This window comes from Salvia splendens, chromosome 3, assembly GCF_004379255.2.
Source record: "Salvia splendens isolate huo1 chromosome 3, SspV2, whole genome shotgun sequence".
Taxonomy (NCBI): domain Eukaryota; kingdom Viridiplantae; phylum Streptophyta; class Magnoliopsida; order Lamiales; family Lamiaceae; genus Salvia; species Salvia splendens.
The window spans coordinates 576,198-645,754 of NC_056034.1; the positions used below are offsets into that span (position 1 = coordinate 576,198).

Here is a 69,557-nt window from a genome sequence, read left to right on the forward strand (position 1 = left end):
CAATTTTATACTAGATTCAGAATCCGAACGCAGTAGGGAGTCGATGAATTCACCAGCAAGGTCATGAAAAAGCAGCAGAAGAATTTCGATACTTTGGTGTCATTTTAAGTATATTTTCATGATTAAGCTTCAAACTAGTGAAAGAATTCAAATTCACGTTTTGTCACCTGTAATTTGATTCTATCTTTTTGTTGAAATAGAAAGTTAGAAACAGTTATGCATATGATAAGGATGCAAAAGCATGAGAAATTCTCCAACAAAATCCATTTCCAAATATGAAATAAAAAACTGACATAAGCCATAAAGCATTACATTAAGTTCACCAGCAATACTTATCCAGTGATCATCGTCCCAGCGCCTTCATCAGTGAGAATCTCAAGGAGCAGCGAATGCTTCAGCCTCCCGTCGATGATGCTCGTCGTCCGAACACCTTGCGCCAGTGACCTCACGCAGCAGTTGACCTTCGGGATCATTCCACCAGCTATCGTCCCCTCTTCAATCATCTTCTTCACTCCCTTGATGTCGATCTCCCTCACCAGACTCTCCGGGTCGTTCCGGTCCTCCAGTATCCCGGCCACGTCCGTCAGCAATATCAGCTTCTCCGCCCCCAGCGCCGCCGCCAGCTCACCTGCCGCCGTGTCCGCGTTGATGTTGTAGGCCTGTCCCGTTGCATCAGCAGCCACTGAGGCGATCACGGGGAGGTGATTGTTGTCAATGAGCGGCCGGATTATCGTGGGATCGACACTCGCGATGTCGCCAACGAAACCGAGCTGCGAGGCGTTCGGAGATGGCCTAGCCGTCAAGAGCCGGCCATCGATTCCCGATAACCCGACCGCGGTCCCGCCAGCTTTGTTGATCAGCGCGACGAGCTGCTTGTTCACTTTACCAACTAACACCATCGACACAATCTCCATGGTCGATGCATCGGTGACACGGAGCCCGTTGAGGAAATTTGGCTCGATGTTTAGTTTTCCGAGCCACTGGTTGATCTCGGGCCCCCCTCCATGGACAAATACAATACGGAGGCCAACACAGGAAAGAAGCACGACATCAGCAATCACAGATGCCTGCAGGGCCTCGGATTTCATCGCTGCTCCTCCATACTTAACAACAATGGTCTTGCCACGGAATTTCTGGATAAAGGGCAATGCCTCGGATAAAATCTTCACTCGAGTTTGAGCAGAAGTAAAGTCTTGATCAACTTCTGGAGCTACAATCGACTGTAAAGACGATCTGAGGCTTGTGCTTATACGGCTGGGCTTGAATTTAGCCAAAGGCGCTGCGTTTTGCCTTGAAAGAGCAAAACTACTAGAATTTTCAAGAACTGCTGGTAAAGGGGAACTAATCGGGCGGATATTGGCAGCTAACATCGTTTCTTCAACGGCTTCGAAAACGAACCTATTAAAGACTTCAAACTAGCAAAGTATAAGCTCATCTCCCCATCCACAAATCCAACAGTAAACGACCAAGACAAGACGAAAAAACGAGACGTATACACAACTATTGAAGCAAAACATACAAATCTAAAATCCAAAAAAAAAAAGAAGTAAAGAATAAATGGAGAAATGCACATTGATATGAACTCCAAATTGCATAAACAGAATGAGAACATATCTATACTCAAAGTGAATCTCTACCAAAAACATAAGGTATCTACACTCTATTTGCCCAACTTGAAACCAAGAAACCCCTTAATTTCTGAAATTTACAAGTAACAAGAAAATCAAGAACAAGAGTTGTTTAAGACAGAATCATCCAAAAACATCAGGCAATCTCCTCACAAATCAGAACATCCAAACAGACTAAATGCCCAAAACATAAACAAACTTTTTCACTGCATAGAGAAGCAATCGAAATCGTTCAAGAATAGGTTAATAAGTAAACGCTAAACCGAACGGAGCTAAATTAGGTTTCTGCAAACTCAAAAAATGCATCACAAAGAAAAAAAAAACCTTAATTTCCATTCCATCACTCTCAAGTTCACCTGCTTAGAAATTAGAAGCTCTCAAATATGCACAAAAAAACAAATCCTGAAGCAGTCTTTACTATCCAAGCAACATTTTGATTTCCGCATGCATTGCCATATATCAGTTGCAGACACTTCACAAGAAAAAGAAGAAGAAATGAAAATCAGCTGACCTCTTTCACAAATTAGGACAGAGAATTGCAGAGGCCAGTAGCTGGTTTCAGCTGCCAACAACAATTAAAAATGGGGATTGCGCAATGTGACGAGGGAAGGTGTTTTGAGTGACATCATTATATAGTGGAGATGGAATAAAATTAGGATTTTTTGAATTCTAATAGTACTATGCAAAACAAACTTTTTATTTTACTATATTTAATTATGATTTATTCATTTCAAAGAAGAAACTTTTAATTATGATTTATTACCATTTCCGACTTTATTACCGTTTCGACCTAACCAAAGAAGACCAGCATATAATAGTTTCTTTTATTTTTGTTATGTTTTTCTTAGCAATCTGCCAATTTTTGAAGGTTTAAATGCTAAAAAGATACACACTTTATCCGATTTTAGTTTCTAATTAGTTACTCCTCCGTCCCTGAAATTTGTCACTTAATTTCATTTTCGTATGTCCCTTTAAATTTGTTACCTTTCACTTTTACCGTTTTTTATAGTGAACATCATATTCCACTAACTAATTCTCACTCACATTTTATTATAAAACCAATATATAAAAGTAGGACTCACGTACTACTAACTTTTTCAACTCACTTTCTATTACATTTCTTAGAATTCGTGTCGAGTCAAATGTTGACAAATTATTAGGGACGGATGGAGTATTATTTACAAATACTAACACCACTTTTCAATTTTTAATAAAATGAAAACAACCAAACTTTTCAGCCTATTCAAGAACATAATATGGCTCTGATTTTATAAGACTAAAGGCCAAAACTGGTCCTAAACATATGCTCATTTTACGATTTTGGTCCTATACTTTATCTTTTGAATTTTTTGCATCCTGAACATTTCAACTCGGATCACAATTGGTCCTACACTAACAATTCCATCAATTTTTAAACTGTTTTAACCCGAATGAGACTGTTAAAACCATCAAAATCGATCAAAATCGGGTTAAAACCGTTTAAAAATTGACGGAATTGTTAGTGTAGGACCAATTGTGATCCGAATTGAAATGTTCAGGATGCAAAAATTCAAAAGATAAATATAAAACTAAAATCATAAAATGGGCATATGTTTAGAACCAGTTTTGACCTTTGCTCATTTTATAAAGGCTAACAGTTACTGCACTTTATATATGTTTTGAGACATTGAGGAATCTTCTATAAATAGCAATGCATAAATCATCCTAGTATACGTTACATAAAAGTGACAAAACCGAATAAACAAAATAAGCTTAATCCAACATGTGACAATATGACATCTCCTAGCTTTACAACACATGTTATTACTATGTATCAGTTACAACATTCATCATTGAAGAGGAATGGAATTATGTATTCCCCCACTGAAAAGGGCTTCTTCCTTCTACGTTTTATTCGGTGAACAGCCACACAATCAATCAGTAATGCTCCTCGGGGTTCAGTTTCGACATCTCATTTGGTATGTGTCTTACCCGGTTGTCACAGCCTCGTCAGCACTATACATTATTTACAGAGTTACTTTTGTTGACACCCTGTAGCTCCATTGGAGAGTTTGCGATGCTACCGACTGAGCCCATGGTCTGTGAGCTCAACTGAGGACTGGCAGGACAGGCTTCTGGATTACCAGCACCCATCGGATGAATGGCCCCAGAACTGAGCTGTGGGCTCATCGGAGTTCTCTGGCTCATTTGCTGGGGACTGGCCTGCTGTTGCTGTTGCTGAGTCATTTGGTGGGGAATCCCCACGCTTGAAGGTGATCCGACTGGTGGAGGCGAAACAACAGCTTGCAATGGTGACGTTGTTTCTTGCTGCTGTGGCTGCGGCTGCTGCTGTAGTTGCTGTTGTTGCAGCTGTTGCTGCATCTGCTGCTGTTGTTGCTGCTGCATCTGTAGTTGCTGCTGCTGTTGTTGTTGCTGTAAGTGTAGCTGCTGCTGCTGCTGAAGCTGGTGTTGCTGTTGTTGCTGCTGGTTCATGTAAGGATTCATTCCTGGTACCTTCGGTGGACCCATAGCTGTACGTTGCATCTGATTCATATTGGCCCGGTTAAGAGCAGCAGGGCTGAGCATGGAAAGATTTGATCCTGGATGCATCTGTCTAGCGCCAGGTATGCCTCCAATACTCGACTGCGGGTTTCCCAACAAATTCGCTCTGTTTTGGTTTCCCAACTTCATTTTCATGAAAGCTTGCTGCTGTGGATTAAGCGTCCCGGATCTAATGGCATTAGTAAGACTTGCAGCAGAAGTCAGATTCATGGGGTTCTGGTTCATATTTCCTATGTTTGACATAGAACCCATCGGAGCAGAAATGCCTGATCCACTCACACCCCTAGCCCCACCGATTCCCATGACATTGCCCAAGCCTCCAACTCCAAGCCCCATCATATTATTGCCAATATTTCCCATCCCGACGTTTCCAAGGCCAGGCATCATTTTTCTTTGCATTGCTAACTGCTGCTGCTGCTGCGGCTGAAGAAGTTGCGATTGTTGCTGTTGTTGCATCATCTGAAACTGGAGAGCTGTATTCTTGTTCGTCGTATGAGGCCCCAACTGCATGTTAGCATTCTGAGCTATATTATTCAGATGCTGCATCGAGTTCGTTGGGAGCATCCTTTGGAACTGGGGATGCTGCTGCGGCAGTTGAGGTTGCTGTTGCATAGGCGGCAGTTGTTCGGGTTGCTGAGGCCTCGAAGACACTGAAACCCCAGGTAGAAGTCCTTGGGACATTTGAATTGCCTGAGCACCTCCTGGAGGCAGCACCCTCATGCCTTGTAGGTTCTGTGATGAGGTTGAATTACCACTGTTGCTCGGTTTTGCGACATCACTCAATTGCTGCAGGGAAACACCTTCAGAAAACTGCTGCATCTCAGGTGCTGCGCTAGTGGGAGATATTCCCGAAGGATTGGGCTGGGTCCCTGAGTTAGGATTCATCCGAACAGGTTTTGGTTGGACGTGATCCTCCATGTGATAACCTTCCCGTGTCATCTGCTCGAGTATATATTATCAGCAGCAAATTGAGCTAAATCACAATCACTGAATTTTTTAACTAAAAAGTGCTAACATACCAGTAAAGAATACTGCGCTGCAAGTAGATCGGCCATGTGCTGCATAGGCAAAACATTTTGCAATGAAGCAAAATGAGTAAGTAGTTACAGAAACAAGAAATGTCATCGTGTTTATCAAAGTAAATTGATGCTTGAAAAGCTTACAGTATTTGGCAATGTTGGAAGGTAGTCCTCTGCAGCCAAGTAATCTGCGTCCTCTATCTCCCCTATATGAATTGCAACAGCACCATCATATGGTTTCTCCGACATGATCATCCTAGTTCTGGACTTTTGGACCATTTGGAAGGTATTACCTGACAGATCAAATTGTCAGAATCGGCCATATTCAGTTTGCCGATATTATAGTAGAAATATTAAGAATGTTAATTCACCTTGAAGAATGCGCTCTGCCTGAATAAAGTTCAAAATCCTGGTCTTGCAAACATTCATGCTACCACCAACCAGGGACTTTGACAGTGGCATTTGACATGTTTCATCTTTCAAATTCTCGTTGTTTGAATCACTTGAGAAATGAGACATCAGCTGTTGAGCTGAAAATGCATTAGGCTTCCTGATAGGATACTCCTCCACCTTACCCTTTTTGCAATTAAGTTGAAACCTGAAAGCAAAAAAATCATTATATCTAACATAAAACAAATAATTATAGACAAGACATCATTCGAGAATATATTCAACCTATTATCAAATATCAGATATTACACGAAGCCATTAGAAGTTTGTTTTCCTACAGTGGATTCTGTAATCGAGTTCAATGGTTGCTGTGACTTAAGTTCATGCTCGGTAGGACAAATGCTCACAAAAAGTCATTCACTGAATCTTACCCGGATGGTACTAGATTTCCCAGAGTGCAACAGAATATGTAAATATGATATCTACTTGATAATTTGGTGGCATGAAAACTAAAATCAGAATGACCATAAAAATTTGAGGATATTGATTGATGGAGATACCTCATAGCTACCATTTCTATCTTCGAGAATCTTTCCAATGTGGTCTGATCACCCAATGTCTGACTCCCAACAGGAGGGCTGCTCGCATTTATTGGCAAGCTCATATTGCCAACACTTGCTGGAGAGCCAGCTCCACTCATTGCAGGGGTCTTAGGAAGAGAATTAGATCTGCGTTTTGCAGCTGCCTGTGCATGAGGATGCCTCTGCACAGAGTCATTAGCACTTGAAGTGAAAGACGGGTTGCCACCAACACCAACAGATGTGACCGCAGCTTTATCCTTTTGTGATGATACGAGCCCACTAGTTACAACAGCTCCAAATTGATGCCCCATAGAACCACTAGAAAATTCTCCAGATCTTGACGACAAAGGAGATTGAGGCAAGCCACCGCCAGAAACATGAGGACTCTGAACCAATTTTCTCTTCTGGAAAGGGTCTTCCTTTCTAGAATTATTATCAACAGGCTGTCCAAGATTGTTCCAAGGAGATTGAGGGAAGCCGGATCTCATCATCTGATGTGGCATCCTTTGCTGCAACCGTGAGTGCTGGGAGTCGATATTTGCTAATTCATTCTCTCCCATGGCCACACGACCATCGGGTTTATCCAATCTATCTGTCTCAACAGGTTCTTCCTTCAGGTTGTATCTTATTCCTTGCTGTCCAACACTGAATGGCATCTGCCCTCCTTCCTGATTTAGACTCCCTTCAAATGCCTGCTGAGGGAACTTTTGCATGCCATTGTTAGCATACTGCATGACTCTTCCAATTGACTGCTGCTGTATTAATGTGTTCTTCCAGTGAGATTCAGACCCATGTAATGAATCCATCTGTGAACCAAAATGCTGTATATTTCCCTCGGGACCTGCATGTGTAAGCCTAGCCTTCTTGTTGGTCAATGGAGATGATTGTCCATCTTGATTCTCCCTCTTGCCATGAAGAGAAGCAGCAATGTTATCAGCGAATGGGATCATCATGTCCTGCCCACCAGGAGAACCTACAGAGGCATTCAAAAGTGCTCCTGTCCGCTGATCCTTCATCATTCTTGGGCTTACGCCTCCGGTATATTTTGGTTGGTAGGATGTCATAGGTGAAGGCAGAAGAGAGCCATCCGACCCAAAGCTATTGCTCCTTCGTTGAAGCATAGCATTCGAAACATTATTTTGACTGTTTGTATTCTCATAGGCTGGTTGCTGCACTAAAGTTCCTGCATCTCCCAGCCTAGAACTTTCTGGAACTCTATCAAGACTTGCCTTCTTTCCATGGTTATTCGCTTCAGAAATCTGCCTCAATCTTTCCCTTCGCATGCTGCGTAGTTCTAAATTTAACTGAACACAGAGGTACACCAAAAATTATAACATGAAACTTAAAAACCATAAAGGGAAAAAAGAATAGACAAACCTTATTTTGGACTGGATCTTCAGATAGTTTGTCTAGCTGTGGGGAAGGATCAAGACAAAGTTGTGGTTGTATAGCTTTCAAAATTCTAGACTCCACTTCCTTTACTCAAAAACATAATAATTCCAAGTAAGAAAATTATCCTTCAGCTGCACAAATTACAGCAGAGGATCACTTACCATCAGATCACCATATGTCCAACCATTTTCTGAAATAGCTGGAATATCCTTCACTATATTTTCCAGTGACATTTTAAGAGACACTCTGTTAATTGCAGGTGAGCTTTCGCCAGAAGCCACGTTAACTCCTTCAGCAAAGCACTTCCGATAATCTCGCACCTGTGTTAATAATTAAATTAAATTAGGACCTGATCTATTCCTCATAACATAAATTTCTTTGTTTTATTTTATATTTCACTTGAAAAGCATTTTGAGAAGAAGGATCCATCCAAGGTAATTGTAGTTGAGAAAAGCTATCACTAACAACTCTATTTTGGACATTGGATAGCTTACCTCACAGATAATTGTCCCATCAATATATTTGCATGGTATGTCATCCAGAATATCTCCTGGCAATCGACCAGATTCAATTGCCTTCCACCAAAAAAAGCAAGTAAGATTTTCAAAATAATAATCAGAAAAAATTGATGATTTTAATATGAAGAATTTGACTAGAGATTCTATAAAACATGGGATCCAAATATTTATGTTGATATCGAACATTAAAAGTATGTACAACTTGGAAAACAAAATGACATGAAGGTTAACAAAACCTGCCAATCAACATACAGCAAAGTCAACAGTTAATAAACCGTGAAAAGTGGTACTGTTAAGTAGGGAAAAGAGTGATTGCCATTTCACTGAGATTAACACAAAGTTATAGCACTATAAAACCTACTGCTGTAGATAAGGCATAAAACATGCTACGAGCTAAATTCCTCTAGAATGGAGATATAAATTGCAAACCTACCGAAAAAAGAGCCTCTGATGCTCTATCATATGGATGCAATAACTTCGGTACATCGTTGGATGTCTGTTTGGCAGATTCATTCTGAAGATTCATAGTGAACATAGTCAACCAACACACAAATTACACAAAAAAAATCCCATTTTTAACATGGGACCCTTAATTTCTTTCATACAAAAATTAAGAGGGATAATGAATGGCAGACCTCAACAGGTTTCCCGATTGAATATCCATCCGGAAAAAGTTTAAGAGTGAATGAAACTTCATTATCTAGCGAACAAGGACAGAAGAGAAAGCAGTTAAGCACAATTGTAGTAATTAATACGATACCATGAAGTCAAATATTATAAGAAAATGAGAGCAAAATCAGAATCTTGCGTACGAAGATATCTACATACCTCTGATTTTAGTGATTCCCCTGTTCTCTCTGGCCTCTCCCTGTCCAATAAAGATCGAAATCGTTACGAAATGCAGCTCGATTTAGCAACTAAGTAGAGATAAAAGCTTCAAAGTTCCCCTTTTCCCTCATTAATTTTAAACACAATTCATCATGTTTTATCTTTATAACAAACATCTCAATTTCTATCCAGCTCCCGATGCAATTTCATTCAACAAACCCCAAATCACATAAATCTAGGGGAAAAGAAAAAGAAACGCATGTAGAGCTCGTTCTAATTGAAAAGCCTCAAATACTCACCACAATCGATAATTCTTCTCACACGAAAAGATTCAATTAGCTAATTCTACAATTCATACAGCATATATACATTCGCAAATCGAAATTTCGAAAAACATAAAGGGGGAAATTAGCAAGCGCACCAGCTTCCGAGCAGAGAGCGAAGCGGCATCAGTTTTCTGCTTCGACGCAGCAATTTGGTAATCGATGAATTCGTCATCTTCGGCGCGTACAACGGCCGCATTTGACGGCAGCGATTTCGGGCGAAATCGCCTACCTGTTTTGGAGACCTTAAACGAGATCCCCATAGCTTTAGAGATCTCTACAAGCTGAATTCACTACCTCGAGAACTTGAATAATGCATACAATTCATGTATTGAAGAGACGATTGCAGAAATGGATTTGCTTTTTCTTCTGTGTGTGACTGTGTGTATGTTAGAAGAGAGAGAGAGAGAGACGCAATTGTGTAGAACTCTTCGCTACTCGGCTTCGTCAAATTGATTACACATTCTTTCATTTTTAATTTTTAATTTGTATTTGCTAATTTTAGAAATTCTTCTATTTATAAAAATTAATAATATTTTAATTATTTTCTTTTTACCTCTCTTTTATTTTATAAATTGTACATTAGAATTGGTGTTCGGTTAAAAATACATACGCTTGTAGAAATGAAAAGAGTAATTTTTAATGGCCTTTTTCAAATTAATCAATTCAATTTTGCACTATACTATGTGAAAATATTGGTTATATTTTTTAGGATATTTTTTAAAAAATGTTTCTTTGTTTGGATGGCAAAAGGTAGTCTCTATACATGAAGATTAAATGAAATAATATATCCATTTCTTGAAATGAAATGCAGGGCGAATTTAAATACTAATAAGAATATTTAAAGACTGATATATATGATCTGAGTATAAAAACCACATTATTTCAATTGGAAAATGAATCTTAATCTACGAAACTAGATATACTAATTAAAAATTGACTAATTTTAGAGTACTAGAAGTAGTTGTAGTATTAAAGGAAGAAATAGCAAAGCCGCACTTTCACATTATGAAATATATAGTTGATGTTAAACCATAGATAATTATGATTAATTGAAAATAAATAAATAATGATAAAGTCAATATTATAGTATGAAAATGAAACCAAATAAAGGTTCTCAAATACTAGTATACTACTAGTATCAAGTTATGTAGGCAAAAACAATTGGGCCATAATTCTGACTACTTTGTAAATTAAATTGGGCCTAATTAGAGACCCATAATATTTGGTCCCATTAAATAAGTAGTCCATTACTATTTTTATTTTTAGAAATATCCACGTTTGATTCTGGCTTTCCACGTCAGAATTTCAAATACAATTTTTTCTTGCATATTTTGACTATTTTTATAACTTACTCTATTTTCAAATATCATGCCATAATTTATTTATGTATTTTGATATGGTACAATCGTTATAGCCCTGAAAATGATGAACATAAAGTAGCAGCATAGAAGCGGTTCATAACAAAATCAACATATAAACAAAAACAAACAGGCTGATTAAAACCACAATAAGAAAAACACCGCATAAACACACAAACAAATCCCGACGTTGTCCATCAACCCCTCCACTACAGAAGAATGGTTTCACGTTAGCTCTAAGTCCGAAGAGAAACTCTAACAACAACCGTAAAATACAGAACATAAGCAATAACGATAGTTAACAACAAATGATCCATATAATTTTGTTTTCAGAGATTTTTTTTTCTTCCTTCAGTTTCATAGAAAAGTGTACAATATGTTAAGGTCTTGACATCATAGATAGTGAGAGTGGAAAATCAACTGCCTAAGACATTACCAATCAAGAAGTTACTACTATAATAAAAGAATTATAAGTACAACTTGGAAAATTTGAAACACTAATTTTTTTGATAAGGGAAATTATTTAGGTCAATTGGTTCATCACCCTTGAAATTGTGTGCAACATTCTCTTGATGATTATGGTATGGCCCTCTCACGGCATATCTGAACAAGAAGCAAACATTGATAAGTTTACAAAATTAGAATTAATTACAATAGTATATAATGAAATTTAAGTTTACAAAATTAGAATTAATTACAATAGTATATAATGAAATTTATTAAATTTCACCACACAATCGGAAAACATATGGTATGCAATTGATGAATTTTATGCAATTGTCGCTTTAAAATGTCCGGACGATAATTTCGTCCAAACACATTTTTCTTAAACATTGTTAAGAAAAAAATGGAGCATTATTTTTTTTTTCGCAGTCATTTTGCATTGGGCTAATTTCGTTGATACGCTCAAATGATTAGACAAAACTGAATATTTACATGTAATAAAATTATGGCAAAACCATTGCTAGCACATGACTAACTAATATTATTGAATTTCCGAATAATGAAAAGGGATAGTTATATGTAGAAATTGAAAATATAGAAACATATCATATTTATTGTTGGCATATTCAACTTATATGAAAATATAGAAACATTTCATATCATAACTAAATATCCCAACGAAAACCATAAATTTTCTATTAGATTCTCACACTAGACTTATTAGAAATCAAGTTTCTCCCTCCAAAATTCAAAACTGTAAATAGTTAAATTCAAACTTCAAAACTATAAATTGTAAATCACGAAAATCGGGAGATTCAATCACGAAGCCAATAATAAAATAGAAAAAATAAATAAAAGATGCATACCGATCTTTTCTCTTCTCAAGAAACCTATGAAGTGATGATCTCCTTGCAATTGGCAAATCTAAAAAAAACATCAATACACAAACATAAAACATAAACATAAACACAAACAATTCAAAGAAATCATCCATTTTCATCTCAAATTACCTGATCCACTACCCTCAGAAATAGTCGAGAGCTCCTCGTCACTTCCCGAACTCGACGGCCCGGCCTCGCTCACTCTAGCCTTGCAGGTGTTCGACGAAATGCCAACGTGCTGCTTCCCAGCATGTGGCCGCGGCGGCAGCCCCTCGCGCGGGCTAGACACCGCGGCCACGGGATTCGGCCGCTCCGGAGCGACCATGCGCGTGGCCGTGATGCCGTAAGACATCTTCGAACCGCTCTTTTTGGCCACGTGCACGACATCTCGAACCTTATCCGCCGGAAAATCGTCGAAAACCAACACCTTTCCCGAGTAAAAGATCGTCAACTGCGCAATCTTGGGATCTTTGCTGAAAGAGAAACAAGAATTGTAGGAATTGTTTAGCTCTTACTGAATTGCTACCTACACAATTATAACTAAAATAAAAACAGTTATGCTTATATTTTTTTCTGCTTCCGCCCCTTTCTTCACAACTAAAATTTAAGTGTGGATTAAAACATTAAGAATGTTTTATAATCTCATTTTTCAAAAAAAGAAAGAAACTCACCTCAAAATGATATTGTGATATTATGTCACCTTGGAAAATAAAAAAGGTTAAATTTGCATAACTACTTATAGTTAGACTATTAATTAATCATAGTTGGTAGTTAAAAACAAAATTTTAAAAGTAAAATATAATTAATTAAAAGATATTTGATTATTTAGTGATAATCTTTAATAGAATTTAAAAAGTATTTATAAAGACATGGAGTATAACAAGTACTCGTACTACTATTTAACATTAAAAAACACAATAATGATTCTCTATAATCTATATACCCCTATATTTGTACTGACTCAAATCCTCGACCACTTAATTTGAGAGGAATCGCCTTACCAAGTAACATAATTTAAAATAATATGCATAAGAGTGTATAAAGTATGGACTAGCTAGGTAGACAAATACACAAAATAGGTAAAATAGATAGATAGTACTCTAATACAGTTAAACTTTAAAAACATGTTATTTTTACTTTTCCCAATAGTGTATTTCACCAAACTCATGTTTTTTTAATCCACAAATTGCGTAGGCAAATTGCTTCACAATCCATTAATTAACTAATGCGCACACGCAGTTATTTATTTAATGACTCAAATAATTAATTAAATGCCGCAAAACATTATCAACGTGATCGCGTATTAAATGAGTGAACAGTGCTGTGAAAAATGGAAGCAGTAAAGTAGTTTGAAGAAGATGACAAATACCATGTGCTATCTTTATCCGAAGCCTCTTCCACCGCCACAATCGGAATTTCCGTCGCCGTAAGCGCAGATTTCGCACAGTTTACCGGTGAATCCGTGCTCGCACGTTTCGCCGCAGCAAGAGATGATCCAGGCTTCACTGAAATCAAAGGAAGCAAAAAAAAGACTGATTTTATCAGCTGAAAAGGTGAATTAACTGTTTAAATCAGTTTAATTTATCCCTAAATTCCCCAGATCTATCTATTATGTGAGAATTTGTTACCTAGAGTTTCGATGCTTTCAACTTTTCCACCGATTTCGAGATTTAAGTCTCTGAGGGTGCGCTTCTGCTTCATGTACTGGCTGAGGAGATTGCAGGTTTCGGCGAAATTCGACGTCCTGAGCGCCTTCCCTTTCCTCCGGTCATGAGAGGTGTCTGTCGCAGTCCACATGTTCGACGAATTGACGAGCTGAAAAAAGAAGGTATTTTTTAGCTGGAAATTTTGTGGTTTGCGTTTGTTTGATGAATTACTCCTTTTTGAGAAGTTGGGGGAAATGGATGATGGAAAATTGGGAGTAAATAGGAAAAGGGGAAGTTAGGCGAGTAGTATATGGAGTAGAATTACATGTGCTTGAATTTTGATATTATTTGAATTTGTGTGATGGAGGAAAGAATGTGTGTTGTGTTCATTAAACACGTGATAACTGAGAGTGAAGATAAAGTGGAAAGGAATTGGTTGTGGCAGGGTAGGGTAGGGTGGGGTGGGAGAGTCTACATGTATTCAAGAAAATTGTGGACCTTGTGAAAGGGGGGTGTGGTTGGGGGCATTGGTATACAACATGCAACATGTTGTATGCATATAGAGTCTAGAAAAATGGTGGAAAGGGGGGAAAGGACAAAGATGGGTGAAACACATGCACAAAATTGATGCACAAAATTGAATTATGTAAGTGGCAAATCCATAACATACTTTTAGAGGGAAAAAAGCAAAGTGAACAATATTTCACGGATGGATCGAAATAACAAAATTGGATAACATTTCACAGACAGAAGGGGTATCTGAGAGCAATGTTATTTGGTGTCTTCTTCGAAAAGAATTTGTGGATTGGGAGTAGCCATGATAACTTCGATGCTAGTATATCTTTACATATTCATGGTTAATTGATTTTTTATCTAACAAGAAAGTCATGACAACATTGAAAACAACAATAATAATGTTTCCATTATTCTTATTCCCTATTTTTGCTTAGATATTCTTTTCCTATTTTCAGGATTCTTATATATTTATGTGTTTAATATTTATTTATAATAATAATATTATTGTTCATATTCATAAATATTTGATGACGTTTTATTATGTTACAATTAATAACTTTTTAAGAAAATTGATAATAATTTTGAAAATTATGAATCATACTTAATAATAGTAGTAGTAATTATTTATTTATTTATTTATTTATTATTATTATTATTAACTAGTTGTTAATTAATAATTTATCATGTAATCTTAATACTATGGAGTACTTTTCAAAGTTATAGATCATACATAATAATAATAATAATAATAATAATAATAATAATAATAATAATAATAAATAATCATTGTTATTATTTATTTATTATAGACCGAACTATGCAAATGGTCCCTGAACTTTGCACGAGAATAGTCGTTGAACTTTAAAATATCGTGGGTAATCTCATTCATGGTACTTTTTCACTATTCACCATATTTTTCAACGAAAATGCTCCCCAAAGCTTGGAGGCCAATTTTGTCCATTCATAAAATTATGATATTTGGTACTGGGTATGATATTTTTTCTGTCTTTTTCTTTAGCATATTGAATGATATTTTTCTATAGTTTGAGTACCTGAAATGATATTTTTCACTTCATTTTTTAAATCATTTTATGTCAACTCTTATTTCTCTCACTTTCACTTAAATTTTTAGAAAATAAAAAATAAAAACTATAAAATTCTTAAATCATACAGTTAAATGAAAAATATCGTCAGGTACCTAAACTATATGAAAAATATTATATTCAATAACTAAAGAGTGAGATAGAGTAATATCATACCCAATACGCATGTACCCTAATTTTATGAACGAACAAAATTGTCCTCCATGTATTGGAGTGCATTTTCGGTTGAAAAAAAGAGTAAATAGTGAGAAAGTATTACGAATGAGATTACATCTTAGTCCATGGACTAACTATATTTTAATAGTCCATGGACTCTTGGCATTCAAAATGCAATGTTCAGGGACCATTTGTGTAGCTTTAACTTATTAAGTAATCTTAATATAAAATTTTATGTAATAAATCATATTTTATACTATTATTATAATAATTATTATTATATTCGCAATTTATAATTTAACTTAAAAATCTTGCTATAATATCACATCTTTTATTTAATTAATATTTGTAAATATAGATTACATAATATTTGATAACTCGCATTTAGAAAATCATATTACTCACAACATAACATTTTTTAACAAATAAATGAGAATGAGTATGAATCTAAGTTGCCTAATAATGTCACGTGTGATTAAGTTACTGTTTGCTAAAGTGTGTACACGTGGGGATTTCTTTCACAAAAACTTCAAAAATAGTTACAAATACTAACACATTAAATTCTTTGGCAACCAACCCTAGTCCGCATGTACAACTCAATAATACTTCCTCCGTCCCACTTTAGGAGTTCCAGTTAAGTTCATCACGAGTTTTAAGAAATTTAAAGGAAAGTTGATGAAAAAAAATAGTGAAATATGAGTCATACTTTTTTATATTAGTTTTATAATAAAATGTGAGTGCAAATAAGGTTAGTGGAATGTGGGACCTAATACCATTTATGAAATATTCCAACCGGGACTCCTAAAGTGGGACGGATGAATTTAATATAAAATTAATAATTGTACAAAATAGGACTATTAATTTATTAATTTTATATTAAATCCTATTTCGTACAATTATTTTTTATGGACAGATGCACTATATGACTCTTTTTTTTATCATTTTATTCTCCACAAAAGCTTCAATTTATTCTCCTCTAATAACTATGCATCCACCAGAATATGACTTTAATCATTTGGGTTGGGGGTGGGGGTTGAAATTATTTAATTTTAAATTAAATTCACGTTTTTAGGAATGGCAAAGCATATATGCAAGTGGGATGACTAGATATGTGGATTCAATTAATTGTGTATATCTTGTCACTATTTCTTAGATATTTTTAAGCACTTCTGCTTTTCCATGTCCAAGAAATTCAAAGTATACTTGTGAAATCTGTACATCACATATTCACATTGATAGAAATAAAATATATCTAAATTAATGGTGTGACTGACTTAATAAGTTGCAAATGTGTGACGTGGGATTCTCTAAAAGTTGACAAACAATGCAAATTGGTGCCCTCCTGTAAATAAATAAGTCAAGTTGAAAAATAAATGAAATTAAGTCCTTCATCTTAAGTTGTTCAAAGAAGGACCACATTTATGGTCAACTATTATTATTAGAGCAATGCAAACATAAGGGTTTTTTTTTGTTAACTTTTAAAATTTTAATTTAATAAAACAACATTTAAATGTAAAAACTCCTAAATTTAGTTAACAATAGTTAAAGTTACCTAATAAAATTTTTATTTATCTGAAAGTTAAAGTATGCTAAATTTTACTCACTTCGTTCCACAATAGTAGAGTCATTTCGTTTTATGCACTCGTTTTAGAAAAATGATACTCCCCAGTCACCTTTTCTTTTTAGTTTGTCTCACTCAAGATGTCCATTTTCTATATTTGGAAACGAATCCCTATCTTTTCTTTCCTCAGAACATCTCCAATGGGAGAGATAAAGTCCTATAACTACCATATTTACCTTTTTTTCATGAAAATTTATTCTACAAGAGGAGAGGTATTTGAGAATGTACTATACATTTTCTCATTTTGAAGATGTATCTTTACCTCTCTATTAGTAGAGAGGTAAAATCTTATAACTACCGTTTTGCCTCCTTTTCATGAAAAACCATTCTCCAAGGGGGGTATTTGAGAAGATATTACACTTTATATTTTTTAATACATTTTGTACTATTATTTTATGTTTAAAAAAAAATTTACCTTTCTATATATCTTTTTCCTTAGGAATGTATTACTTTTTGGAATGATATATTTCAGTTTTTGAGAAGGTAAATGGATGATATGCCTCTTTCATTTACATTTCCTTCTTGGAGATTCTCTCATTAAAATATTCAACTTATTCCGCCTAACAACTCCTTCTAAAATTTCATGTCATTTAAGAATGTGGGCATCATGAGTGAGATGAATGAAACTTTTATAAATAATTAAAATGGAGAGAGAGAATATTGTAGAAAAGACTATTATTTCAAATTATATGTCATTTTTAAATACATTACGGATGTTATGCTCAGTGTTAGTATTACTCAATGCAAAACCATTTTCCCAAAGGTTGATTATTTAAGTAACCCATTTTCTATTTCCCTCTATGTAGACCTTATTTAATTAGTAGTAGTAGTATAAAACAAAAATAGAAACAAATATAGATTTAGTTTACAGCTATAGCCTTAAATTAAATTGTTAAAAAAATATCTTCACACCATGACTTACTACTGGAAATGTAATTGGCCCATTACTAATTCTTGAGGGGGCCTAGGCCCATAAGGCCCATATAGAAGAAACGAGTATGTGTAGTCCATTTTATATCTAGGTTGTAAATATTTATTTTTTTTGAAGACAATTACTACCATTTACCTATAACACAAAATACTCGGACTCTTTTATTCAATAAATAAGAAAACAAAAAAAACAAACATGCCGGTTCAACAAAAGCATCACGGGAAAGAACCGAAAAAGAAAACCCATATAATTCAAGGCTACATAGTAATAATTCAACCATATATAACTCCGGCAAAGTTGCAGGCTATGCGGCACGGATACGGATACGCGTATCAGTATCCGAAGGATACGGATACGCGGATACGGCTCTTTCCCAAACAACCCGATACGCGGATACGTTTTAACTATTTTTTTAATAAATAATAATAGTGCATAATAAATTACAAAATAGATATTCTAATGTTATTATACAAATAAAAATAATAAAATTACAAAATATTAAAAGCTAAAGTCAATTTCTTTTATGGTCGATTACACCACATCGATTTTTTGGTTATACTTATCCATATTACCAATAATATTGATCAAAATATTTATTTATAGTTACAAAATTAGACAAAGTTAATGGAGTAATAAATTGGCCCAAAAAATGAGCCCCAAATATACTCCTTTTCCATCGTGACTACTTCTTGCCCAATTCATTCTCCCATTTCCAATTTTCTTCAATCCCTAGTTGAGGCAATAGCGGCGCCTCCCCTTTCTTCTTCTTCTTCTTCTTCTTCTTCTTCTTCTTCATATCCGATTAACTGTCAATTTTGTTCCCAAATCGGATTGAAGTTCGTAAATTGAAAGTTGCGAAGTTCTTCGACAGAGATGGACGTTGATTTCGAAGAGGAGAACCTCAGATCTTTGCAGATAGAGGAGGATGAAGGCCCAATACGGCCCAGCTCGCGGATACGCCGAAGGATACGTATCGAATCTGAGGTTTCTCGGCCCAATACGGCCCAGCTCGCGGATACGCCCAGGATACGTATCGACGGTGTATCCGTCGCGTATCGGTATCGGATACGTATCCGATACGTGATACGGCAACAGGGTGGCGTATCGGTGTTATATAGGTTGCAGGGCGGCCCGACCTTCTTGACAAGTCTTTTCCCTCCCTTCCCACCTCTCATGGAGCCAATGAAAGTGATAAATATCATGGATACAATACAAAGAACACAGAGACTGATATGGCAACAACCTTTCCCAACGCAAAATAGGATTTGTCATGATCAAGGAAGCTCCATAAGTCACTCCAATAGACGCCATCGACACCAGCATCGATATCGTGGCGCAGAACACGAAGATCCACTGGTCCGTGGAGCCGGTGGTGGCGAGGAACAAGATTGCGACGAGAGACGAAATGAATGACACAATGTTGACTCGAATGAATTGTTTGTATAACTCGGGCTTTTTAGTAGCCATCACTGCACGCCCGGCATAGTACATCGGCCCGGTTTCATTCTTGGGCTGACGGCTGCCTGGAACGCCATGGTCGCGATCAGGACAGCTGCCACCATCGTCATCTCAGCGAACCGAGGCAGGTTTAGGGCTATTAACCGATTAGAATATCTTTTGAGGATTGATTTCATTTCGGAATATGTACTTGAGGTTTGAAAGCTCTCGTTCAAGATATCCAGAGCGGTTTTGCCACCGGAATTCTTTGTCAACCTCCCTAGTTTGCCACTTTCATCCAAGTATTCTACGACCTGAAATAGTTTGATAGGATGATTTTTCATTAGTTGGACTGATGCATGCAACAAACTACTCCCTCTGTTTTTTTAAAAAATAGCAACTCTTTCCATTTTAGTACGTTCTTTAAAAATAACAACTTTTAAACTTTCTATTTTAGAAAATCGTTACACCCTTATACATTAATTTATTTACCACTTATACTACGACAATTAACAACTTAAAGTGCCATTAACATTATTTTCATTACTTTTTTCTCTCACTCTCTCCTACGTTACCAATTTTTTTTTCTCCTTCTATCTTACTTTACCATTTTTTCTCACTCCCTCTCTTACTTTACCAAATTGTGCATTAAAACTAGTGCCGTTTCAAATGTCCCTATTTTTAAAAAACGGAGTGTTGCTACATCTCCAATTGTTGCAGCATCGTACATTTTCTTTTCTGCCATTTTTTTTTTCAATTCACTCTTTTATTTTCACACAAGTTAGCTAGAGGAGTTGTTTAAGTGATGTGTGAATTCATCTTACACTTGCACACACATATATAGTGTACAAGCTCTTGTAAGAAAGAACTAGGAAATGTTAAAGAAAGATCATTCGAGTCTATATGTTAAGATTCTCAGAAGAAAAGTTTTTAAGTGATGTGTGAATTCATCTTACACTTACCAGACCTGCATAAGCCGCCGTGCTTAATTCACTCTATGAATGCACATAAATAATGTGAAAGCAAATGAGATAATATTTTGAGAGCCAATTGGCAATTTTCCCTTTTAATTTTATAAAATACGGAGTAATATTTTAAATGTAAAAATGCTAAATTTAGTTAACAATATGTTATTGACTGCTACCTAGATTATAATTTTCCATGTTGGTTTTGATTTTTTGTTTAAGGAAAAAACCAGAAAAAATCTATAGTTCATGTATTTGTATTCAAAAAATAAAGTTCAGGGAAAAATGAGAAAATACCGAAAGTTCGTGTATTTACAACAAATAACCCTTTATTTAAAAGTTAACGTATGCTAAATTTTTCCTTGTAAGGGCAATCACATTGTGGCTGCATAGTTGTTTATTATTATTATTAGTATTATTAGTATTATTATTATTATTATTATTATTATTATTATTTATGTTCAAAATTTTAATTTCAAATCATATTTGATAGTATGACATTATTAAATACATTCCGTATATTATGTTCAATGGTATTACTCAATGCAAAGCCATTTTCCAAAGGTTGATTCTCTAAATAACCCACTTTCTTTTTCCCCTCGGTGTAGACTATATTTAGTTCTAGTATATATAAAATAAAAATAGAAACAAATATAGATTTAGTTTACACCTTTATATAGGCTATAGAAATTAATTATAATTGTTCAAAAAATAATATCTTTGCAATATCACTTAAGTTGTGAGATTCAATCTAATGAACCAAACACAATACATATTTAATTATGAGATACAATCTTGCAAACCGAATAACCTCATAATGCATTTCTATTACTTAAAAAATGAGAATGTAAGTAAGGTATAATGTTCAAACTCCGGCGATCTGTCTTTCTCGAGTAAAATAAATTAGTGGAATGTCATAATGATATATGGAGTCTACTTATCATTTTACAATAAAACAGCAATAAAAATTCTAATGTCGGACGAACTTTAATGGCAAAAAGAGATTCCTATTGCACAGAGTAAGTAATACTCTATCCGCCCCATAAAAAAGAGGGACACCTTCTTTTTCCACTCGACCAATAAAAATAGCCTATTAATTCCATTTATGGAAAGTTCTCCTCAACTCATTATCCATATACATTAATTTATTTATAACTTACACTATTAGGGCCCACCATTAAACGCTAATACTAATGTGGGTCCCAAATTTCGCTATTTCTGTGGGATGAAAGGAGTAATTATTAAGAGAAATTTCAGAATAAGGGGTTAAATTCGCTGACCTTTCGTAATTAGGGATTCAATTCGCTGGTCTTTCATAATTTAGGATCGAGGCATGCGTATTCTCCAGAATAAGGGATTTATGATATTTTATCTTATTTATATTCTTTTTTAATATTATTTCCCTCTAACCATTTATCAATTACCTAAATTACCCTCTTCAATTTTTTACTAAATTCTACTTTATAAAAATTTCAGCGACCTAAATTCTATTTCATAAAAGTTTCAGCGCCATTTAGTGTCCTCTTTTCCTCATTCTGCCCGTTTCATCTCTCCCAATTTTTTTTGGATTTTTTTCTTGAAATGCATGAACACGACTGTAGAGTGGCCGCATTGTGAGCGTCTGGTGTAGCCACCACCTCCTCCTTCTGCTGTGGACTGATCTCTGCCATTCCCTCTCTACAAAAAACCAAAGAGAAGAAGGGAGAACGCAGAAAGCAGAAAATTTGGAAGGCTGAATTTGTGGAGTTTGGCAGTAGTAATAAGAGTGGAGGAGGAGAGGTAAGAGGGCTATATAGCTATGTAGCGTCCACAGCTGGTTGTTATGTTTTCGAGAGAAATAGACAAAGAGATAAAGAGTGAGAGACTACGGTTTTATTTTCAATTTCAAAAAATAGACAAAGAATATTGGATGGATAATTTAGGCAATTGATAAATAGTTAGAGGGAAATAATATTAAAAAGGAACATAAATGAGATAAAATATCACAAATCCCTTATTCTGGAGAATACGCATGCATCGATCCTAAATTACGAAAGGCCAGCGAATTGAATCCCTAATTACGAAAGGTCAGCGAATTTAACCCCGTATTCCGAAATTTCTCAATTATTAATGACATGTACTTCTTGTTATTTACATTAATCAACATTTTTTTTGAAAATTAAGATCCTATTAGTGCTATACCACATTAGTACGAGTTGTCGCTCAAAGGTTGTGAAACTATAGGCTAGGCTCTGCAACCATTCATATAAGTAGTGTATTTTTTATGATCTATGTTGTATATAATTATTTATTTCTTCTAAAGATGTGTAAAAAGTCTTTTTAGTAATGGCGCAATCACATTTACCACACAATGCAGGATACTTGGACTTTTTATTCAAATAAACTAAAAAAACAAAAAATACAATATTAAAACTGAGAAATACTATATAAGGTTTACATACTAATAAGCCGCACATGCAAAACATGCTTTTATAATCTACCTTAATGGAGTAATACATTTTCTTTTCATATTTAAAACAAACAAACAAATGCGTCATGGGAAAGAACCAAAAAGAAAACCCGCAAATCAATAATAAAACACAATCCAACAACAAAGTAACATAACCACTCACCCCTTAGACAGTGTCACAATTGGGCCTGACCTTCTTGACAAGTCTTTTCCCACCATTTCTTCTAGAGCCAAAAAGAAAGATAACACATATGACTGGAACAAATATAGAGGTTGTTATATAAACAACGTTGCTAAATCCGAATTCCACCATGTCAGGATTGGTCATGACCAAGGAAGCTCCATAAGTAATTGCGATAGCCGCCATCGACAGCCACTCCAAATACGTCGCGATCGTCACGAAAATCCACTGGTCCGACCCCCCGGCCGTGGAAAGCAACAAGATTGAAATGGTAGACGAAATGAACGACAAGAGGTTGGCATGAACGAAATTCGCGTATGTCTTGGGATGTTTTGTAACACCCCGACTTTTTCTACTCTTTTTATTGTGTTCTTGAAAGGACCGTCGTTTGTGCACTTGGAAATTTTACGACCTTGTTATATTTTTTTCGGGAGAAGAATTTTACCTTTTGGGCCAAACATTTATTTTTTTAACCCAATTTAAAACCCAATTGTGTTGAGCCCAAAACACATTTTATTTCTTTCTGTTTGAGCCAATTTTGGAGAAGCCCAAAGATTTTTCTTTTATTCCACTACACTTTTAAATCCCACTATCTATTCCATTATCTCAACAAGAAATTATATACTCTATTCCACTACCTCCACCACCACAAACATCACAACGGCCATTCATGACTTTGCTTTTAGAGATTTCCCCACTAATTCTAAACAATATATATTCCTCCCACATCAGTTTCCAACTCCACATATTTCACGTTTCACACATCCAATTTGGAGAGAAGAAAACCGAGAGGTGAGGGGAGAAAAGAGTGAGGCAGCGGTTGATGAGAGGAGGATTTCAATCCTTTTGAGAGGGGTACGCCGACAGCAATGGCACAGCGAGGTCTCGGAGTCGAGAGCAACAGCGAATTTTGCTTACGGACAGCGGTGACCCCACGCGGCGTGCGACGGAGGATAGGCGAGCGACAGCGTCTCCCAGCGGCGACGGAGCAGCGGCTACAACGGCATCTCCCGGCAGCGATGACGCTGAACGAACCCGACGGATCGATGGCAAACCTTCTGCACAGCAACTGTCGACGTCTAGCAGCAGCTAACCGACAAGCAGAGGCGCCGGCGTGAGCACCGACGCGATATGGAGAATCTGGACGCGCGACAGCAGCGTCTCCCGGCTCTGAGCAGCAGCAACAATGTGCAGCAAGGGCTGATCGTGACAGCGATGGACTCACGGCTGGAAGGCGGTGACAAAGAGCGACCCCAGCAGCGGCTGCTCGGTGATGACGGCGACACTGCAAGACCTTCGACTGCACAGCAGCGACGACGCAGCAGCGCCGAGCGTCTGTGGTGGACACGGGTGACGAATCGGAGTCAGCAGCGGCGACGTCGGCGGCGAACAGGCTGACCAACGGGCAGTAGCCGACGACGACCGATCTGGACCGTGAGTTGCAGAGTTTACAGTGATGGAACAAAACGAATTGATAGAGAGATGAGTGATGGTGGTCGAAAGAGGAAAGGGAGCGACGGCGGAGCAGCAACGTTCATACAGCAGCGTCTCCCGGCTCTGTGCAGCAGCCAACAACAGCAACAACGTGCAGCAACGGGCCGAACAGCGATGGCACCGCTCGTCTGCTCGACGAATTCCGAACAGTAAGTTCCGACACGTTTTTGACCGACCAAATGAACTCCGTTTTGACCAATTCTTTTTCCTGAGTAAACTTCATGATGTCTTCTATGTTGTGTGTAAATTTCAACCCTTTTGGATTAAGAATGAATTTTTGGTGAATTTTTGAAGTTAACCGCGCAACTCTGCCGAAAATGTTTTCTCGACCAGTAGGTTACGTGGTTGTTTTGACTGACCTAAAAGGGGTATTTGGACATGAAATTTTAACTGGAAGTCCTTTGATGAGTCTTCTGTATTGTGGTAAAGTTTTAGCCCCAACGGAAGTCGGATGATTTTTAAATGATTTTTATAAAATCGTTGCGCAGTGCTGCCAGTTTTCAAATGAAATTATATATGTGATGAAGTGTTAGGATATGCAAAGATGTATGTTATGATGTGATTTATGTGATTGGAAAATATGTTGATATATGTGCTATGTAAATTTTTAAAGGTGAAACATCGCAAGTGAATCGTGATCGCAAGGGAAAGAAAGTGTTTTCGGATTAAGCACACGAGGTGGGCTTTCGAACTAAATACTTTCAAGAGCTTTAGTTTTAATATATTGATTCGAGCATCATTATATGTGACGAAATGTCTTTGATTGCGATTATTACATGATTATGTGATTTATGTGCTTAAAGTGAAAGTGATTGTCATGTGTTGCGCTGTATAGCTTTTTGAGTGGTTGTGAATTGCTTGACTTGTTGATATGATGTAAGATGATGCTCGACCTATGCAGAAAAATGATTTATGTTTCAAATACGTTTTTAGGAAAATAAAGTTTGCAAAGGGAATATCATGCCATGTTTTTGTTTTGAGAAATGCATATCTGTTTGTTTAGCAAGGGAATTGTCCCTACTAGACCTATTGAAATCGAATTCGGGTCTGACTAGGGAGTGAGTCCCTACTCAGGCTAGTGTACACCAATGGGGATCGTGAGCCGTCTTTTGGGTCGGCCGGTCTAGTGATCGAGTTTGCGGCCACAAATCTCGTTTCACAGTATGTTGTTGATGTTGACGAGGTTGATGTTGATGAGATTGATGTTGATGAGATTGATGTTGATGTTGATGATTATGTAGTGGGGAGTGAGTCCCTACTATGAGTTTAATCGAATTCGGGTCCTAGCAAGGGTGTCTCCCTGCTCGGGCTAGTGTACACGATGAGGACTGTGAGTCATCGAACGGGTTGGCCGGTTTTCGTGCTCGTGGAAAGTGGCCCCTTACACGGCACCCTAAAGAACAGATATGGCAGTTTCTTAAATAATCAAGGAGAAATGGTTGGTTTGAAATGATGAGGAAAAATGATTTGAGGATGAGTTGAAAGTTTGTGTTTGAAATATTTTTAGTGTCTCGGGCCTTTTCAAGTTAAAACCCCGAGGTTACTCAATAGTGGCATGATATACACAACTGTTATAAAAAATTGTTTTGGCATTTGTTCACTGAGTGCATCAAGTACTCAGCCCTGCATGTGTTTTCCCTATGTGCAGGTTGAGCGGTGACGAGCGCGGTGGCTGTTGAGCATAAAAGTGAAGAATGTCTATCAAATGTTCAGAATATGTTGTGTCTTCATACATAGCATTATTCTACTCTCGAAATGCTTCCGCTAAATATTGTTTCTTTTGAGTTCGTGTATAGTTGAGATATTTTCATTGGGAGTTGTTGATTGTTGAAATGATACTCTGATTTTTTTCGAAATATTCCCATTTGTTTCGAGCTATGGTCGAGTTCTGTTATTTTCCCCTTTCTTCCCCGCTTCTTTAATCTTCCCCTAGTCGCGATAAACCGTGTTTTCTATCCTTAGAAAATGCGGGCGTGACAGAGTGGTATCAGAGCCATCTTTCTTTCCGCTCTTGACCCGAGAGTCTTTTTCAGTCTTAGTCTAGACTTGTTTCTCTAGACTTAAAGAAGGTTAAATTTGGAAGGCTCAACATCCCGCTTCGCCACGCTCAACCAAGAAAGAGGTAATATATTTTTATGTGAAAATTTTTTTTATGAGAAAGTTTCGGAGAAAGGACGACGAGAAAAAAATTTGAGAAAGAAAGAGGAGAAAATTTTTATAAGAAGGAGGAAGTAGAATCTTTCTTTGAGAGATTGATTTCGAGTTGAGAATAGTATTTTCTGATGTTTGAGAAAAGAGCAAGTTTTGAAGAGAAATTACGAGTTTGATTTCGAGTTTGAGTTTTAAAGTGTGAAAGTGTTGTGCTTAAGGATGTGAAAATGTTGTGTGCCATAATTGTTATCTTGAGGTAGAAATTTCGTTAAATGTGATAGTTGTTGATGTATGAGATAATGAAATGTGTTGCGACCTTAGAGTGCCTAAGGCGTAGGCCTAGTTGACCGCGCAAATAATAGTTGAAAACTTAACCATTGCTTTCCTGAGCAATGAAACGAACGAGAATCCGAAAGTTTGGAATGAACCCCTAAATTGATCGAGGCACGACGAGACGAGAGGATCGAGATAGAGGATGGAGGCCAATGGACAATGAAATTTTTTCTATTCTTGGAATGGCGCGAAACATTGGAGCAAGCTTGATGTGTGAACTATTTTACTATTTCCTACGTTTCCCTGAACGACAAGAACAAAAAAAAAGAATACGAGGAAGATTTCAAGAAGTCGAAGATAGCAAAGACGAAGTGAAGTTCAAACGCAAAAGAGGGTGCAAGACAAGGAGGGATGATGCGAAGTGCACGATTTTTAATATAGTCTAATCTCGCGTAATTTTTAACAGTGGCAGCAATGTGACGTTCAACGACAATGTTAAACGACATGAGGAAGCTGCTTGGAAGACAAGACGATGGAAAAATTCTTTACTCGAAGGACGTAAGTAAATTTCGGGACGAAATTTTTGGTAAGATGGGTAGATTGTAACACCCCGACTTTTTCTACTCTTTTTATTGTGTTCTTGAAAGGACCGTCGTTTGTGCACTTGGAAATTTTACGACCTTGTTATATTTTTTTCGGGAGAAGAATTTTACCTTTTGGGCCAAACATTTATTTTTTTAACCCAATTTAAAACCCAATTGTGTTGAGCCCAAAACACATTTTATTTCTTTCTGTTTGAGCCAATTTTGGAGAAGCCCAAAGATTTTTCTTTTATTCCACTACACTTTTAAATCCCACTATCTATTCCATTATCTCAACAAGAAATTATATACTCTATTCCACTACCTCCACCACCACAAACATCACAACGGCCATTCATGACTTTGCTTTTAGAGATTTCCCCACTAATTCTAAACAATATATATTCCTCCCACATCAGTTTCCAACTCCACATATTTCACGTTTCACACATCCAATTTGGAGAGAAGAAAACCGAGAGGTGAGGGGAGAAAAGAGTGAGGCAGCGGTTGATGAGAGGAGGATTTCAATCCTTTTGAGAGGGGTACGCCGACAGCAATGGCACAGCGAGGTCTCGGAGTCGAGAGCAACAGCGAATTTTGCTTACGGACAGCGGTGACCCCACGCGGCGTGCGACGGAGGATAGGCGAGCGACAGCGTCTCCCAGCGGCGACGGAGCAGCGGCTACAACGGCATCTCCCGGCAGCGATGACGCTGAACGAACCCGACGGATCGATGGCAAACCTTCTGCACAGCAACTGTCGACGTCTAGCAGCAGCTAACCGACAAGCAGAGGCGCCGGCGTGAGCACCGACGCGATATGGAGAATCTGGACGCGCGACAGCAGCGTCTCCCGGCTCTGAGCAGCAGCAACAATGTGCAGCAAGGGCTGATCGTGACAGCGATGGACTCACGGCTGGAAGGCGGTGACAAAGAGCGACCCCAGCAGCGGCTGCTCGGTGATGACGGCGACACTGCAAGACCTTCGACTGCACAGCAGCGACGACGCAGCAGCGCCGAGCGTCTGTGGTGGACACGGGTGACGAATCGGAGTCAGCAGCGGCGACGTCGGCGGCGAACAGGCTGACCAACGGGCAGTAGCCGACGACGACCGATCTGGACCGTGAGTTGCAGAGTTTACAGTGATGGAACAAAACGAATTGATAGAGAGATGAGTGATGGTGGTCGAAAGAGGAAAGGGAGCGACGGCGGAGCAGCAACGTTCATACAGCAGCGTCTCCCGGCTCTGTGCAGCAGCCAACAACAGCAACAACGTGCAGCAACGGGCCGAACAGCGATGGCACCGCTCGTCTGCTCGACGAATTCCGAACAGTAAGTTCCGACACGTTTTTGACCGACCAAATGAACTCCGTTTTGACCAATTCTTTTTCCTGAGTAAACTTCATGATGTCTTCTATGTTGTGTGTAAATTTCAACCCTTTTGGATTAAGAATGATTTTTTGGTGAATTTTTGAAGTTAACCGCGCAACTCTGCCGAAAATGTTTTCTCGACCAGTAGGTTACGTGGTTGTTTTGACTGACCTAAAAGGGGTATTTGGACATGAAATTTTAACTGGAAGTCCTTTGATGAGTCTTCTGTATTGTGGTAAAGTTTTAGCCCCAACGGAAGTCGGATGATTTTTAAATGATTTTTATAAAATCGTTGCGCAGTGCTGCCAGTTTTCAAATGAAATTATATATGTGATGAAGTGTTAGGATATGCAAAGATGTATGTTATGATGTGATTTATGTGATTGGAAAATATGTTGATATATGTGCTATGTAAATTTTTAAAGGTGAAACATCGCAAGTGAATCGTGATCGCAAGGGAAAGAAAGTGTTTTCGGATTAAGCACACGAGGTGGGCTTTCGAACTAAATACTTTCAAGAGCTTTAGTTTTAATATATTGATTCGAGCATCATTATATGTGACGAAATGTCTTTGATTGCGATTATTACATGATTATGTGATTTATGTGCTTAAAGTGAAAGTGATTGTCATGTGTTGCGCTGTATAGCTTTTTGAGTGGTTGTGAATTGCTTGACTTGTTGATATGATGTAAGATGATGCTCGACCTATGCAGAAAAATGATTTATGTTTCAAATACGTTTTTAGGAAAATAAAGTTTGCAAAGGGAATATCATGCCATGTTTTTGTTTTGAGAAATGCATATCTGTTTGTTTAGCAAGGGAATTGTCCCTACTAGACCTATTGAAATCGAATTCGGGTCTGACTAGGGAGTGAGTCCCTACTCAGGCTAGTGTACACCAATGGGGATCGTGAGCCGTCTTTTGGGTCGGCCGGTCTAGTGATCGAGTTTGCGGCCACAAATCTCGTTTCACAGTATGTTGTTGATGTTGACGAGGTTGATGTTGATGAGATTGATGTTGATGAGATTGATGTTGATGTTGATGATTATGTAGTGGGGAGTGAGTCCCTACTATGAGTTTAATCGAATTCGGGTCCTAGCAAGGGTGTCTCCCTGCTCGGGCTAGTGTACACGATGAGGACTGTGAGTCATCGAACGGGTTGGCCGGTTTTCGTGCTCGTGGAAAGTGGCCCCTTACACGGCACCCTAAAGAACAGATATGGCAGTTTCTTAAATAATCAAGGAGAAATGGTTGGTTTGAAATGATGAGGAAAAATGATTTGAGGATGAGTTGAAAGTTTGTGTTTGAAATATTTTTAGTGTCTCGGGCCTTTTCAAGTTAAAACCCCGAGGTTACTCAATAGTGGCATGATATACACAACTGTTATAAAAAATTGTTTTGGCATTTGTTCACTGAGTGCATCAAGTACTCAGCCCTGCATGTGTTTTCCCTATGTGCAGGTTGAGCGGTGACGAGCGCGGTGGCTGTTGAGCATAAAAGTGAAGAATGTCTATCAAATGTTCAGAATATGTTGTGTCTTCATACATAGCATTATTCTACTCTCGAAATGCTTCCGCTAAATATTGTTTCTTTTGAGTTCGTGTATAGTTGAGATATTTTCATTGGGAGTTGTTGATTGTTGAAATGATACTCTGATTTTTTTCGAAATATTCCCATTTGTTTCGAGCTATGGTCGAGTTCTGTTATTTTCCCCTTTCTTCCCCTCTTCTTTAATCTTCCCCTAGTCGCGATAAACCGTGTTTTCTATCCTTAGAAAATGCGGGCGTGACATGTTTAGTAGCCATGACGGCAAACCCGGCTTTGTAATCTCGGCTGGTCTCCTTATCGAATCCGTCCTCTTGCCACACGCCGCCAGGGGGGCTGACGGCCGCTTGGAACGCCATGGTCGCTATCAGGACGGCCGCCACCATCGTCATCTCGGTGTACCTAGGCAAGTTTTGGAATATTGAGTGATTAGAAATATTTTCGAGGATTCTTTTCATTTTTGGGTATGTTGTTTCGTCTCGAACGCTCTCGTTCAAGATATCCAGTGCTGTTTTGCCGCTCGAATTCGTTGTCAGCTTCTCTAGTTTGCAACTTCTCTTCAAGTATTCTAAAATCTGAAATATTTTGATACGGCATAATTTCATCAGTAAATATCTGGTCCGTCCCGCAACTCAAAAAATCATGTTAAATTTCATGTATTTTTTAGCAGAAAGTGCCAAAATTTGACCAAAGTTGATGTGTTACTTCGTGGTATATTATATATAGTTCTCACAATTCAAAAAATAAATAAAGTACCTCAAGTTGATAATCCATCACAGCAAAATGCAGCAATGTCTCCCCATCATCATCCCTTGCACCCACTAAGTGGCCCAACTCCTTCACCAAAACCTTCAACGTCCCAAGCTGACGATGTTTCGCGCACAAGTGCAGCACAGTCTGTCCGCGATGCAGCCTCGCCGCGGCCGCAAGGGAATCCTGCCTTAGCATCTCCTCCAACACCGCCTCATTCCCCTTCACGGCCGCAACATGAAGCGGGTTCATATCTTGGCCGTCTCGCCACCAGCACATCTCCGGGGCTATCACTAGCAATCTCTTCGCAATCCCCGCGTTCCCTCTGGCAGCTGCAAGGTGGAGAGACGACGAGTTCTTGGAGTCGAGCTCGAGAGCGAGCTCCGGGTTGATCTTCAGCACCTCTTCCACAATGCTCTCTTTTCCATGCTTTATGGCAATGTGCAACACATTTTTGAGACATGGGAATGAGACTACATCAAGAAGATGTTGATTTCCTTGGAGCAGTTGTTGGAGTGTTGCTACATCTCCAATTGTTGCAGCATCATACAGTTTCTTCTCTGCCATTTTTTTTTCAATTCAATCTTTTTTTTTTCATACAATTTAGCTAGCTAGTGATGTGTGAATTCATCCTACACTTAAACACACATATATACAGTGTACAAGCTCTTGTAAGAAAGAACTAGGAAATGTTAAAGAAAGATCATTTGAGTCTATGTGTTAAGATTGACCGAAGAAAAGTTTTTAAGTCTCAAACATGACAAGGATCCATTGAATCTATACATGTTATAGATAGTTACAAATGGTGCACACAACGACAACGTGCATGAAGCAACGGGGAAAACCACAGGCGATATGCACTATAGAATTGTTTATATAGAAATGTTTTAAAAACCGGACCGGACCGGACCGGCCGGTTCGACCGGTTCAACCGCGAACCGGTAAGTGGTCCGGTCCAGTTAGCACTATAAAACCAACGACATGTTCAACCGCCATGAAACTAGCCGGCCGGACCAGTCTGGCCGGGAACCAGAAACCGGTTCAAATACTTTTCAAAATTTTATTCTAAAAGTTTGGTTTTGATAGGGGTCGAACTCAAGACCTCCCGGTGAATTTACCAACAATTCTACCATTACACCACAAGGACTTCTTGATAGTAATATGAACATAAGTTATTTTCATATGTTAAACACGAAATATTTTATCTATATAAACTAATAATTCATGTTTAATACGTATATATGTATATTAAGAATATGTGATTAATTATATTAAAAGTTTACTACTATTTGATTATATACTAGGAGTATTTACTAAATATATATTTTAATTTATGTTTATTCATATATCTTTGTGTATAATATTATTTTGGCGCATTACTTTTTGAAAATAATACTATGAACTTATTTATTTTTATACATAAATATTAAATTTTTTATTTACAATAACTTACTACTAGTATAATTTATATATTTAATTATATTTGTTGATAAAAAATTAATAAAATTCTATCATTCACTAAAAATATATTCTTTTTAATTTTATATTCTTTTAAGATAATTCATTTTAATTTATATATTCTTTTAAGAAATTGTTAATTATAATAAATTTCTTATATTTTAATTATACTTTTACAATCACTAATGTTTATAATATAGGAGTTTATAATTATACATAAAGTTTAATACTAGTTTTTAATATTGTGTATTATAATTTATTATTTTATTTAAACTTAACGTCATTAAATATTCTAATATACTAGTACAAGACTTGTTTTCTATAATAATACTATTAAATGTATAATACTATAATATTTATTATTTATTGATAAAGCATTTAATTAAATTTTATTATTTAGTACTAAGTAAATAAATAAATATATATATATATATATATATATATATATATATATAAACAGTATTCCGGTTCAACCAATGGTTCGACCAGTGAACCGGTTGAACCAGTGAACCAGTAATGGCGCCGGTTCACTTGCCGGTCCGGTTTTTAAAACATTGGTTTAAGTTAATCACAACAATTTATGTGACAATAATACTAATTTTATTAGTTACTTTTTTTAATTACCAAGGATATCCACCGGCAGGCCCAGTGACTATTACTCGCGTTGATTTGTAGGCATCCCAATGGGTGGAACAACTGGCACAAGGATTTAAAGCTGCTCCATACCCAAAGGCAAAGCTGCTTTTAATTCAACTAGTCCGTTGGATAAGCTCGAAACCTTTTTCTAGAATTAGGGTTAAAACATTTCTACCGAATCAAATTCCAACTTGGTTAGTCCACATTCAATTAGCCAAGCCCCAAATAGATCACACTCAGAACTCTATGAGCTGACACGACTGGCTCATAAGATGTACTCCCTCCGTTCCTTATTAATAGAGGCATTTCTTTTCGGTACGAAGTTTAAGAATAGTGTATTAAATGAATAGTGAATAAAATATGAGAGAATAAAGTAAAAGATAATGTTTTTTTATTTTTTATCAAAAATAGAAATGACTCAATTATTTTGAAACTTGATAAAATAGAAAAATAACTTTAATAACATGGAACAAATGGAGTAACATAATGATGCGATGAGAATGACTGAACTAGGAGAGGCACCCTAATTCCTTGAAACAAAATCAATACTTATTATAAAATCAAAACCATAGTCAAAACAAAGATATCCGCTAGTTATAAGCATTTCGAAAACCCTAGAAACTCAAAAGGAAATAAAACAAAAATCAGGAAATTAAAAATAAACCCCAAAAATAGTAAATTGTCTTTTTCGCTCCCTACATGATATCAGATGGCCAAAATCCACCTTACTTGATGTCGCAATGATGTCAATTTCTATGCTCAATTCGCAAACACCATGCAAAATTCAAGTCATTTCGATACAAAACATTTTCTCCCGATACAAAACATTATTGACACGTTTTCAGCGTTGCCGACGTCTACAGTTGGAACTGCATCACATAAATAACTTCACAAATAGTATGCAAAGACAAATTATCGAAGAAACATTACTATATTGAAAATGAATTCTCAAACACATAAAGTTATTAGGAAAAGAGATTCTATTTGATTTCTTCTATATATAATATGCATATTTGCACACACTTGCAAGTGCATCAAACTACTCTAGGCAGAGTTTATAACAGAGGACCTATTAAAGTAGATATAAAAGAAGATTCTGCCTGATTTCCAATTTCTCAAGGATATGACTATATTCAAAAGAGGATGCTCAAGTTATTCAAGAAAAGGACAAAAAAACCAAACTAAATTAACAAAATATACACACAATAAAGAGTGCAGAAACAAGTCGAGATAAACTTACAATATTTGGCCAAAATCTGATAATACAACTTGTAATATTATTATTAATCGATCAAATCATTGTACAAATTGCATGGCGGCTTCCCGCACCAGAATTAGAGAAATCAGACCGGCATAAGCCGCCATGCTTAACTCACTATGAACACACACAAGGAATTTCCAAGAAATTCAAAAAATGCCTGAGATTTATTTATGTTCAAAATTTTAATTTCAAATTATATATATGGCATTTTAAAATACATTCCGGGTATTATGTTCAATTAATGGTATTACTCAATGCAAAACCATTTTCCAAAGGTTGATTCTTTAAATAACCTGCTTTCCTTTTCCCTTGTGTGTAGACTTATTGAATTCTAGTATATATAAAATAAAATTGAAATAAATATAGATTTAGTTTACACATATATATAGGCTATAGCCATTAAATTGAATTGTTAAAATAATAATATCTTCCCACTATCACTTACTGGAAATGTTATGGGTCCATTACTTTTTTCTTGACGGGCCTAGGCCCATTATTCAAAGCAGCTCTTACTAGATTGCAATAGAGCCCAAACACAAAAAAATATAAGGATCAACTCCGACGCTCTCTCTTTCTCAAGTAAAATGAGCAATTTGAACAATAAATGCATATGATTAATAGTTTTCAATTTTGTAATTAACATGCCTACACGCTACACTGTATGATATATTACATAGTAGTAATTGTATAATCTTCACTTGCCACCTCAACTCTCGTCTCTTCCACTCCACGAAAATGGTCACGAGCTGCTTCTCAAATCTTGTTACAAAGTTAAAGCTATGTATCACCTAGGTTGTAGTGTGTGTTACTAATTCTATGAATGGGTTGTTTTACGGTTGTACAAAGTGCAGTTTCATGGTAAGACATCAAGTGCGCTTGTATGCCGGCCCGGCTACCATACATCACGCAGCTCACCCGCACCACCTCCTAGAGTATGTCACCTTGTCGGATCTACGCAAACACATATACTCACTACGCTTGTTGTGAGTATATGAGAATGCCAGGGCTCACCCTCACACTCTCGTCTATCAAAAGGCGATGCCACATTTGTGGTAAGGATATGCATGAAAAAGGAGGGATTCCACTGTGCATCATGCAACTTCTTCGTATGTCTCCATTGCTGCGGTGGAAAAATGATCGTAAATGAAGGCCATTGTTTGAGAGAAATATCAGTTTTAGATCATCATGTATTCATGTTTACCTCTTTGATTCACTCTCTCTATACTATGTGTCTTCATCTTTGAAATGTTTAATTATGTAAGGCTTTGAAATACTACTAGTATATATCTTTTATTATACTCCCTCCAACAACAAAAAATACTACTACTACAATAAACGGAAATAAGGCTAATTTTGGTTAATGGAAGGCAATTATTTCAAGTCATTACAAAATATAGTTCAAATGATATAAGTTCAACAACTTTTACGGTTAATGGAAGGCAATTATTTCAAGTCATTACAAAATATAGTTCAAATGATATAAGTTCAACAACTTTTACTAATTAAGAGTACTTCCTCCGTCCCATAAAAATATGGACAATGGGGGAATAACACGGAAATTAAGATAAAATTGGTAAAGTAAGAAAGATGGAGGAGAATTGTATGATAAAGTAAGAGAGAGGATGAGAATAGTAGTTAGAGTAGTGTTAGTGAATAGTTGGACATACATTATTAAATTGGTATAACTTTCCAAAAATGGAATGTATATATTTTTATGGGACGGACGAAAATAAAAAGTGCACATATTTTTATGGGACAGGGGAGTAGTATATTACTCTTTGATGTAAAAAGATTTTATTGGATGATGTTTCATACTAAAAAAATGTCAGTTATAGAATTTAGAAAATTAAGCTGAAAAAATATGTAAATGCATTGCAAGGTAAGATATCGATTGATATGTTGCATTTGTTGTTGTTACTTGTCACATTACAAGTTTGTAAAGTGTACATTTTTTTTATATCGAAACATAAAATTAATTTAAAATCATAATTTCTTTAAAGTTTATACTCCCTCCGTCTCCAAAGAGTATGAACTTTAGGTTCGACACGGATTTTAATGCATTATTGGTAAAGTAAGAGAGAGAGAGATCAAGAAAGTTTTTTATGTATTGTTAGTGGAGAATGAGTCTCACCTCATTAGAGAGAATAAAGTTTCCAAAATTGAAAGTTGATAATGAGAGAATAAAGTTTCTAAAATTGAAAGTTCATAATCTCTAGGGACGGACAAAAAAATAATGCATACTCTTTAGAGACGGAGGAAGTATAAAGCTGGTAGGATCAGATTATCCTATGAACTCAGAATGACCACATTTAGTTTTTGAACATTATATATAGTACTTACTACAATCATCTCATTTTAATATTGATAATAAATAAAGAGGGAACATCATTTTAGGTACACAAACTTTGCCAAAGTATCATTTTAGGTCCGTGAACTTTGAAAATATCATTTTAGGTACACGAACTTTGAGTTAGTATCATTTGAGGTTCTTTTTACTATTTCCATATTTTTTTGGACGAAAATACCCTCAATACAATTCATTTATTCCTAATACAATTCATTTATACTCATTTTTCCTCACAATCCGTATATTTTCTTCATCACAATTCGATAATACCAAAATTAATCTATATGTCAATTCATGGTGTAATTTCTACATATTTCGGTGTACGAATCTTCTGTTATATAAATAAATTGCTGCAATTCCACGCAATAAATTGTTGTAATATTAATCCATAAACTCCATACTTGTCACAAACTCCTTTTTCTGTAATTCCCACGCAATAAACTGCTGTATAATATTGTACTTATATTTTCATAATTACTACCTCACATAACGTAATTATGCATACCTTTCTGTAAAACATTTTGTATATTAATTGCATGATTGATGTTCTTAATTAATTTTTACTGTAATATATAAATTTGACACATAGAGATCAATTAAATAACTGAGTATACTTCATGAATGAATAACATTTATAAATATATTGTGAGAAGAGCGAAAAGAAAAAATAATGGTGCCAAAAAAATAACATTTAGTAGGAAAAATGAGTATAAATGAATTGTATTAGGAAATGAATTGTACTCCCTCTGTCCCATTAGAAATGAAACGTTTTCCTTTTTGGTATGTCCCATTAAAAATGAAACGTTTCTAAAAATGGAAACAATACTCACTCTACTTTTTCTTCTCTCTTACTTTACTCTCTCTTCATTAACTCACAAAACAACACTACATAAAATCCTGTGCCGAAAAGCAAATGTAGCATATTTAATGGGACGGAGGGAGTATTAGGAATAAATGAATTGTATTGAGGGTATTTTCGTCCAAAAAAACATGGAAATAGTAAAAAGGACCTCACATGATACTAACTCAAAGTTCGTGTACCTAAAATGATATTTTCAAAGTTCACGGACCTAAAATGATACTTTGGCAAAGTTCGTGTACCTAAAATGATGTTCCCTCGTAAATAAAATATTGAAACAAAAGTTATTTTTTATACTATATAATTACTACTAAGCAAATCATTTAGTGTACGTGCGAGCATTTTTGCACGTGTGAGTGTCGGCCTCCTGCTACAAGTTGACTAATAAATTCAGTTTTTAATTAATTTACTAACTACAAACTCATTTATTTGTTCTTCAATTATAGTAATAGAAGCAATCACAAATGTAAAATTACAAAAAAAACATAATTTAATCTTTCAGTGAAATCATACAATTAGGGGTGTGCATTCGGGTTTCGGTTCGGTTTTTTGCCAAAACCGAACCAAAACCGAAAAACCGAATTTAGTTCAAAATCCAAACAGAACCGAACCCAAAAAACCGAAAAAACCGAAACCGAAAAACCGAAAACCGAACGTAAAAAACCGACAAACCCGAACAAAACCGAAAAACCCAAAAAAAAAAACCGAAAAACCTGAAAAAATAAATATAATATAAATATATATTTATATATGTGTATTTTATTTTATTTTATATATACTAATAGAATATTTATATATAATATAAAATTAATAATACATATAATATATATTATATAGTAGAATATATTAAAAGAATATATATATTATATATAATATAATATATTAAATTAATAAAATATATATAATTCGGTTTTTCGGTTTTTCGTTTTTTTCTTCGCCCGAACCGAACCGAACCGAAAAACCAAAATTTTTTTATTTTTAAAACCGAACCGAACCGAAAAACTGAAAAAACCGAACCGAATTTTAAAATTTCGGTTTGGTTCGGTTCGGATATTCGGTTTCCGGTTTTTTTTGCTCACCCCTACCTATACAATAGAAGCAGAGCCCGCTTTCCCATCTCTCTCCAATCCATATTCAATTTTCTCGCTCTCCACCATCAAAATCAATCATCACTTCCTTTTCCCAAAAAAATAAAACAACTCTCTCCACTCCCCACCATTGACCACCCATGGAGTCGCCGGAATCCCCCCTCTCCGCCGCCGAAAACCTCATCCTCCGCTGGGACCCCTCCCCCTCCTCCGACTCCCGCGACAAGATGATCTTCTCCTCCTTCCACCGCCCCGAAATCGATCGCTACCTCGACGCCGTCGACGAGCTCCAGAAATCCTTGGCCGCCGCCTCCCTCTCCCCCTCCCCCGCCCTCCAGATCGCCATGGCCCGCCTCGAAGACGAGTTCCGCTCCATCCTCCTCTCCCACACCTCCCCCATCCAATCCGACTCCTTCTCCGAGTCGACTCACTCCGAGTTCTCCATCTCCGAGTCGACTCACTACGAGTTCGCCTCGCCGGAGCTGGACAAGGAGGAAGATGAAAGCGAGAAGCAATTCAACCACCAGGAGAGCAACGCCAGCACCGCAAGCAGCTACTGCTACAAGTCCACCAGCAGCATCCGCGAGATAGATCTCATCCCCGGCGAAGCCGCCTACGACCTCCGTTGCATCGCCGAGCGGATGATCGCCGCCGGCTACCTCCGCGAGTGCATCCAGGTCTACGCCAGCGTCCGCAAATCCGCCGTCGACGCCAGCCTCAGGCTCCTCAGCGTCGAGAAGCTCAGCATCGGCGACATCCAGAAGCTCGAGTGGGATGCGCTGGAGACGAAGATCCGCCGCTGGATCCGCGCCGCCAGGATCTCCGTCCGCGTCCTCTTCGCCAGCGAGCGCCGCCTCTGCGAGCTGATTTTCGAGGATTCCGGAACCCCCGGCGCCGACGACGCCTGCTTCATGGAAACAATCAAAGGTCCTGCAATTCAGCTCTTCAATTTCGCAGAAGCGATTAGTATTAGCAAGCGATCGCCTGAGAAACTGTTTAAAATTCTCGATTTACATGATGCTTTATCCGATTTGATGCCTGATATTGATTCCGTCTTCGAATCGAAATCTAGCGAGTCAATTAGGGTTCAGGCCGTCGAGATACTCTCTAGGCTAGCCGAGGCTGCCCGAGGGATACTATCGGAATTCGAGAGTGCTATCCTTCGCGAGCCCTCTCGAATTCCCGTTCCTGGCGGTACGATTCACCCGCTGACTAGATATGTGATGAATTACATAAGCTTGATTTCGGATTATAAGCAGACCTTGATTGAATTGATTGTGTCGAAGCCCTCCACCGGTCCAAGGTACTCGAGCGATCCCAATGTTCCGGATATGGATTTCTCCGAGTACGAAGGCCAGACTTCGACGTTGGCGCTTCATTTGATTTGGATCATTGTGATTTTGCAATTCAATTTGGATGGAAAGTCTAAGCATTATAAGGATACTTCATTAGCCCATCTGTTTATGATGAATAATGTTCATTACATTGTGCAAAAGATCAAGGGGTCGCCCGAGTTGAGGGAAATGATTGGGGATAATTACTTGAGGAAGATGACGGGGAAGTTCCGGTTCTCTGCAACTAATTACGAACGGGCAACGTGGGTGAGAGTGTTGTATTGCTTGAGAGACGAGGGTTTGCACGTAAGTGGGAGTTTTTCCTCTGGTGTGTCAAAGAGTGCTCTGAGAGAGAGGTTTAAGGCTTTCAATTCCATGTTTGAGGAGGTACATAGAACTCAGGCGATGTGGTTGATTCCCGAAATCCAGCTCCGGGAGGAGCTGAGGATTTCCATATTGGAGAAGCTCATCCCCGCGTATAGATCGTTTCTTGGGAGGTTCAGAAGTCATATTGAGAGTGGGAGGCACCCCGAGAATTACATCAAATACTCAGTCGAGGATCTTGAAAATGCAGTCTTGGACTTCTTCGAGGGGTCCCCCGTGTCACAGCATTTGAGGAAGCGATCTGAGTGACCCGAGTGGAACTACTTGCCACGTAGATTGTAGGACGACATTCTTTGAATTTTTGGTGGAGTGTTATGGGATGAGGCGACTGTATCTTCTCCAAAGATGCTGTTTTTGGACTGTCCATAGCCTTCTCTCGAATGCTTCTGCCCTGTAAGCATGTGTTGTTTGTATTTCAGCTTTTAGATTTTGTTTCAATCTGTTTATATGTGAATTGGTTGTATTTGTTGTAATTTATGAATTGTCACATGCAATTGCTATGGTCTGCAAAGAAAATTTAGAAAGCCATTCAAGGATTAGATGAGCTTCTATTATCTTCTCATTTGGTTTGATATATTTGATATGAAGTCACAGTTTTTAATCAAGCATTGATTTAGAAATTCTAGTGACTATTTGATGAGTTCGTTTCACGGGATTATAAACCTCGGTTTTTCCTTTCCTGCTCGTCTCTATCACTTCAGTTACTGCTCCGTTGGTTCGAATTTCTCTTAGTACATTTCTACATATATGAAATGATGCTCAACTCTCTAGTTGTTTTCACTTAGGAACATATTTCTTTATTAGGTTGCTTTAGCTCTTAATACCTATGGTTAGCTTGGATTAATACAGCCTAGTGTAATAGAGATAATTTTTTTTGTTTTGTTGCTGGAATAGGCTTCTTTTATTATGTAGATTATTAAATTTTCACAGGTATGGCTATGATAGTGTGGAATAATACTCAGTTTGGTAAATTTGTTGACCAATAAAAACTTGTAGTAGACTTTGTGTTTTTCTACTCTTTTTGTTGACTAATTGCAACTGTTAGTTCATTTATGGTGGTCTTAAATAGCCAAAACTGACTAGAAAGGGTAGAGGACTATTCTCTTCAATACAAGAGACTAGTCTCAATCAACTACTACTATATTGATGATCATTGACTTCCTTCAAAATGTTCTATTTGACTTGCGATTTTTTTTTCGTTTTTTTTTGTTTCGGTGGCTAGATTCATCGGTGCATGTTGTGTGTATATGTTGGTCGAGTTTTCTACATGGATGACCTATATGATCTTATCTGTTCATCGTTGAGATAGAAGCCGGCCGGTCCCCAAGATGATAATATTTCCCGGTGGGCCCCCACACCCGTTCGTTCTTGCTTCGTTTTGATTGCTATATGTATCAATGCATATCATGTGTATATGTTGGTTGGAGTTTTCTATAGGGACGGCGTATGTGCTTTCGTATGTTCGTAATCGATATAGAAGCCCGGTCCCTCACGTGGTGGTCATGCCTGTGTTTTCTTGTTTCGTTTTGATTGCTAAATGTATCAATGCATATCACGTGTATATGTTGGTTGGAGTGTTCTATAGGGATGACCGATATGATCCCATATGTTCATAGTCTGTGATAGAAGCCCGGGGTCCCTCGTGATGACATATATACCCGGTGGGCCTTCACTCGTTCGTTCTTGTTTCGCCTTGATTGCTAATTGTATCAATGCACGTCATGTGTACATGTTGGTCGAGTTTTCTATAGAGATGACCGATATGATCTCGTCTGATCATACTCAAGATAGAAGTCCGGTCCCGGTGAGCCCACGCCTGTTGCCTCGCCCGTCGCGGGTGGAAACAAAACGGGAGGGACCTCAATAGCAATGGCTTAGTCTAAACCGTGGGAATTTAATTAGTTCATTTAAAACTCGAACGATTGTGATGCTTCATCAGCCATTTGAATAGGATGATTCACTATCCAATATCTTTGATTTTTTAAGTGATTGTGTGCATATCCTATATTCAATATATGTAACTTTAATCTACTTTTCAAAGTGGAAAGTGAGATAAGCCGCCATATTTTAATGAATGGGTATAGAAAATTTATCACGAGGCTTAGTTACTTAGTTGCGTCACGTTTTCTCTCTTCAATGAATTGATGTTTGAGAGTCTTGGATCGAATAACAAGATACCATTAAATTTAAAAATATGTTTTGATTTTATTTTGTTTTGTTTTGTTTTGTTTTGTTTTACTTGCCTAGCCATTATAGATGATCTTAGTGTGTTGTAGTTGTAGTGTGTTATAGCACTAGTCGACATCTTCATAATAATAAGAAAAGGTTTTTTCTTTAAGTGAGATAGGTTAAAATTGGAAACATTTAAGTGAGATAGGTTAAAATTTGAATCCAAATTCATATTTTTTGTAATTATAAATATGGATTTTGTAATTACAAATTTGGCTATAAACATGTTTTCAAATCTTGACTTATCTCACGGTAAGATGGGCGCGTTATGAAATGCGTAATAAAAGTTGGATGAAGAATTTGTTTTTATATGAGAATTATAGGAATTTTAAAAATTACTCCTACGATTATTGTGAAGTATAACGATTGAATTCCGCATATGTTAGGGTTTTTGTGTTAATCGATCAAGATGTCTGCTCTGAACGTGAAGGTCGACAAATTCACCGGGAGAAATAGTTTTGGCTTATGGCAGATCAAGATGCGATCCCTGCTGAAGCAGCAGTGTTTGTGGGCGCTGCTCAAAACAAAGAAGGCAATGGAGGATGATGAGGAGTGGACAACCTTAGATGAAAAGGCCCACTCGACCATCATGTTGTGCATGTCTGACGATGTTATCATCGAAGTTGCTGATCAGGAGACTGTTGCTGCCCTTTGGACGAAGTTGGAGAGTCTATACATGACGAAGTCTCTAACCAACAAGTTGCTCCTGAAGCAACGTTTGTTTTGATTACACATGCAGGAAGGTATGCCCCTTCGGGATCATCTGGAAAATTTGAACAAAATTTTGCTAGATTTGTGTAATGTTGATGTCATGAGCTGTTAGTTGCCCGTGGAGGGCAAATTTGAGGCAAGGATGAAGAAGTTTGTTTGTTTGGTATTATGATGATGCATTTGGAAGGAGGATTCAAGTCAAGTGGAGATTTGTTAGTATGCCTTGAATTTGTTTCCTAATTGGGATATGATTATGTCATAATTGAGATAGGATTATGTTTCCAAATTAGGATATGATCTCATATGTGCCTATTTACATAATTCTGTGATCCTGATCTTCTTAGATCTGAAATCTGTAACTGCAGTCATAATACAATTTATTCTCTGTTCTTGCCCGTGGATGTAGCCAATTGGCGGACCACGTAAATTCTATGTCTCCGTACGTTCTTTCGTTTGTCGATTACACAATTACTCTATTCTGTCATAACAATTATATTCTTCGTATTATTAGTCAACATTTTCCGAGTTATATATGCTAATGGATCGATATTTCTCAACAACTGCTTAACCTTTTGTCCCCTAAATAAAATGAACTAAAAATATATAGTATTCAAATATCATTTCAGATAGTACACAAAAGTCGCATTTTGAAGGTGCGTTTCATAGCAGTAAAAAATTCCAAATCCCTTACTGATGCATCGCATCCAAATCCACCATTAACAAAAACTAGCAAGGTCAGATTCTACACGAAAGCAGAATCGCAACTATCCGGCCTGTTTATACTTCGACGAAGCCAGCATCCGCGATAATATTTGCAGAAGAGCAGCCCCAGCATTGAGGAACTGGATTGTTGCAGATACATCAAAATCAATCCATATCGAGAAAGTCCATCCTCTTGTTCATCATACCCTTGAGCTCCGAAGCTTCTCTTTCTGCCTTCTGCGCCTGCACAAAGAGGAATGCAGTCGGATATTAACTACACGAGCAGAAGAGGGAGATGTCTATAAATAGATAATTAGATATCAAGAATGGAGCTTACCCTCTTTATTTCTTCCGATGAAACGCGAGTCATGTGAGACGGAAGCTCCTCTTTGTCCAAGTCCTAACCAAACCAACCATGCTCAAGTAAAAGGTAAAATAAAACGAGAAGTGAGAAAGCGATTTTAAATGCTATGTACCAGTTCCCCGATTAAGACAACGTTTTCTCCACGAATTATGTACAGACCCAATGGGATATCGCAATAAATTTCGCCTACAATAACACGCTCACACGTGCCCTCTAGGACAGCATTGGCTACATATAAGATATCAAGATTTGTTAGACGCAATAGTAACGAATTGTGGCAGATTCTAGTGTTATATTGACAGACATACCAAACTGGTCAAAAGAACGAAGGATCCCTAATAGTTTCCTGCCATCTCGAAGTAATACAAGAAGTTTCTCTGTGGAGAGAAACATTTCAAGTCAAAAGGTAAGAACTCAATCTAAACAAGCGTTATTATACAAAAACCGTATTATATCTAAGCGTTCCCGCCTTCATCCTAGAACTAGAATAGCAGCAACAAATTGCGAATCACCAAACCATATTACAAGAACCTTAAGGAAATAAATGTAAAACGCAATGGCACATAGCAGAATGCATTTGACTAGTGAAATGCTCATTGTATTAAGCAAAAATATGTGAAACACAATGGCATATACCAAGTGATCTAGGATTTGTATATATCAGAATGCACTTTACTGAGTGTGATATGCTCGTCGTAATATACCACTCGCCTCAAACGGCATTGGAGGAATTGACATATTCTGATGATTATAGCATAATGTATACACTATGCAGATACTAATCCTTTCACAAATTGGTAGTTATCATAACTATGTATATATTTTGATCATAGAAAAATCATAGAATAATGCTACAAAAATTAACCTCAATAAATGTTTTACAAAAACAGTAAATTCAAGAGCTCCACCAATGCAAAAGTAAATCTAATTTCAATCTTCATCTCCAAATTTGATATTTACAAAATTTCACTCGAATTAAACCAAAGGCAGAGTTGGGTAATAAATTTAATTTTTAATAGAAAATAAAAGGCGAAATGAGAAGCTCACTGTCAAGATAGCTAGCAAGAGAAGTCGAGAGAAAGACATCTTCATGGCCAGCCCACGACATTGATGAACGCAAATTCAAAGCTCGAACCTTTTCGTTATAAACGAAAAAACCCACCGAATAAAATCAGGAATTCCAAGGAAATAAAGCCACTCGAACTGCTCTCTTCACCTCTCCCAACTGGGTAGAAATCGGAAATTTGAAACCCTTATTCTAGAAATTTGTGAAATTGGATGAAGATTTGAATCGGGGAGATGCAATGATGACTACTTTGTTGAAGATCTGATCTGGGAAAAACCCTAATCCCCTAAATTCAGGGGGGAGGCAGAGATCAATGTGGGGAAGCTGATGATTAAAGCACCCTTCTTGATTTATTTCAAGGCACTCTTTTTTTAATTGTGATTCGTGACTTTCTATTTTGACCCCAATAATCTCTAGTTTTAGCTGTATTTGATCCTTTTTTAGTTATTTCTTTGTTTATTACCTTATTATTATTATTATTTCTCTAGAGCTTTAATCTTGTATGGAGTGATTTGGGTATTTGTACTTATAATTCATATTTATGGAAGTTTGAATGATTTCTAGTACTATGTCACAAGTATTAGTGAATTATATATAAATGCACCAAACCTTAAGGCTCTGTGCAATTTATGATAAGAAAAAATCATTATAATAGTATTTAAAAAAATGTGAATAATTAAAGGGGAAAGAAAAACAAGAACATTATTGGAACTAACTATGTTTAAAGGGCTTTAGAAAATTGTATACATTGTCTTACAAATGAAGAAAATGTCCCCACATACACCATGTCCTCTATTTGTTCCGGTTCTCTATCTCGTATTTTATTTCATCGAATGAATCCGACGTGTCTAGAGATGAATTTAACACGATGCAAACGATACGAATCAAATTAAATACGAGGATGAAATCAGGAATCAGGATCAGATCAAAACCTTTGTAAACTACAGAAAAACCGATGAGAATATTACACAACATGTGCTGCATCCATCCAAATTGATGAACACACATGAAAAAAGAGACAGAAAGTTTCCTTCCCATCAACAAGAAGAACACATACATGTTCACTTGTAAAATATATATTCAATTTTATTGAAATATTTGTCCATATATATTCCCCATGATCCATATTTATAGTATTTTCTAAGTCCCCTTCTTTATCTCTTCAGATCTTGATGAACTTCAGCAGTATCTAAATCTCTAGCACAATAACTGCAGACAAAAACACTAAAACTATTAGTCTTCAATCTTCTTACTTATAAACACATGAACAAATTCAAGAAGAGAACTCACAATCAGAATCAGTCTTGTCCCATTTAGATGATCCCTCTCCACCTTCATACCGCGATTCTTGATCTTCGTCTCCATCGGATTTAGCCCTGTAGTCCTCTATGCATCTCTTTGATGAAGCCATTCTTGAAGGCTTTTGAGGGTTCATTTTTTTGGTCAGCATTATCCTCATAAGCTGCAAACAAAAAAAAGCAGACATGTAAGTAAGCACTGTTGTTAAGGATTTCTGTCCAAAAATGAAAACTTTGACACAAAATCTTGATCAAACAATGTTTCTAAGGCTCATACCTTCTCCATTCTTGATTCTTGCAATGTGTCTCGAACGCTGGGAGCCGGTGCAAAGCCACTTCTGCAAGCAAAGACTTTCTTGACAAGGAAGGATAATGACTTCTTCCCAATTGTCTTGTTCTTCTTCTTCTCACACACATCTTTGCATCTGCCTAGGATGATCCTAATCGTCCGATCAATCTCGTCCTCATCTTTGTCGTCTGAGTACGTGCTGAACCTGTTTGAGTTAGTCCTGTCCACTTCCAAGCTAGAAGGGCAGTTGAGGAATCTGTCCAATGGGAGATCAGCCGGCTGATCCTCAGCAGCTGGCTTTCGCGTTAGGAGCTTCGTTAGCTCCTTCTGCAGCTTCCTCACTTCCTCAGCTGTGAATTCTGAGAGATCAGGAGATGAGCATTGCTCATCTTGAGGGATTTGACTGTCTTGGATCTCTTGCATGCTCTCTCTTGGGGCTGTGTTGCCAAATGTCCCGATGGCAAGTAGGCCGTGGGGCCAGTCGTTGAACTCTTCCTTTGGAGGCTCCTTCTTTGTATGGTCTGCCAAAGGAAATTGGTGTTAGTTTTTGTTATAAATCTACTTCTGTAATAGAGTATGATTATGTCTCACAACTGAATAAAAATTGAATCTTCAAAGTGAAAATTCTACTTTTGCAATATGAATAAAAATTGGATCTTGAAGGAGTGGAAAATCTACTTTTTCAATATGAAAAAAACACTTACTTGTAGTAGGAATTGAAGTGTGTCTCTTTTCTCCATTGAACTTGCTTTGCATCCAGTTCAAGAACTGCAAAGAAAGAACATATTTTGTCACATAACAAAATGAGAAAAATAGTGTAAAGATATATACTTAAATTGATCAATCTTTTACCTTCATTGTTCAAGAATGACTCTTTAGAGATGTGGGGTGAAGAGGTTTTTCGGTAGGGAAAAAAGAAGGTTTTGAATAAGCAGATCCTAGAAGCCAATGAAATTTGAGCTTTAGCACTAACAAGTATAGATTAGATGATGAAGCTGATTTTCTATTGGTTCGAGTTCCAAAATTTATGTATAAAAAAAGTCAATCTTGAATTCTTTTTGGCAAGAGAGATCAAAGCTCAATGTCAAAATACTATGTTCAAGTCCCATGCAAAAACAACGTTATATATATGTGTATAGATAAATAGATTATTAATATAATTTGGTATTTAAGAATATAGGATGTTTCTTTTGTGACAAAAAGGCAACATAAACAGTCGTGGCACTTCTCTAATCCAAGAGATTAGTGCTAATCTTGAGGTAAGTTAAAGATTAGTGCTTTAAAATCTCGAAACGTGAGACAAGGCCGCCAATTTTACACGTCCTAATCTTGTGGAATTAAGCTCTTAATCACCACTAAATTACTAATAATGCCTACAACTACAAATATCTCATCTAAGAAAGAATAAACAAGAGAGAATATTCTCAGGTGTTGACTTATTGTTTGGGAGAAAATGTTTTGACTTGGTTCTTCTTATATGAACAATCAATTTTTGAGTTTGGTTTCAAGTTAAAACATCTCTTATGATAAAAATTAGGAATCGTTTCAATCTTAGATAATGTAAACCTTTGTCACTTGAATTCGAATCTCAAAAGTTACGAAAAGTTTAAATTTTCAATTCATACATTTTTCCTAATAAATTCATGCATGTTCAATAGTTTTACTTTAAAATCATTTTTGGATAGACTCTTCCCTCGATTTTTGATCAATAATTTTACATAGTAATTTGTTATCACTTGTAGGCTATATAAAAAAATAAAAGAAATCAAAGAATTATGTGGGATTAAAAATATTTTTTTCTCCAAGCCTAGTTGTAAAACTGTAGTATGAATAGAACTAGAAGTTCCAAGAACATTACAAACTTCAAAAAAGGGAAAATACAGCCCATGGTTTGGGTTATCATTAATCTCTAGCTAATCCGAAGAGGCAGGTGAAATCCATCAGAAATTGGTCTCTAAGAGTTCTTGGAAATTGAAAAATCACATCTTTTGGAGTTGAAGTATTAAATAAATAAAAATGAAAAGGTCGAATGTTAATTAAAAAATGCATTTAATTATAATTCGTGATAAACCAATATTTATGCAGCTAATTTTGACCAACTAAGATCACAAGAATCTGATATGTCTATATCAAAATCATCCTAAAACTTCTAAAAGTGATCTTATGCTTTGATGTAGGATATTTCATGTTCTCTCTCTTTCTAAATTTCAAAAAATAATTTTTTTATTTCAAGCATTTTTCTTAAACTAAATGTGCTGTAGACTATATAAACGCGATATTTATACTACAATTACTTACTTTTATTTACCACTTTGTTATTACTATTATTCATATAAAAATAAAATACTAGAAGTATTAAAAAATCAGGATTACTATTTTTTAGAATATATTAAGACTTATGTTAGGATATTAATTATTAAAGATATATTCAAAAATATGATTAAATTTTTAAAATTTCAATTGTTTTAAATATTTAATTTAGAGACGAGATATGATAAATAGTGTAAAACATAAAAGGTGGGAAGCAAAATCTCCACGTGTCCCAATAGGTCGGGAAGAAGGACAAGTGTCATCAAAATTAGCAAAAATTCTTATTCAATTCAAGTTAAATTTAATTAAAGCAAGTTTAATGTATTGGTTTTGGATTTACGATGAATACCTGTCTTGCTCTTGTGTGTGGTTTCAGTCTTGCAGGTCATTGGATTATTTCACCCTTTTAATAATAACATTGCTAAATAATCTTGTTATTCTCATTTACATGCCTATTCTTTAAGCCCTTAATCGTGTTGCTTAAATAAATAATCGTGCTCGTTAACTTTTGAGGATGCTTAATTTGATCTTTCTTTTCATTCCTTTAAAATGTTGATAAATATTGTTTACATTTGACATATGATGAAATAAATATAGCACTGAATTTCCACAAATTAGTTGATAAATTAGTTTGAACTTTGAACCACCCTATAATTACAATTTACAAACAATTACAATAAATTTACCTATATTTATGTATGTTTTGCAAACTATTTAACAAGAACGAAGGGGAAGAGTTATCTAGTGCACATGAAAAAAATAGCAGACAATGATGAATGAAGGGTTATCTAGTACTCCCTCCATCCTGGACTACTTGCACTTATTTCCTTTCTGGGCGTCCCAAGTTATTTGCACTCTTTCCATTTTTAGTAAAAATTATCACCTACAGCCGCAATTGTTGACTTTGCTATACACTCATTCCTTAATCTCCGTGCCGAAAAGGAAATGTGCGAGTAGTCCGGGACGGAGGGAGTACACATCAATGCTAGCGGACATGGGTTCTCACCTGAGACGAACAAAGGTGGGGTCATGCGGGGTCAACCCACAAGTACTGACATATTCTATTAAATCCGGTCTTTCGAGCTGTCATCGACCCCACATCCAACAGCTCTGACCCCAGGAATTTCATTTTCCGGATCCATCATAGTACAAAATTCATCCTAGTTGGATACAACAATTAACAAGATTAACTAGTATTCAAATGCTTCACATTGGCTGCTACAGAAAATCTCTCTTTCTCTCTCTCTCCCAATACAAGTAAAACGTCATGCACACCGTCACCATCTCTAATTCAAACTTCCTTAGTGTATAGAATTTGCAGATATCCCTCGAGATGCATGTAAAAAGAGAAGGGGAAAGGAAGGTTAAAGAAACATCAAGAAATCACACCAATCAAGAAAAAAAAATGATCCCATTATTTTATACATTCCCTCTATAAACAAAGAAGAGGAAAAGAAGCCACAGCCATGTGAGAATGAGTACAACTAGCAAATGTCTAGACCCATTGCCATAAGTTGTGGAATGGAAACTCGAAAAGTTGCCAAATATGGAATGTTTTGCTGTTTCAACACCTTAGCTTTGATTAAACAAAGGGTGCTGAATGATGTGGACTACTACCCTCCATAAAGTGGCTACTCTAATGCTAGTTGACTAACAGTGCAAATCTCATTGGATCTTGGATGCTAAATAATCTTTGAGCACAAAAATGTACTTCTGCATCAACTTGGCCTGATTTGTGCTCACAAAGTTGTACTCCATAACATGCGGCAACAGTTCATTTCCCTTACACGTATACAAGACTAGTGTACCTAGACAGTATTCCGTAGATGAATGAAGCATGGCCGAATATGAGAGAGAGAGAGAGACTTACTTGGAAGGATATGAGCCAAGCTACCATGGAAAGACTCAGTGATATATGTATATGGAAAGTAAGATCATCACCTGAATATGAAACAGAGGACAGTACAAAATATATATACTACTATCAAAACTATGTATATACCGACATTCTTAATAATAAAGCCTTGCCTGAGTCCAAATTAAAATGTTTTAGTCTTCTTCTTATAAGTTTAGGGGGTACATCCACAAATAAAATGCTGAAACACAGATCAGGTTCAACCAAGAAGCTATCTCAAGTACATCTTGAGTCTGTTGTTTGAAACCGGTCAACTAAACGGACATGGTAACTGGTGTTTGGACAGAGAGATAAATACTGAATGCAAACAGTTGATGTAAAAACCAGAAAATACAGTTCAAACTTGTATGCCAACCACACAACCGCAAAATACTTTTCGAATGAAAAGAGGAGTGATGTTCTTGCATTTACTATCATAATTGGATACATGGTTTATAATATCTAGTAGATAAATTCCAGCCTTATCCACATGAATCATGGCTGGCCATTGTATTCGTTCAAGTAATAGATTATCCATGCAACTATGCAAGTCAACAGTTCTTTAACATGGATTGATAATGTAACTCTCGTATTTCCACCAATAAGCACAAGGAGTAGAAAACAAGAAAAAATGGGACGGGTGATGATAAGCCTAGGGCAAGGCACCTATGGATATTACCCAAACTAATCACAAGAGTTGGTCAATAATTGGTGACTTCTATCAGCAAAGAGGCGCTGCCAATAGAAACTTGGATATGATTTCTACTTGAGCACTCTCCAGTTTTATAACTCATCATGCGTCGGGACAAAACCTGCAGCCAGAAACACAAATACAGCTTTAGAATTATATAGCTCAGAATTGCTGACAGACAGTTGTTATGTGGAAAATAGATGCATTTGCAGTCCTTATTAGTTGATACACACTTATTAGATGTACTAGTACCACATAGCAAAATGCATGATACACAATGAAGAACACGTACTCACCATAAAAACCAACATAAAGCCGATGCAATGATAATTAATGCTAACAATCATCAAGATATTAGAATAAGGAGAGTATTCACACACACTGAAGATTGTATAAGATACAACAGATGCTTCACCTGATTGAGACTTCTGAAAGAAAAAAGATATCTCTCTAGCAGCAGATTGTGGTGAATCTGAACCATGCACACAGTTTCTTTCTGAGTTGAGTCCACACAATGCTCGGACACTGCGTCAAAAGGAAATATAATGTAATAAACAGAAAATAGAAAATGGAAACAAGGAACGGAACATAATTCCTCGTTGTACAATACAAAGCACTGTGATAAACTAGCAAATCTACTAACCTGTCTGGATGAGTCACCTTAGCTTTCTTTGCATCTGTAGGTCCAATCAAAGCACGCCAATCAGCTATGGCATTTTCCTTTTCTATCACCATTATCCGCACTGGCCCACTGGTTAAAGATGACAGTTAAGAGGAGTCTCTGTCATAAGGAAACATTGTGAAACTGATGAAAGTAATTATTCGTACCTTGTTGTGATATATTCCACAAACTTAAAATATCTAAAATATTGTGCCAGTTATTAAACTATATGAACCATTCTGTTTGTTTATCGGCCAGACCAGCTACTCTTGACAAGCAGTATTGATGTGTTTAGGATTTTAAACAGAATGCCTTTATCTCAAAATAAAGTCAGAAAAAAAAAGATAGTATACCTGGTCATGTACTGAACAAGGTTTGAGAAAAAACTCTTTGAAGCATGCTCAGCATAGAAACTCTTCACTGTAGAATCATCTAATTGGCGCTCAATCTCCTGCGTGATGCTGAAGCCAGAATCCAAGATGATTTCCTTTATAGCATCAACATATTTACCTTCAACTCCATCCGGTTTTATCATTGCCAGGGTCTTTTCTTTGAAGCCATCCGCATCAGATGATGCTCTAGAGTCCAACATTTGCAAGCGGAATTAGTTTTAACTAAAAAGAAACTTTAGACAAAGTAACATCCAGCCAAGTAAACATGCTTCTATCAACAAAGCCTTTTTTAAATCATATGCACTACAACTATGGTAAGCCACGGATGAGCCCCAAACATTTCAAGAGCAGTGCATACATTACAGTGCACTATCTATTAACCTTTTGCGTACAACAAAGTAGATATGCATGCGTATATTACAGGCACTATGATGTCTCTTCCTTTACAGCTAAAACCTAATCTCAACCAAAAACTAAGCACGAAGAAGGAAGAACCCCAGGGAGAAAAAGCAATTAACAGAAGAGGCGCCAAACATTAGGATCTCCACCACCACCACAGCCTGCTGCATATTATGATTCCTTTTTTTTTTCTTCAGATCAATATAATCAACATTCTCCTCAAACTGCTTGCACCTCTAAAGCGCACTAGACAAGTTGCAACTCAACAGACAACTGCTCAAGTAGGCATAAAAAAGTAAACATAACTTAAGGTCTTAAAAAGGCAAGAGAGTATGCCAAGGAAATACAAATGCTAAATTTAATCTACAAATAGGGGTTATACTATGCATTTCCCTGTTGCAATTCCACGAACAGCAATCTCCGCGTAATTTACATGATCAAACGCCTCCATTGTTAGTGGAAAGGCGATGTGAGGACTGGGGACCAATAATTCTCATAGATTGTTATCCTTTTCGATTCAGCAAATCAGGAATCAAACAAATGCAGCTAGAACAGTAACGTCAAAAGCTAAAACAACAAAAAACTTCCATTCTCTAAGCCGTTTCACTAGTCCAATTCAGTTAATGAGCAATCTCACCCAATCCAAGCGATCGTATCAAATTCAGCTCGTAATCTAAAACACCACCAGCAACATAATCAACATTCACAAACCAGTAAAAATGTAAAATTAGATTCATAATAAAGCAATTTCAGCAGATGCTTGCTCACCTGCAAGTGAAGAGCAGAAGGCAGATAAGAACGCAATTCTTTGAGCAGAAAGCCGCAAAACGAAGAGCCATAATAAACTTAAAACGAGATCACACGCAGCAAACTGCTTTTAGCATCAAACACGAATACTGATACGCGAGAGCGGGAAAAATCAAATGATTATCTTCCGATGGGGAGAGAGGGTAGAGAGAGAGAGAGCGAATCAGTGATGACTGATGACTGACACCATACCGAGATTCCAGTGATGGGCTGAAAGTTCCATTTTGGGCCTTACCATTGGGCCTGGGCCTTTTTCACCTTTGTTTGGGCCTTTAATAACTTTCTTCAAGATGATTAGTAAATGATACTGTAGTACTGTATGGGAATAATCTCATACTAACACTTAATTTGAAGATTATCAATTACATAAAATAATTAAAAAAAATCCAAAGTATAAAAATAAAGAAAAATATGATTGTACCTGATTTGTCTCTATTTAAGATAGTAAGACATGTAACGTAATTAATCCGTAATTATAGGGATAGATTGTATTTGATGTCTTGAGTTTTGAATCAACTTTCTTGGGACGGGGGAAGTAGCCTTGTTGTTATAATCGACAATTCAAAGAATGGAGATGACGACGACGACATCAACATTAATTACGGTGGCATTCCAGAAACGCTGGTTACGGTTCGAGATATCGTATGCGCATCCATCATAGGGGTTCTTCACTCCCTTCAGTCGATGCTCATCCATTGAAGATCCAATGTGGAGCCGGAATAAAATTGAACATGAAATTATGTGTGAACAAAATGTATAATTTAAATAATCGAATCAAACTAACTAATACACTGTAGTATTAAATTTGTTTTGGGTTTTGAATCAGATTTTTTTCTTCAAAATTCAAATTTTCGATTCAGTGGATAGTTTTTTTGATTGAAAATATTTGAAATTTATTCTATGCAATAATTTAAGAAATTATTTCGGATTATTTTTTTATTTTCGAATTTTCTGAAATCCAAACACTAACACAAATCAATACAATTTGAAGAGGGAAAACTGTTTTCTTTTTTTTTTCTCATTGATTTCTCCACATAATCCAAAGTAAAACTAATAGTAGTACACTCTACAGTTTATTATTCTCTATTATAATTACATACAGCATTATAATTTAACAACACCAACACACCCTCCATGCAAATGCATCAACAAACACCAACCTTAATCACCAGAACATATCTCACAGCACACATTGATGCACTCGAAGCACGCGAGAATCGTGCAGAGCTGAGTGAACGCGATCGCGCATTGGTCGTTCACCTTGTTGCAGCACTGCAAGAAACACATACAGCAGCAGCAATCACACCACTTGGCACAAAGGTTCGTTGCAGCTTTGAGCATCATCTCTGAAGTTTCATACAGCTTTGGCTCGGCTTGTTCAGGTGGTCTGTTTTCAGCTGTGGCCTCGAGGTTACCAAACCCGATCCCTAGGGTGCGCATGAATGTCTTCTTCTTTGCTCCAACATCGTCTCTTCTCTGAATTTTTGCTTACATAGGTCAGAAAACACACACTTCATATATGAACAGCATTGCAAGATTGAAGAAGGTGTACCTCTTCGACTGTTTTTGTCATGGCAGCTAATATGCATTTGTCTGTTTCGACAACAGTTATGCTGGTGTACTCGGAAGGCACCCCGGTAAGCAGGCTCAGTTTTGTAGCCTGCAAGTATAGAACATTTCATAATTTTTTTAAAATTATTACAAATTTGAGATAGAATGCCTAGAATTATGTTCAAAGCATACATCCACAATCTGTCATCTCTATCTATGTGAGTACTTTCTTTATACAAACAGTAGTGATCTATGATTTCACTGAAATTGAAAAAAAACCTTCTCCTCTAACTGTTTGTTTCCGGATAACCATGCACACGCGGTGAGTGAATCAACTTGCCTCCTCGCGATCACCTGTCGTTAGAGAAGAGATTGGTGGTTAAATTCGATAATAACCAAGCAAGCCATCTGTATAGAGATGAGTATAGATGAAACCTTACTTTGTCAATAGGTACATCTTTTGCATTCTGCACTTTTATAGTTATCTCAAACTTGCCTAAATCGGGTAAGGTGCCATAAACTTCTACGTTGTCAGGGAAGCTTCCGGTGTATCTTCCCCATATCAGTACTGGACTTCCGGTCGATAGGTCAGGAGTTTGAGCCGGATAAATCTGCAGTGGTAAAGAACAATTGGGATGAGTATATCAGAGGCCTAAATGTATATATGTAGGGTTAAGCGTGAATTTCATCATACCTCAAGGGAGTCGAGATCTTTCAGAGAATCAACGCTTATATCTGCTACTACGACTGATGATGCATTGCTGATTAATCTTTCCAGCCGCGAGTTGACACATCCTGGCAAAGTGAACACGAGAAACCAAATAAGTACGAAAATAGTTACATTCACAGATAGTTATTGGAATTGAGACAAACCTATATCAAAAGCTGCATCACAGTGACCTCTTCCGATTTGTGCAAGCATTTGCAAGAAGTAATGGTTGCAGTACAAACCTTGCAACATAAACCAAACTTAGTGTGATCAGATCTAAGCTTGTGAGATAACTACAAGAATCAAATGGAGTTTAACGTAAAACCGATAGGTGATAGCATATAGTAGATGATAACAAGCATCTCACCTATTCCAAACGTGCAGATTCTTGGAGTGATCAAGCCTCCTGCCTCCACGAGGTGACGTCTCATTCTATCACAAATCTCCTTTTCATCTTCTACAGCTCCATCGGTAACAAGGAAAACCAAGGGAAGCGAACCTCCAGCTTTTGAGAACATGTTGATTGCCTAACATAAGACCACAGAAAGTGATTAATGTGTAGATAAAAGAGAGACATCATTCATCACTTTTTTAACAACCATTACATTCGCTTGAATGGCAACCATGTGTTTGTAATGTATGAAACCAAAATATGTATTGCTGTAAGTTTATTCTCCAAAGTAAAATGGCATAGATTGACACTGGCAAGTTACTTGAAACATCATCAACTCATTGGAATGTATAGATCGTATAGCAGAAAAAGTTTAAATACAAAAAACAAACAATGAAATACACAAGAATCATGGATGGATAGTTGGAAAAAATTCTTTCCCAGTACCTGATTCAGAGGAGCTGCGATATTTGTGCCACCCTCGGCTATAAACTTCATCTCAATCCATTCAGAAGCTTTTCCAATCATCTCTTTAGTTGCTTGAACCATTGATGAAGAAAATAACAATGAGCTTTCATTGAAAGCTATGACGTTAAAAGTGTCCACCAGGTTAAGCTTAAAGAGCGCAGTTAAGAGAGCTGTTTTAACACAATCAAGCGGTGTTCCTTGCATGCTTGCACTTATGTCGACAAGAAACACCACTTCTTTTCTGAAAACCTGCACGAAAAAAATCCAGATGCTATGATCAGGGGCACGAGACATCAGAGATACCTTAACATATTTGTCAACACGTTACATGAACATATATATATATTTCGAGAAGCAAGTAGTAAACATATAATAGCTACTGCTGATGGCTGACCTTATGATTCATGATTTTGCCAGGATATAGATACAAACAAAACATCTCCCTCTCATCAAAATCATGAAGGGGTGGAGACTGCAAGAGCACCCCACCAACAATTTCATTTGAAGCGACCTGAGCATTATAAAAAATAACAAATTAATCACTTCGCCATGTCACTATACATCAGAGAAAGATAAAATGAATGTTAAGAAAGCTTACATTGTATGAAAAGTTGAAGTCATCCCTGGACCAACATGGAACTTCCCTCTCAGTAGAAAATCCTATTTTCGAAGCTTCATGTTTTGTTTTCTATCATAAAAGGAAACATTAAACTATCATCTTTTTGCCTTTGTTAAGATAATGAAGTTACATATAGAAGCAAGAATACCTTGATAGGATGACTAGTACTTTCAAAAAACACTTCAGTTCCAGTGCCAGAATTCACATTCACTAAAATATTTTCCTTTTTACTTGTGCTTTTCACCACTGGATTAACATAAGAAGGAAAAGTGAATGGCACATTCAGGGAAAATCGGCCATCTTGATACAACAATTTCTGGGACCAACTGAATTTGACAGATAGAATAGTCCCTCCATCAATCTGAAAAATGAAAGCAATTGCAACATTCATCAACCTGCCTTACTTTGGTCTTGCAAATGTTAATATAAAAATTACATTACAAACATTATGTGTAAAATACATTTACAATATTAATTATAATCCTACTTACTGTTAATAATCTCATTAAAATATGGTGTGACACCATCTTATGGCTAGACAAGTCAATATCCAAATCTAAACCCATCCAGTGACATATATGCAATTACAAATACCAACAATATCATAGAAACTCTATGTATTATATAATTATTGTGTCATCTACAAGCGAGACACGTTGCACCCCCTAATAAAGAATTGGGTATTTCGTATAAAATCATTGGGACCAATGTCCTGGATCCAACTTGTTTATTTTAAATAGAATAGTGTGATTTTCAGGCACAGCGCATATGCCCAAGTGGTAGAATATCTATGATTTATATTCGCAAATAACGTGATTTTGAATAAATAAGGTGACAGACTGTAATATAAAAAAGTATAGGATGAAAATTTAATTTTGAAAGCTACCTTGGGAACTTTAAATGTGTAGAGGTGGCCTTTAATCAAGAATCCATCTTTACTGCTGGCTGTTTTGGCTGCATCTGCTGCAGCATCTTCTGTTGGGATCAGCTCTCTACTGAATGACTTGAAAGGGCTCTCAACCTCTACACCTAGAACTGAACCCTGTTAGCCAAATAATTCTTAATGAAGAGCCAAAACATCAAAAGCACTATTACAAAAATAAATTAAAAAATCCTTACATTTATCGATAATATATTCCACATGAAGAATTTAAAAATAAAATACGCTAATTTATTCAAAAGTTCAGATTTTTATGCTAGCCTGGCATATTAACACAAACTACAGAGTCCAAACTCCAAAGACAAGAGCCAAATGCAATTTTATAATGTATATTGCATATTCTGATTTGAAATAATACTTTTGTTCATTTGCCGAAAATAATCACTAATTTCCTCAAATATTAGAAAGCTATACTTAATGTATTTGGTATTGAAACCCCAAATGCCAAACCTTCTAAGTTACCTACCTGATTTATTTAGCCAATTAAGGTTAACCACTTAAGTACCTTTTATCCATATGATATCAGTTATCAAAATAGATGGCAACTTTTTCAATAAAACTAAGTTTTACATAAATTTATCAACGGTTTAAAATTAAAATTTATAGTACTATATATTTTATTTTACTAAATTGAAATCTAAAAAACTTATTTAGCTTTCAATTCCTCATTTTTCATTTTTTTCAATTGGAGAGAGTGGATGTAGATTTTACAAGCGAAAAAAACAACAGAAAAGGACAATGCCAGACATGTTTTTTTGTTTTTAATTTCAAAAGTCAAAATATTTCAAATAAAAGAAAATACCGAAAATACACAAACATGCTTTCCACACCTTGTTAAAAATCAATCACGATATACCTGCTCGCCGATCGGCATAGCAATGCGGCAGCTGCAGCTCCTACTCGCGGAGACGCAGTCCAGCCTCCACGCGCCGCTGACTGTCACGAACGCCGTATCCAAGCAGCAATCAACCTCCAGCGACACGCGGTGCATGCGCATCGGAATCAGCACCGGCGGATCGCACCGGCCGTAGACGTACGGCTGGTAACTCGGAACGTCGGGATTATCCACCATCGACGGGTCGTTAATCTCGGCGTACACCATCGGCGCAGTCGGCAGGAAGCTCTCCGCCTCCGCCGTCATCGAGAGCTGCCGCGGCGGCGCCGACGCGGCCGTCGATTTGTCCTTGCCGTAGTAGATTCGTTTCGATAGCTTCAGCCCGAGCTCCACCGCTCTGGAGAAGTCTTCCGCCATTCCTGGATTGGTGGAAGCGGAATTGCCGGAGTTTGATCGGAGAGGCGGCGGCGATTAGAGCGGAAACGATTGACGGTGAAGAATTTTGGGGATTAGTGAGGTTTGGCTTGGGATGAATTGGAAGAGTGAAATGAACTGAGCTTTCATTTACATGGAAAGATTGAGTATTTAATTGCTTAATTTAATTATGGTGTTTCCGATTTTGGATTTATTGCATTGGGAGGACTTCGAGATGCAAATATTCTCATATTAACCCCAATAGTTCCATAACTTTCATATTTATAATATACTCTTCTACATCTAGAGTCAAGTTTTTCTATTTTTTTTATATTCATCAATAGAAGTCTCATTTCACTATTTCAAATATACATTTATTTATAGTGCAAGAAAAAAAAATCTTATGTATAGACAATACAGTAATATGTGACATATAGTAAATTGATAGTAAAAAAAGGGTTTAAACTTTAAAAGTAATTTCAATATTTTTTTGGAAACTCTTCTTGAGATTAGGTATGTTAAGGTTGGTTTTATAGTGGGATTAAGTTTCTGAATTTGTATGGTTCGAGATTTTGTAATTTTATAAGATTGATTGAAGTTGAATTGATAAATGATAAGTACCAAAAGTATAATTCACCATGTTATCGATTACTCAATTAGTCCAGTGCCAATAATATTGATAATGAATATGATTTTTAATACAAAAATTGATAAATTCTGAGAAAATGTACTGTTGGTTTAAAATTTTAATAGTGATAATAAATGTATTGTGAGTTGAGAAAAAAAAGGAATAATCCATTATAAATGTTCAAAGCGATAAAATTAAGGTTAGCTTCGGTGAGCTATTACAATGAAATATTAATCCGCATTTAATAACTGCTTATTTATGAGAGATTTGCTTACTATATAACGTAAATACATCTAAGCAAGATCATTTATTGTGTGGTAATTAACTACTATTAGTGTAATATATAGCTACTTTAATATGCCTATGTTATTATTCCATCACCAATATGACACGACCAAATATACTTATTTTTTATAACTTGGTTTGAGATATATATGGATTTCTATATGAAGGTATTAATCTAGAAAAAGTCAACATAACAACGACTACATTGTACCTACTCATCACTTAAAGCACATTTTTTATTTCTAATAGTCATAATCATAGCTTGTAAAAATATATAGATAATTAAACCGAATTGGTCAAGCTCATTTAGTTATTGGGCCTCGATTTCATTTTCATTATGATTATGATTATGATTATGATTATGATGGTAACTTTTTTTAATGACAATTAATTCAATTTGAAAAAAAAAATAGTTAAGATCAAACACGAGATATATACTAAGTATAGATATTTAGTCTTGATAATAACTTTCAATTGTTGTATTAAATTATTTACAGGGTATACAATATTATGACATGTAAAATGGATTAATAATTTCGTACAACCATTTATATATAAAAAAATAATGGTATGATTTAATCTATAATTAAGACATGTAATCTGTTCTATAGTTGGCCACGTGGTACTTCTAGTGAGATCTATGTAACTAATTTTGTCCCATTCAAACTGTAAATATACTAAATATACTGATTAAACTACTTTAACGAGACATATATAAAATGTATGTTAGTGTTAATCAAATAATGAAAATGGAGAATAATTACTAGCCCAAGTTTCAATATTATACTACTCCATAAGGGTAATTGTGAAAACCATATTAGATGGAACAAAGTTAAGCATGCTTTGTTCAATTTCAAAGTTTAAGTAAAGTATAAGTACTTTGCTTTATTAGTGGGGTTGAGATTTGAATAGTTAATTATAGTTTTTGCCCGCCATTAATTTAATCAATCATGTATAGTGCAGTACATATTTTATTGAAATTTGTAACTTTTTGCTTGACTTATAAAATACCACAATCACACATTGACCCCAATTATTATCCACTAAAGCTTGTCTGATTATGTGTGTCCTTATTAAACAATATAATTTCATAGATAATGATATGGATTTAATTTTTTAAAATGAGGATATTATTATTACAATAAATTAAATGCATTGATTTAATTGTAATTTTAAAATGATTTGAGAATTTTCCATTTCCTGAATCCATTACTGGCGATATTGTATGAGATTACCAAAATGATTTTGGATGCAATATTCATAATTTTTTTATGATATTTATATTATATACTAGAAGTATCTATTATTATTAGACACAAATCAACAACTGAGATTTACTAATTATACACAAAACTAATCATATTCGCGTGTCGTGCATATAATTAGTACCATAGTCTTTTGGTCATTACTTACATGAATAGTATCTAAACTAAATATTATAAATATATCACGTTACAATAAATTAAATAAAACTGATTTTTTGGCCGGTTGTGCCGTGAGTACTATTTCAATGGCCCATTTAATTTTTTAATAATTGAAATTATTAATACTTGGCAGCTTTAAAAAGTACGACGTTCAACCAACACATTGTTTCCAATAAATCGGCGCTATATGCTTCTTCTATAACAAATAAGAAATTATCAAAATACACATATATAGAAGCACTTATCAATTAATTAACGCTTAAATTGTGCAAATTGCCACTAATTCAATGTGGCTTAAGTTCTTCTAGTATTAAAAATCATTGTACACAAAACTAAGGTATTATTAGGAGTAATAAAAAGTGAGATGCCATTAAAGAATAATGATGTTGTGAGAGATGTTTTTAGTAATATGGGATTATGCAGACACTTTATTGCAAAATGCAGAGCTATCATTTTTGGATAATATAGAGGTAATTTTTTGTTATGAAATACAGATGTTATTTTAGATAATTGTAGGTTATTCTTCATAAAATAAACTATAGAGTGAGTAATAATAACTTCTGTGGTATCTTTAAATTACTTATGTGGGTTTGATTATGTGTTTTATAATAAGATTGAGCCACAGACCATATAATATATTGTTCTGTTTGAGAATATTATTTCACAATCATAATATCCTTTAGAAATACATATCAAAATTGATCTAAAAATTAAACAAATTACAAATAAAAAGTCACTTAAAAAATCAATCAATCGGAGGGAGTCAATTAATTGGGCCTTTGGACCATACCACCGTACGACGAAATTGATAGATTTGTGGTTATTTGAGACACCAAATCTTATGTAGGATACGGTTATGATAAAAACAGCCTATATTTAAATATCAATAATTAAATAGGAGTATATTTTAAAATCAAATTAGATTTAGTGGACACGACTATTTATTTAAATTAATTCAAATTTATTCGTGATATTTTATTCTACATAAATTAGTGTTGATATGTGCATATTACCGAAGTTGTTCTGGCCAAATAAAATCAAAAGTCGAATTTGAGGACAATTCTAAGTGCAAAAATCAAAACAAAGTTGGCATACCATCTAAAAATGGTGTTGTTTGGCCAATTTAACCTAAACTCATGCATGCCTATTAATACAATCATCATTGATCATAATTCATAAATGATTTGATGTTTAATATATGTTTTTTTTAAAATGTATCAATAACCAATTCTCATTTATGGAATAACTAGTGGGCGAGAGTAAGCAAGCTACCTTGATTGGATATCACTATAGCTTCAAGACGTTTACCAATCGAAAATGTTTTTTAGTGATGAAACCAATCGAAAATCGAAAAATCGTGTTATCAATTAAATTGTTTTTTTTTATTATCTTACGGTTTAATACAAGCTCATCTCTAAATGAGACTACATGACACAACACTAATACAATTGTTTTTTTAGCGCAGTTAGCAATGGAGGGGCAGATCTTGCTGCAATGAGCCTGGGTTCGAATCACACTGCTGTCGTGTAGTTGCTTCCATCTCTCAGGCACAAATGTGAGGCCTTGGGAGATGGGCTTCTGGCAGCTAGTGGGTTAAGGCCTCCCCCTTAACGGACTACTGCGTACCCTGATTGAACCCCTCATATGATGTCGGGTTGGAGTATGGGCCGCCAGGGCGACGGAATCGTTTTTTTGCTGCAACTAATACAATTGTTTTTTTAGCACAAATACCACGTGTCAACAATAGGGAAAGTGTGCCCACTTCTTTTTTCTGATTGAAATTGACTATTGCTAACATTATTGTATGGCAACATAAAATTTGTGATATGTGGCGGCCGTTCATTGGCCCATATTAATTTCCACTTAAACATGTATGGTCCACCTGGACCGCTTTTAATTAATACTAATAATGGTTTGGTGATATTTAGGGTACATGCATGTGGGGTAGGCACCACTGTTTTGGCTAAAGCATATGCAATTAGAATTTTTTTTTATGTAAAACTAAACTAGTGAGTATAAATTCAATGAGTAGTCGGATAAAGATATGTAACAAAAATATTAATATTAGCCAACAATAAAGGCAATAAATAACTCTACAAATTCTAAGCAAGCGGAAAAATATAGCAAAAACGCTAAAGCAAGAAACAAAGCAAAATCACAAAAAATTATATCAAGAAAATATTGAACATACCCATGAAAACACACTCACCACGTTAGTCATTTCTCCTTAGCCATGACACGCGATTGAAAAGTTAGGTCATATCTCAAATTTAGTAAAACGATACTCCTTTTTAAGACGGGCGTGATGATATTAATCGATTTATATGTGAGTAGATAATTCATGAAGTGTAATCATCAATTTCTACTATAGTAAATAGCAAGAGATGATACAGATAATGAATTTTAAATAAAACCATTAATGTAGTATTAAACTGAAATTTACAAAAACACGCCTAAATCAATGCATTGATTGCCACTATTGACGGGTTATTTGCGGTGACAAATTTTGACTGATAAAATAATTTGTCATGTTCTAAAAAGGGAGAGCATGATTTCACATATACGATAAAAAAAGATTTAGGTACCATTTCTGTATTAATTTGTGAAGCAAAATAAAAGTTTTTGTTATACAAACGAACATGGGAATTATATGGAAAAACTCTAAAAAGTGTTTTTGTTTTGCTTTCAACCTTTATTATTATATTATTTTCTGAGCATCTTTGTGTCATTGTAAATTAAGAAGCAAAGATCGTAGGCGAATCTATGTAGGTCCAAAATTAAATTTAGGATGAGCTATTTTTTCTTTCGATATTTTGGAGTTTATTTCAAATTATAATTAAAATACGATGATACTCTATGAGTAATGCAATAGGCACTTATAAGTTTTGAAATGAAAAAATTAAATTAAAAATATAAAACAAATTTCGTATACAAGGGACCAATTATTGGCTGATTGTAAAAAGAAAATCGAGCGAATAATTTTTTTTTATTTCCACAAGAAAAAGAAGCTTTTTATTTTGGTCATGTCTTATCTCAAAAAAAATTAATTAGGGTTCAAAATGATCTCTCTCGGAAAGGTTAAAGTGGTTTTGAATATTCACGTTGAGTGTTAGAGAGATAATAGTAGTATACTTGTGTACACACTTCTTAAAATTTGGTTTTAAATGGAGTATTTAATAAAAATCTTATTGCAATTTCCAAACCGTGATATTTTAGCGTCTTACCCGTTTAATTATGAAATGATAAAGATTATTTAAAATTTACCTGTGTATGATCTAGAATGACTTATATCCGTTTAATTATGAAATGATAAAGATTATTTAAAATATACTTATGTATGATCTAGAATGACTTATATGATGACTCACGAATTCAAACTAATATTCTATAGTTCCTATTAAAAAATTGGTTATAACTGAGAAATTAATATTTTCAACGATTGGCTGATGGGGAATGGTTTAATTAATTTATCTTCAATAATTAAATTATCTAATGATATTGACCACAGCCTACAATAATTACAGCGGCTCACCCTCCTAAAACAAGGTGTCCATTTTATTGTATTTTTAATTTCAAGGAGTCAAAATTGTACTCAATGAGTGTGCAGCCAAAAAGATGAAAATAGTAAATAAATTAAAAGGCATAAAATTGTAAAAACAAAATTAATAAAAAAGATTTGTGAGAATGAAGATTTTGTGGCGCTATGTTTGCATATAGTAGTTTACATGATAGAATTGTGAGGAAATAAACTTTTCCCCAATTAATTAGTAAGAGTACTAATGATCTCACAAAAATTGATTGATTTATGGAAATTTATTTATTACGCAAAAATAAGGAGAATAAATCAAACTGGAAAATGACTACAGCCCATAATTCAAGCCCATATTAGCCCAATAAGTATGGTAAATATTATATTTTCAGCCCAATAATTGCCTTGTCTATATGAAATAGCATCATGTTTGTATTACTAAGCCCATTTAATGCAAAAGATATTAGTATAGGTATTTTTGTAAAATAAACTCATGATTTGGAATCCAGCTGTGGTATGTCAACCCTTTTATTCATATAGTATTAATTGGTAAATTGACTAGTGATACAAAAATGCCAATTTCAGGCATGAAATATGTAGCTCAGAAAAAATGACTCTTTAACTAGCACAAAGTGATAAGATTACAGACCAGTTGAATGTAATAAATTGACATGAAAACTACACAATCTCACCCTTCTCTTACAAGAATCAAACTCTAATGTCCACTTGTACTTTTGTTCTCGACAAAAAAGACATTTTTATTCAAATGTTAATATTTTAGCATTTAAATCTCAATTCATTTTTCTCCTACTAATAAGTGAGGAATTCGAATTATCTTGTGTTTGTCATGGGTATACAAATCTGCAAAATTGTACTCTGTTATTGCATTTAGGCACTTTATCTGTCGTTAAATATCTTATTTTATCGTTTTTGGATATTCATCATTACGTATCTCATTTTATTTTTACTAGTACTACTATATTTGATATGTAGATCAAACATTCTATTAACTCATTTTAGTTACATTATAAAGAAAATACTATATAAAAGTGAACCTCACGCTATAAAAATATCCATCTATATTTCTTGGTGATGAAAAGAGTATTTCTCTTATTATTTATTCTATGAAACAGATGAAAGTAGTAATTAAAAATGTGTGATCAAAGAAGATGGAAGACGCTTCTCGAATAATTGAGATCAAAAAGATTTTTGAAAAATGATTGAGATTTTGAGGATCAAATAATTTAAATGTATTATTTGTTTTATTTCTCTATCATTGAATAGTGATTATTCTATGTTGCACTCAACCTCTTGATGAACATGTTGGGCAATATTTTATTTTCATGTAACTGTATTATCTAATATCCTATTGACACAAGTCTCAATCATATTTCACAAGTTGCTTGGAACTTCAAATCTTGTAAACCAACATTTGATTTCGTTTGATACACATTAATTAAATATTTTAATCATAATTTTCTTGGCGTATATTTGTAATATTGCTTACAAAGAGTTTTATATATATATTATATGATCGTAGAAAACTTGTGACAGCGTCGTGTACGTTATATTCAAGAATTATATACATGTAAAATCAAATGTTTAATTAGCATAAGAAAATAAACACTCAGAAACCATATGATATGGGAAAATATCATATTTTATCATCACTATATATATGTATGAGACTCAAATTTCAGTATTGAAAACTTTATGTGACGGTCAGATCTCTATATATTATTGCCTAGTGTTTTGATTTTTCTTTGTTGATTTTTACTTTGTTAGTAATAGAAAAATGAGAAATGCTTTTTATAGATATCCAACAACTAAATCTGACTATCCCATCTGACAAATCAAAGTTGCATTTTCATATTGGTATATTTTATAAATCCACAGTTTGGACAAGAAAAGTTGAGCTTAAGATTAAAATTATGTACTATAATTACAACAATTTTCATTTATATTCTTTCATGATGTAATTCATAATAAAGCCCACTTATATTTGCTTTTATAGTTATCTAATCCTTTGAGTACTTTCGTTGTATATTTTGTCTTTGTGGAATTTTTTGCTTTATGTAATGTCGTAAATCTTGTGATAACGAACTCTTCTTTCGTTTTGAAGCTATTTTCAGACTATTCATCTTTGGTGATGAGATTATTGGATAACACCAAGATGCGTGTTGTACATTTGCTTCATTTTTTTAGTGTCTGTCTGCTACTTTTCTTCACTTGTTTTATGAAGCATTTGTTTTCTTGTACATTGATTTTGTGTTGTTTTTTATCCTGGATTGCTACTCTATTATCCGTCATTTTTTTGATGGATCATTTTGTAACACATAAAAGATATGCATAACATATAGGGGTGAGCAAAAAAATAAAAAACCGAATATCCGAACCGATCCAAACTGAAGTTTGGTTCAGTTTTGTCGGTTCGGTTTGGTTCGGTTTTAAAAATACAAAAATTTTAGTTTTTCGGTTCGGTTCGGTTCGGGCGAGAAAAAAATTGAAAAACCGAATTATTTAAATATAATATTATATATTTATTCTATTAATTTAATATATTATATAATATATATTCTTTTGATATATTTTATATAATATATACTCTATTAATTTTATATTATATATAAATATTTATATTTTTTTAGTAGTATTATATATATATATATTAATATATACTCCATATTTTTTTTTCCAGTTTTTCAGTTTTTTTCGGTTTTCGGTTTTCGGTTTTTCGGATTCGATTCGGTTTGGGTTTTGAACTAAATTCGATTTTTCGATTTTGATTCGGTACCGAAACCCGAGTGCTCACCCCTAATAAAATACAACACCACACTTTTAGATGTTATTGAAATATTGGACACTATAGTCGTTATTCGACGTTGTACTCAACATGAAAAAGATAAACTACTAGTATATCCAAACGTCGCTGTTCAAAAAATTCGTTAAATTAAAAATGGCAAATATTGGACACTATAGTCGTTATTCGACGTTGTACTCAACATGAAAAAGATAAACTACTAGTATATCCAAACGTTGTTGTTCAAAAAATTCGTTGAATTAAAATGGCAATCAAGAACTATTAAAATGGCAATCAAGAACTATAGATAAGGGCAATTCGACACGTAATAAATATTGTCACATACCAATATATGTGCCACAAATTAAACAGGTAATGACCTGCAATTTTGTACCTTAGTTTTGATACAATGCAGGTGGTTTGTAGGTCTATGTGTTTGTATTAATTATGATTTTGGGACGACAAGAAATGGACATTTATTTGGGTGTGATGATAATCCTTTTAGGTATATATGTCCACTCTTTTTCTTAGGGCAAATATTATATATATTTTTTATTTTATACTAATAAATAGTGGTGTTAATCAGTTAGCTCGAAGGACTAGCGACCAAACATTTGTCACAAAAGTATTCATGTGTAATTATTTTCATAGCGTGATTGATTTTTTTTTTAATTAATTGCATTTGTGTCTACGTACCTATGCTATGAGTG

At 35.7% G+C, this 69,557-nt stretch overlaps 9 protein-coding genes and 3 long non-coding RNA genes across 19 annotated transcripts; 4 read left to right on the forward strand and 8 right to left on the reverse strand.

Annotated features, from left to right (window-relative positions):
* Positions 1-204: 204 nt before the first annotated feature.
* LOC121794151 (acetylglutamate kinase, chloroplastic-like) lies at positions 205-2,286 on the reverse strand. Of its 5 annotated transcripts, none has more exons than XM_042192193.1 (2): positions 2,140-2,286; positions 205-1,398 (listed from the first exon to the last, which is right to left on the reverse strand). In XM_042192193.1, exon 2 carries the CDS (start codon positions 1,368-1,370, stop codon positions 333-335), a length of 1,038 nt encoding a protein of 345 aa, XP_042048127.1. In that variant the 5' UTR covers positions 1,371-1,398; positions 2,140-2,286; the 3' UTR covers positions 205-332. The 5 variants fall into 5 exon arrangements, with proteins under 5 accessions (XP_042048127.1, XP_042048129.1, XP_042048126.1 ...); XM_042192195.1 differs by having other exon boundaries at positions 205-1,408; positions 2,140-2,285; XM_042192192.1 differs by having other exon boundaries at positions 205-1,415; positions 2,140-2,285.
* A 1,013-nt stretch (positions 2,287-3,299) lies between these two features.
* LOC121794150 (protein PHYTOCHROME-DEPENDENT LATE-FLOWERING-like) lies at positions 3,300-9,653 on the reverse strand. Its single transcript, XM_042192191.1, has 12 exons — positions 9,319-9,653; positions 8,898-8,937; positions 8,705-8,769; positions 8,503-8,583; positions 8,046-8,126; positions 7,713-7,871; positions 7,537-7,635; positions 6,139-7,463; positions 5,560-5,786; positions 5,333-5,481; positions 5,189-5,227; positions 3,300-5,108 (listed from the first exon to the last, which is right to left on the reverse strand). Exons 1-12 carry the CDS (start codon positions 9,481-9,483, stop codon positions 3,624-3,626), a joined length of 3,915 nt encoding a protein of 1,304 aa, XP_042048125.1. The 5' UTR covers positions 9,484-9,653; the 3' UTR covers positions 3,300-3,623.
* Positions 9,654-10,876: 1,223 nt separating this feature from the next.
* Positions 10,877-13,703, reverse strand: LOC121795583 (protein TIFY 10b-like). Its single transcript, XM_042194120.1, has 5 exons — positions 13,535-13,703; positions 13,276-13,411; positions 12,036-12,379; positions 11,892-11,949; positions 10,877-11,184 (listed from the first exon to the last, which is right to left on the reverse strand). The coding sequence occupies exons 1-5, from the start codon at positions 13,701-13,703 to the stop codon at positions 11,079-11,081; spliced, it is 813 nt and encodes a 270-aa protein (XP_042050054.1). The 3' UTR covers positions 10,877-11,078.
* LOC121795584 lies at positions 13,318-13,946 on the forward strand. The gene is made up of 2 exons (XR_006049581.1): positions 13,318-13,459; positions 13,630-13,946. It is a non-coding gene; the product is annotated as an uncharacterized LOC121795584 (long non-coding RNA).
* Positions 13,947-22,896: 8,950 nt separating this feature from the next.
* LOC121795197 (ankyrin repeat-containing protein At2g01680-like) lies at positions 22,897-31,700 on the reverse strand. The gene is made up of 3 exons (XM_042193663.1): positions 31,081-31,700; positions 30,572-30,899; positions 22,897-23,240 (listed from the first exon to the last, which is right to left on the reverse strand). The coding sequence occupies exons 1-3, from the start codon at positions 31,639-31,641 to the stop codon at positions 22,897-22,899; spliced, it is 1,233 nt and encodes a 410-aa protein (XP_042049597.1). The 5' UTR covers positions 31,642-31,700.
* Positions 23,265-26,112, forward strand: LOC121794153. The gene is made up of 3 exons (XR_006049243.1): positions 23,265-24,554; positions 25,019-25,083; positions 26,054-26,112. It is a non-coding gene; the product is annotated as an uncharacterized LOC121794153 (long non-coding RNA).
* Positions 26,359-30,298, forward strand: LOC121794152. Its single transcript, XR_006049242.1, has 3 exons — positions 26,359-28,740; positions 29,205-29,269; positions 30,240-30,298. It is a non-coding gene; the product is annotated as an uncharacterized LOC121794152 (long non-coding RNA).
* A 7,076-nt stretch (positions 31,701-38,776) lies between the features above and the next one.
* On the forward strand, positions 38,777-43,075 carry LOC121794154 (exocyst complex component EXO70A1-like). 3 transcript variants are annotated; one of them, XR_006049245.1, is made up of 2 exons: positions 38,777-40,834; positions 43,057-43,075. XR_006049245.1 is itself a non-coding variant. In XM_042192198.1 (1 exon), the coding sequence occupies exon 1, from the start codon at positions 38,864-38,866 to the stop codon at positions 40,688-40,690; it is 1,827 nt and encodes a 608-aa protein (XP_042048132.1). In that variant the 5' UTR covers positions 38,777-38,863; the 3' UTR covers positions 40,691-40,980. The 3 variants fall into 3 exon arrangements, 1 of the variants encoding a protein (XP_042048132.1); XR_006049244.1 differs by lacking the exon at positions 43,057-43,075 and adding an exon at positions 41,664-41,949; XM_042192198.1 differs by lacking the exon at positions 43,057-43,075 and having other exon boundaries at positions 38,777-40,980.
* Positions 43,076-43,965: 890 nt separating this feature from the next.
* Positions 43,966-45,902, reverse strand: LOC121793476 (sm-like protein LSM1B). Its single transcript, XM_042191488.1, has 5 exons — positions 45,495-45,902; positions 44,756-44,824; positions 44,560-44,675; positions 44,421-44,483; positions 43,966-44,326 (listed from the first exon to the last, which is right to left on the reverse strand). The coding sequence occupies exons 1-5, from the start codon at positions 45,553-45,555 to the stop codon at positions 44,249-44,251; spliced, it is 387 nt and encodes a 128-aa protein (XP_042047422.1). The 5' UTR covers positions 45,556-45,902; the 3' UTR covers positions 43,966-44,248.
* An 884-nt stretch (positions 45,903-46,786) lies between these two features.
* On the reverse strand, positions 46,787-47,958 carry LOC121795211 (protein DEEPER ROOTING 1-like). Its single transcript, XM_042193686.1, has 4 exons — positions 47,953-47,958; positions 47,805-47,868; positions 47,089-47,621; positions 46,787-46,975 (listed from the first exon to the last, which is right to left on the reverse strand). Exons 1-4 carry the CDS (start codon positions 47,956-47,958, stop codon positions 46,787-46,789), a joined length of 792 nt encoding a protein of 263 aa, XP_042049620.1.
* Positions 47,959-51,698: 3,740 nt separating this feature from the next.
* On the reverse strand, positions 51,699-54,417 carry LOC121793654 (probable nucleoside diphosphate kinase 5). 2 transcript variants are annotated; one of them, XM_042191693.1, is made up of 5 exons: positions 54,216-54,417; positions 53,010-53,234; positions 52,639-52,746; positions 52,411-52,520; positions 51,699-52,116 (listed from the first exon to the last, which is right to left on the reverse strand). In XM_042191693.1, the coding sequence occupies exons 1-5, from the start codon at positions 54,284-54,286 to the stop codon at positions 52,088-52,090; spliced, it is 543 nt and encodes a 180-aa protein (XP_042047627.1). In that variant the 5' UTR covers positions 54,287-54,417; the 3' UTR covers positions 51,699-52,087. The 2 variants fall into 2 exon arrangements, with proteins under 2 accessions (XP_042047627.1, XP_042047628.1); XM_042191694.1 differs by having other exon boundaries at positions 53,010-54,120; positions 54,216-54,355.
* Positions 54,418-55,238: 821 nt separating this feature from the next.
* On the reverse strand, positions 55,239-60,341 carry LOC121794158. The gene is made up of 13 exons (XM_042192201.1): positions 59,789-60,341; positions 58,879-59,034; positions 58,141-58,353; positions 57,972-58,061; positions 57,768-57,884; positions 57,353-57,622; positions 56,882-57,041; positions 56,679-56,756; positions 56,500-56,600; positions 56,246-56,416; positions 56,085-56,159; positions 55,807-55,914; positions 55,239-55,730 (listed from the first exon to the last, which is right to left on the reverse strand). Exons 1-13 carry the CDS (start codon positions 60,182-60,184, stop codon positions 55,416-55,418), a joined length of 2,250 nt encoding a protein of 749 aa, XP_042048135.1. The 5' UTR covers positions 60,185-60,341; the 3' UTR covers positions 55,239-55,415.
* Positions 60,342-69,557: the final 9,216 nt, after the last annotated feature.

Coding starts and splice junctions, on each gene's coding strand:
- LOC121794151 (XM_042192193.1), bottom strand. CDS start 1,370: ATGTTAGCTGCCAATATCCGCCCGATTAGTTCCCCTTTACCAGCAGTT.
- LOC121794150 (XM_042192191.1), bottom strand. CDS start 9,483: ATGGGGATCTCGTTTAAGGTCTCCAAAACAGGTAGGCGATTTCGCCCG. Junction 8,770..8,897: donor GGGAATCACTAAAATCAGAG/GTATGTAGATAT, acceptor CTTGTTCGCTAG/ATAATGAAGTTTCATTCACT. Junction 8,584..8,704: donor CAATCGGGAAACCTGTTGAG/GTCTGCCATTCA, acceptor ATGAATCTTCAG/AATGAATCTGCCAAACAGAC.
- LOC121795583 (XM_042194120.1), bottom strand. CDS start 13,703: ATGTGGACTGCGACAGACACCTCTCATGACCGGAGGAAAGGGAAGGCG. Junction 13,412..13,534: donor TGAAAGCATCGAAACTCTAG/GTAACAAATTCT, acceptor CTTTGATTTCAG/TGAAGCCTGGATCATCTCTT. Junction 11,185..11,891: donor CTTGAGAAGAGAAAAGATCG/GTATGCATCTTT, acceptor CTTCTTGTTCAG/ATATGCCGTGAGAGGGCCAT.
- LOC121795197 (XM_042193663.1), bottom strand. CDS start 31,641: ATGGCAGAGAAGAAACTGTATGATGCTGCAACAATTGGAGATGTAGCA. Junction 30,900..31,080: donor TGATGGATTATCAACTTGAG/GTACTTTATTTA, acceptor AAAATATTTCAG/ATTTTAGAATACTTGAAGAG. Junction 23,241..30,571: donor TGCCGTCATGGCTACTAAAC/ATGTCACGCCCG, acceptor GTGTTACAAAAC/ATCCCAAGACATACGCGAAT.
- LOC121794154 (XM_042192198.1), top strand. CDS start 38,864: ATGGAGTCGCCGGAATCCCCCCTCTCCGCCGCCGAAAACCTCATCCTC.
- LOC121793476 (XM_042191488.1), bottom strand. CDS start 45,555: ATGTCGTGGGCTGGCCATGAAGATGTCTTTCTCTCGACTTCTCTTGCT. Junction 44,825..45,494: donor TCTTGCTAGCTATCTTGACA/GTGAGCTTCTCA, acceptor TTCTCTCCACAG/AGAAACTTCTTGTATTACTT. Junction 44,484..44,559: donor TTGTCTTAATCGGGGAACTG/GTACATAGCATT, acceptor TGGTTTGGTTAG/GACTTGGACAAAGAGGAGCT.
- LOC121795211 (XM_042193686.1), bottom strand. Junction 47,622..47,804: donor CACTTCAATTCCTACTACAA/GTAAGTGTTTTT, acceptor TTCCTTTGGCAG/ACCATACAAAGAAGGAGCCT. Junction 46,976..47,088: donor AAGAATCAAGAATGGAGAAG/GTATGAGCCTTA, acceptor TTTTGTTTGCAG/CTTATGAGGATAATGCTGAC.
- LOC121793654 (XM_042191693.1), bottom strand. CDS start 54,286: ATGGCTCTTCGTTTTGCGGCTTTCTGCTCAAAGAATTGCGTTCTTATC. Junction 53,235..54,215: donor CTTCTGCTCTTCACTTGCAG/GTGAGCAAGCAT, acceptor GTTGGACTCTAG/AGCATCATCTGATGCGGATG. Junction 52,117..52,410: donor CTTTCAGAAGTCTCAATCAG/GTGAAGCATCTG, acceptor TTCTGGCTGCAG/GTTTTGTCCCGACGCATGAT.
- LOC121794158 (XM_042192201.1), bottom strand. CDS start 60,184: ATGGCGGAAGACTTCTCCAGAGCGGTGGAGCTCGGGCTGAAGCTATCG. Junction 57,885..57,971: donor ACTTCAACTTTTCATACAAT/GTAAGCTTTCTT, acceptor TATAATGCTCAG/GTCGCTTCAAATGAAATTGT. Junction 56,160..56,245: donor AAGATGTACCTATTGACAAA/GTAAGGTTTCAT, acceptor CTCTAACGACAG/GTGATCGCGAGGAGGCAAGT.